General features: G+C 45.4%; 1 protein-coding gene across 1 annotated transcript; it reads left to right on the plus strand.

The window, feature by feature from the left end:
• Nucleotides 1-16,781: 16,781 nt before the first annotated feature.
• LOC308332412 (plasminogen-like) lies at nt 16,782-39,849 on the plus strand (the record flags this gene model as incomplete). Its single annotated transcript, XM_080788305.1, has 9 exons — nt 16,782-16,824; nt 19,244-19,385; nt 19,559-19,671; nt 21,805-22,002; nt 30,714-30,909; nt 31,760-31,908; nt 33,486-33,623; nt 37,283-37,416; nt 39,745-39,849. The coding sequence occupies 9 exons, from the start codon at nt 16,782-16,784 to the stop codon at nt 39,847-39,849; spliced, it is 1,218 nt and encodes a 405-aa protein (XP_080644431.1).
• Nucleotides 39,850-72,089: the final 32,240 nt, after the last annotated feature.

A 72,089-nucleotide genomic window follows, 5' to 3' on the forward strand; every position in this document is an offset into this window, starting at 1 on the left:
ACTGTACTGTACTGTACTGGCACACCCAAAATCACCATATATACAGTTAATATGTGCATGTGGGTTTGTGTGTGTGTGTGTGTGTGTTAGGTTGCGCACAGGTGGTGAAAAACAACCCTGCTATTTCCGTGCTCAGACCCTGCAGGCACCCAGCCACACACACAGCTCCGTAAGGGAGTACTCAACAAAAACTAGGGGTTACGTATGTAACCAAAGTTATATAACAGCGAGCAAGGCTGCTCACTTATGGGAGTTTGCGCCCCCTAGCGTAAACACAGAAGCATTATATAAACTCACAGACAATTTTGGCTGGGACTTTGAGACGTGATGACGTTGAGAACCGCCCACCGGTGCGCTAGTATAAAAGCGCGTCAACGTCCCTTAGTCTCCATTCGATAACAATTGTTCTCTTCTCAAGCAACAAGAAGGGAATCCTAGTGAGCAGCCTTGCTCGCTGTTATATAACTTTGGTTACATACGTAACCCCTAGTTATATTAATCAGCTTAGCAAGGCTGCTCACTTATGGGAGACTTTATTAACTCCCTTATTGTCATCGCGAAGTCTGGACCCTTAGGGCCCGTACCATCTGTGAGCAAGGACCACAGTACGTCCCCAAAAGGACTACTGCCCCTCCTTGGGAAAGCCAACCAGGCTCAGGTCTGTCATAAGCGCCTAAGAGGAGCCGACAGAACAACCAGCTCAGCACCCTGGAGAAGACCAATGTCCCCCCAGGGAGCCGAGTCACTCCACTAACTGGAGGCCACGCTCAGGACCGCATGCGCCATCGGCGCTGCTGTCACATCCAGCCTATAGAAGGTGGCAAAAGTGGAAGACGATGCCCAACTTGCAGCGGAACAAACATCCTGAACAGAGACCCCCCTACAGAGGGCCCAGGATGACGCCATACCCCTCGTGGAATGCGCCTTCAACCCTATGGGAGGCACCATATTCCTACCAGAGTAAGCCCGCTCTATAGCCTCCACGATCCACTGGGAAAGCCTAATCTTCGAGATAGGCAGTCCCACAGTCTTGGGATCCCAGGAGACAAACAGCTGTGTAGTCTTCCTTGTCGCCTTAGTTTTGTCCAAATACAACCTCAATGCCCTCACCGGACAGAGGTTATGCCTCCTCCTCTCCTCCTCAGAGGCAAAGGGGGGCGGACAGAACGCCACCAGGTCCATCGGTACCGGGGTAGCCAGGCGGTTCTTAGGTAAAAACGCCGGATTGGTCTTCATGACCACCCTAGCATCCCCATTAAACCTCATGCATTCCGCACTCGTGGACAACGCATGGATATCACCGACCCTCTTAGCGGTCACCAAAGCTATTAACAACGCTGTCTTCAGCGACAATAGCTTCATACTCAACTCCTCCAAGGGCTCAAACGGTGGTCGGGACAGAGAGTCCAGAACCAAAGCAAGGTCCCATGAAGGAACCAAAGACTTAGTCACCGGAAGGAGACGACTAGCTCCCTTCATGAACTGGCGTACCAGCGGGAGCTGGCCCACCGTCTTGTCCTCAAAACCGATGTGGCAGGCAGAGATAGCAGCCAGATACACCTTGACAGTACTAAAGGCTCTGCCTTTATCCAAGAGGTCCTGGAGGAACGACAGAACGACCCTCACTGGCGCTTGAAAAGGCACCACTTGAGCTGGTGAACACCAGTCCTCAAACAATCGCCATCTCAAATCATAGGCGTCCCTGGTCGACTGCGCCCTCGCACACTGAATAGTGTTGATGACGCTCTGGGGAAGACCCTCCGCGCCAAGATTCAGCCTTTCACGGGCCAGGCCCAGAGGTCTAGATCTTCCGGCCGCGGGTGGAATATCTCGCCCCCCGCCTGAGTCAATAGGTCCCTGCATACTGGAAGCTGCCAGGGCCGATCGTACAGGAGAGGGACAATGTCTGACCTCCAAGAGCCCCATCCTGGGGCCACTAGGATCACCGACAGGCACTGCGTCCTCACCCTCTCCAGTGTGGGAAGGATGAGAGACAGCGGGGGAAAGGCGTAAAGAAGGCCCCGGGGCCAACGGTGCGCCAAGGCATCCAAGCCCAGCGGCGCCGTCCCTGCTATGGAGAAAAACAGAGGACACTTGCTGTTTTCTTCCGACGCAAACAGATCCACTCGTGGCTCGCCGAACCTCTCCCATATCTGCTTGGCCACTGTCTTGTGCAGCGACCAAGCCGCGTAGAGGTGCCGGCCCCTGTACAACAGATCCGCTCCCGTGTTCAGGAGTCCCGGAACATGGGAGGCCCTGACCGACAGAAGGTGCTCGTCGCACCATAACGTCAGTCTGTGTGCTAGCGCATGCAGTTTGGTGGACCTTAGTCCCCCCTGCTTGTTGATATAGCACATCATCGTCGTGTTGTCCGTCCTGACCAGGACATGGGAACCGCTGATGAAATGTTCGAAGTGCTGCAAAGCCAACATCACTGCCATCAGCTCCAGGTAATTTATGTGTAGTCGCAGAGACGACTCTGAGTCCGCATAAATTTGCCAATCGTCCACGTACATTGCTATCCGAACGCCCCGTTGACGTAGCGGAGCGACGGCTGCTTGCGTACCTTTCACAAAAGTCCTCGGACTCAGTGACAGTCCGAACGGAAGGACCAGATATTCGTATATCTGTCCCCTGAGGCCGAACCGTAGGAATTTCCTGTGTGGCGGGTAGATGGGGATGTGGAAATACGCGTCTCTGAGATCGAGAGTAGTATACCAGTCCCCTCGACGCATCATACGCAGCAGAGCCTTGCTCGTGAGCATTTTGAAGCGAAACACCTTCAAATAGCCGTTCAGAGCCCGTAGGTCTAGAATGGGCCGCATGCCCCCCCCCTTCTTTTTCCAGCCGACACCACACGTATAGCCTTTTTCTCCAACAGAGATGTTACCTCGTCTTGGAGAATTTCGGCTGCCTGACCACTCGCTTGCGAGCAGAGAACGCTCCCACAGGTGGGAGGTCTTCTGGCAAACTGTAGTTTGTAACCTTTCGAAATGGTGTTCAACACCCAAGGATGAGCACCACAACGATTCCACTCCTGTAGACACAGCGCCAGAGGGGTCGAAGCCAGCTCCGAGCCGTTTTGTGGCGGAGCGGCGCAACGTACGGTCGGAACTCGGGTCTTGAGCCTCTGTTCTGCCGTACGGACCCTGGGCTCTGGTGCCGTGTCCGAGGTGGTTACACTTGCATTTCGGCCGACAGCCACAGGCCCCCTTGGAGGCCCGGGCCGTGGGCCCAACCCCTTGAGTTTCAAATGTCGACCCACGAGACCGGCTTTCAGTAGAGAACACTGCTTTATTAAAGAAAGTGGTGGTACAGAAAACCTTGGAGAGACATTTATTAACAAACAAGTCTTCTTCCTGTCTGCGTGGAGAGCGTCCTGCATGAGGCCCGTGGCCGCTATGTTGCGCTTTAGAGAAACTCGGGGACGGGTGGGGGAGACAGTGTCCGGTGTCCCCCCTTGGGGCGGGTCTGGTTATTTCGGCTCCCCGCCGGGTGGTCCACCCTTCCTGGCATTGCGGGGGCCGCCGGCCGGAGACGCCGAGGGGCGTCTAGGCCTGTCGCCCTTCCTGCGGGTGCGCGGTGGACGGGAGGACGAGGCCGCTGCTGGCGGAGCCCTCTGACCTGCAGGGAACTTGGGCCCCGAGAAGGTGCTCGTCCTGGACCTGGAACGATCGTCCCTTTCCTCGGGGCGGTCGTAGGACGGCCTGTAGGGCGGAGCCTGTTTGGGCCGTGCTCTGGACGCCGGGAGGCAGGCGCCGATGACCTCCGTGTCGGTCTTCGTTTGCCCGTCGCGGGAGCGCATCTCTTCGAGCATGGACGCGAAGAGCGTTGAGGTGGAGACCTTCTGCTTTAGCGGGTTGCGTCCCACCTTGGGGGACAGCTCCAGCCACCTGGCCCTCTCGAGGACCAGAAGCCTCGCCATGGTCCCGCCCACCATCTCAGTCTGGGCCTGAGTGAGACGGAGGAGCTTGAGGTGCAGGCGCCTCAACTCAGCCATGTGCTCGGGGGTAGGTGTGTCACCCGCCTCGAGCAGGACATGGGACGCTGACCCTTGCAGAAGGGTCGCAGCGTTCAGCGCTCTGGCCGCAGTCGAGGCGCACTTGTACGCTGCCTTATTCATCTTGGAATCGTCCTTGTCCGAAGGCAAGGAGAAGTCCGGGTCCTCGTGGAAGACGTTGGGATTAACGCCCATGAGCCATCCGGCGAAGGACTTGTCCATGGGAGGCATGGCCTCGAGGCCTGCTTCCCGTTGACCCGCGCAGTCCAGCAGCTTCATGCCTCCGGTCAGAGAGGCGGAGGCTGAGTAAGGCTGTTTCCAAGACATCATGAGGGATTTCAGAAACCCGTCATCGATGGGGATCTCAGCCTTGATCTGGGACTTCACTGGGTTGCCCTGAATCCTCTTGCGGAACTGCTCGCATAGGGTGTCCTTAGACACCGGAGGTTCGAGGCTGGCCGGCCAGACCAGTCCACAGCGGATTGTGGCCTTCTTGAAGAGGTCGACTATGTCTGTGTTATCATAGTGGAGCTCTGGTTCGGCCGGAGCAACTGGGGCCATCGGAGCTATAGCGGCGTCGGCCGGTGCAACCGTAGCAGTGCTTGGTGTCGCGATGGGGGCGGCGACGTCGGCCAACTGAACGGCCTTGACGACTGGAGGCGGGACCGCCATTTCGGTGTCGCTCTCGCCGTCGCTCTCCTCGTTATCCTCCTCCTCTCCAGAGGTGTAGGAGGATGCTGAGTCCTGAGATGAGGACTCGTCGGAGTCCATCTCAGCGTCGCGCTCTTGGAGAGCTCGTACCCGGCCCGCGTCGTCGTCTGCAAGGATGACGACGTCAGGGGCGTCGGAGAGCGGCGCCTCCATGTAGCGGTTAGGGTCAGCTGCCTCCCTAGAGGCTTCCTGACGCTGGGCCTCGTCCTCTTTCCCCTGTGCGTGGGCGTCCCGTTGGGTTCGGTACGCCCTGTGGGCGCGCTTCTGCCTGCTACGCTTCAGAAAGTCGGAAAAGGTGAAGCAATGCGGGCATCGCTCCGGGTTTTCCATCGCTTCCACAGCATGGCCATAGCCCAGGCAGTAGAGACACTCGTCATGCAAGTCGTCATGGGCGAGCAGGCCCTTGCAGGTCTTGCACGCCCTTTGCATGCACTGGCTGTGAGCGTCCGCCCGGGCGTGGCGGCGTTGGCGACGGGTCGTGGTCTCTGCCATCACACGAGGCTAGGAAGCACGTGGAAACGAAGAGTAGAGTTAAAAGCAGCCACGTAGGTGGAGGCTTCGTGGGCGAACACGTTACAGGCAAGGCTCGCTGGTTCATATAACCCTGGTTACAACAGTAACTGCGAGTTTAATCAACCAGTTTCACAAGGCTGCGCGAACACGTTACAGGCAGGGCTCGCTGGTTCATATAACGCTGGTTACAACAGTAACCGCGAGTTTAATCAACCAGTTTCACAAGGCTGCGCGTTTCAGATCACCACGCTGCCGCGGGCTCGAAAGGCCGCGGGACGTTGTATGTGGAGGCCGAGTAAAGAGCTATTATTAGCTGTTAATGCAGGCCGTCAACACAAACGTGAGAGCTAAACAGAAATATTACTATATGCTGTTCAGAATACCGCGCCGCCACTAGAAGGGCCGCGGGGCGTTGTATGTGGAGGCCGAAAAAAGCGCTATTATTAGCTGCTAATGCAGGCCGTCAACACGAACGTGAGAGCTAAACAGAGATATTACTATATGCTGTTCAGAATACCACGCCGTCACGGGCTTCGGGGCCGCGGGACGTGCGTGTGCTGTGTCGGCTACACTAGCTGTTAAAGCAGGCCGTCGACACAGACGTGAGAGCTAAGCAGAAATATTACTATATATTGTGCAGCTCACCACGCCGTCACGGGCTTCGGGGCCGCGGGACGTGCGTGTGCTGTGTCGGCTACACTAGCTGTTAAAGCAGGCCGTCGACACAGACGTGAAAGCTAAGCAGAAATATTACTATATTTTGTGCAGTTCACCACGCTGTCACGGGCTTCGAGGCCGCGGTACGTGCGTGTGTTGTGTCGGCTATAGCAGGCTAATGGTAGCAGCCACCGATGCCGGCACACGTGTGGGGTCGAGACCGTTTCTAGCCCGTCACACGTCCGGGACCTTAAGTCACCGAAGTTTGTGTGGAAGCAAAAACACGCTATTGCTCGCCGTGTCAAAGACCGTCACACGGGTAAAGAAACTCAGCAGGGCTCGAGCCACCACACAAGTTACATTACCCACCAAGTTATTATTAACCTTGGTTTATGGAAAAAGGACTTACCGTTTTTCTTTACTTCTCGAAGCCTCTAGGAAAGCAGTTTCCGCGGTACCGAGAAGTTTTCTCGTCCTTGTGGAAATAACTCAGATGCTAAACCTTAGGGAGACTTCGCTTGCGCTGTGTTACACACATGAGAAGAAACAAATGAATGGAGACTAAGGGACGTTGACGCGCTTTTATACTAGCGCACCGGTGGGCGGTTCTCAACGTCATCACGTCTCAAAGTCCCAGCCAAAATTGTCTGTGAGTTTATATAATGCTTCTGTGTTTACGCTAGGGGGCGCAAACTCCCATAAGTGAGCAGCCTTGCTAAGCTGATTAATATAACAAATCCACAAAACTATCATTATTTTGTCTTGTTGTTCTACCATAGCACAACGTTGGTTCAACTTTGACCTCTCTGTCACATGATGTTTGTGCTGCTTCTGCCTGTCTGTCTGTCTGTCTGTCTGTCTGTCTGTCTGTCTGTCTGTCTGTCTGTCTGTCTGTCTGCCTGCCTGTCTGCCTGCCTGTCTGTCTGTCTGTCTGTCTGTCGTGTGGACTGTATGGATTGGATACATGATCAGATGATAATATATAATCTTTATTCCTTGGGTAAATCCCTGTCCTGACTCCTGTTTGATTAAATTGATTGATTGAGATATTTATTAACAGTTTGCAGAATTACAGTATAGGCTACATTTCAAGCACAAACTCAATACAAAGACTGTTAACTGTGAGTGGACGACCCAATTAAGCATTACACTTGTTTACAACAGGGTCCACCATGTTCAATTCATCAACATTTAGAGACGTACAAATAGACACGTCTATGTAGTTAAAGAACAGAACAGGAATTCATCATGAAGGAAGCAAAAAGGGAAAAGAAAAATATACAGTGAGGGGAAAAGGGGGGGGGGATTCAGCTTTTACGGGGGGCAGTTTCGAATTGCATGCAGCCTGTGTCATACATGGTACGGTAGCTATATTTGTTAAGTTATGCGTTATGCGTAGTTCTGCAGCTTAACGTTGCATTCGGAGAAAACACGGAGATGTAATCCATTTAGCCAAGCCTGGCATATTTTATTGTAAGGGCTCCCTCCCACACATCAGTCTCACGGTGACAGACCCAATACTACTGAATGAACTGCTCCACACACTATAGTAATCATATTTTATTGTAAGGGCTCCCACCCACACATCAGTCTCATGGTGACAGACCCAATACTATTACTGAATGAACTGCTCCACACACGGGTTGTAGTCATGTGACCTGATCATGCTATAGGAGGCGTCTTGGCGCCTCCCAGTGGCGCAAGCATAACATTGCACATCACATAGAACAGCGCAGTATTACATTATACAAGTGAGGACATGTATCCCATCAAATCTCAACAATATTAGCCCAATGTTGCTGTTAGTCTATAAAACTGTTGGACCTTGTGCGCTCTCTGTGTTCGTGTGTGTTCGTGTGTGTGTGTGTGTGTGTGTGTGTGCGGAGAGAGACGCAGAGAGAGAGAGAGAGAGAGAGAGAGAGAGAGAGAGAGAGAGAGCATCCTACACGTGGGATGTCAAAATGAATTGGAATAAAAACTCCTGTAGGACTCGACTCCTAGTCGGCGACCAACCGTTTTGTGTGAAAGCCACAACGATATAATAATGACAGTCGATTTAAAACAAAGAAAAGACTCCTCTAGTCAGTGGTGTCAACATGGTGATTTTATTTACCACGGAACGTGCACGCGCGCATGCACGCGTGTGCATGTGCACATCGCATCGCGGCATGCACACAGAACAGCTGCATAGCATTATTGAGTGGTGCACAGTGTTGTTTTTGGCAGCAAATTTCTATTTTAGTTTTAGTCATAGTCTTTGGACTGAAACTTCATTTAGTTTTAGTCACATTTTAGTCACCTGGAATGTCTTAGTGCTAGTCTAGTTTTAGTCGACTAAATGTCATAAGATTTTAGTCTACTAAATCTACAGTTGATTTAGTCTACTAAAATGTATTTTGGCGGGTCTTGATGCCGTCTTAATGAGTGTTTTTACACTTGCTGAAAATAGCTGATCTACAAGCTCACAACGCGTCGCAACGCAACCAAGTGTAAAATGACTTATACTGGATCTCTTGTCCACTAGTCCCTTCCTAACATTTTAGTCTAGTTTTTATTTGTCTACGAAATTGTCAGTATATTTAGTCTTAGTTTTAGTCGTCGTAGCTTAGTTTTCATTTAGTTTCCATTTGTTTTTGTCAGTGAAAACATTTTTCGTCTTAGTTTTAGTCGACGAAAACAACACTGGTGGTGCAACCACTCCAAGGAACAGCAATGTCCGTGTTCACCTATATGTATATGTGTGGCCATGAGCACCAGTATATGACTATGAGTACCAGTAGGGGCACTGTTTGCCAGAACAGCCCTCAGCCCTTGCCCCTCCCCCTTCCCCCTACATAATGAGTGTTTTAACCCTATACCCCTCAGCCCCTCCCCCTTGTCCCTACATAATGAGTGTTTTAACCCTATAACCCTCAGCCCCTCCCCCTTGTCCCTACATAATGAGTGTTTTGACCCTATACCCCTCCCCCTAATCCCTACATAATGAGTGTTTTAACCCTATAGCCCTCAGCCATAGCCCCTCCCCCTTGTCCCTACATAATGAGTGTCAAGGGGAATTGGAACGTCCCTAAATATTGAACGTCCCTTATTGTAGATATTGATATACAACCTGTTCTCAGAAAATAGCTGATCTGCAAGCTCACTACAGGCCAGTGGTCCCCAAACCTTTTCATGTCAAGGACCCCAAAATTGACACTAATTAGCCCACAGACCCCCATTTGAAGAGATATGAGGGAGAATCTAGCAGTGTCACAGACAGCCAGTGTGACATGCATTAGTCCATGGACCCCCATTTGATGGCCTTTCTGTCTCTGGGACCCCCGATTTACATTGTAAAATCAATGTTAATTAACTCTGAGAGTGTACACACTATCATTTAGCTGGGGACCCCCTGGAACTCTCTCAAGGACCCCTGGGGGTCCCCATAACCCACTTTGGAAACCACTTTCCATAAGCTGTAGATCGGCTATTTTGGGAGAAGAGATGGGAGAGACAGCGAGATCAATTTGTGGCGGCAGCGACTCGCCACGACCTATTTTTTTACGCCATGGCGTATTCTTCATTATCCGCCATGGCAGAACAGAATCCGCCGTGGCGAGTTGATCAATTCGTGGCGGCAGCGACTCGCCACGACCTATTTTTTTACGCCATGGCGTATCCTTCATTATCCGCATGCGTGCGTGCGTATACAGTGTGTGTGTGTGCGTGCGTGCTTCATCGTATTTATTATTATTATTAATATGCAGGTAATAATAATAAATACGATGAAGCACGCACGCACGCACACACACACACTGTATACGCACGCACGCACACTGTATACGCACGCACGCACGCACACACACCGGTACGGCTAAAAAAAGAACTTTAAAAAAAAAAAAGTTTGCTTTTTGCAAGATTCGAACCCGGGTCCGCACGGTGCCTTGACTATAGGGGCGAGAGCGCTAACCGTTACGCTACCAGAGGATGAAATAATTCCGAGAATTGTACTACTAGGACAAATAACCTGCACCACGGCACGCAAAAAAAAAATAAACAATGGCGGATTCTGTTCTGCCATGGCGGATAATGAAGAATACGCCATGGCGAAAAACAATCGTTGCCGCGCGGCAACGATTGTTTGAACGAACACGCACCCGGTGTGTGTTGGGCTTCACACACACACACACACACACACACACACACACACACACACATACACACACACACACACACACACACACACACACACACACACACACACACACACACACACAAAAACACTGATCCTTGTGTTTACTCTCTCCATCCATCTCCTACTTCCTGTCCGTCCACCTACCATCACCTACTTCCTGTCCTGTACATCCATCCGTCTCCTACTTCCTGTCCTGTCCATCCATCCATCTCCTACTTCCTGTCCATCTACCACTTCCTCTCCGTCCACCTACCATTTCCTACTTCCTGTCCTGTCCATCCATAGTCCTAGACGTGACCTGTTACACTGGCCGGGGTCAGAACTACCGAGGGACGGTTGCCACGACGACCTCTGGGAGAAGATGCCAGAGCTGGTCGGTCCAGACACCTCACAGCCACACCATAACGCCCGAGAACCATCCATGCAGGTAAGAACATCCATCCTAACATCTACTGGTCTACAGCAGTGATTATGATTATAATAACAACAATAATAATAATAAACATCTACTGGTCTACAGCAGTGATTATGATTATAATAACAACAATAATAATAATAATAATAATAATAATAATAATAGTAACAATAATAATAATAATAATAACAATAATAACAATAATAATAATAATACGTGTGCATGTGTGTGTGTGTGTGTGTGTGTGCTTCCTATACCTACTGTCTACCTCCATGTGTTTATCAGCGGTCTGGAGAACAACTACTGCCGTAATCCAGGCGGTGAGATGAAGCCATGGTGTTTCACCACTGACCCACAGGAAGGCAAGAGGTTCTACTGTGAGATCCCCAGATGTGTTGGTGTTCCACAGCCAGGTAAACCTTGACCACTGAATGTTCATCACAACGCACGCACGCACGCACGCAGTTTTTAACTAAATCCTCTCCTCTGCTCTCTCCAACCATCTACTTCCTGTCCTCTGCTCTCTCCATCCATCTACTTCCTGTCCTCTCCTCTCTCCATCCATCTACTTCCTGTCCTCTCCTCTCTCCATCCATCTACTTCCTGTCCTCTCCATCAGAGCTGTCCTGCTTCACCCTCTGCGGTCAGAACTACCGAGGGACGGTTGCCACGACGACCTCTGGGAGAAGATGTCAGAGCTGGTCGGTCCAGACACCTCACAGACACACCGACACGCCCGAGAACTTTCCACACGCGTAAGAACACCCAGTAAACGTCCGTCCGTCCGTCCGTCCGTCCGTCCGTCCGTCCGTCCGTGTGTGTGTGTGTGTGTGTGTGTGTGTGGTGTGTGTACTTCTTACCTACTGTTTACCTCCATGTGTTTATCAGCGGTCTGGAGGACAACAACTACTGCCGTAATCCAAGCGGTTCCATGCAGCCATATTGTCACACCACTGACCCACAGCAACGCTATGAGTACTGTGAGAACATCCCCAGATGTGTTCCAGGTAACGTTGACCACTCTGAATGTTCATCACAATGATTTGATTAATTACTTTTTAATTACTCCCTTATTCTCTATATATTCCATATTACTGACTCAATACTGACTGTATGTTCTTACTGACTCTAATTCATTTTAATAATAATAATAATAATATTATTATTAATAATAATAATTCCTGATGAACATGTTTTAGGGTGGAAAAAAACACACCAATATGTAGGGATGCGCCGATCGGTGGCCGATCACCGATCGATCGGATCGGATCGGCCGTGCAAAATCCACCGATCCGCGAAACCGATCTCCAAAGGAAAAAGCTGCGCCGTTTACATCCAAAAATAATGTGTCACTTTCTCGGTTCTGCACCGCTTAATGGAGAAGTGTAGCACTGGCAGCGCAACGACTCCCCCCCCCACACCCCAGAGAGGGAGGGGGGAGAGAGAGAGAAAAGAGAGAGAGAGAGAGAGAGAGAGAGAGATAAGAGAGAGAGAGAGAGAGAGAGAGAGATAAGAGAGAGAGAGAGAGAAAGAGCACGCACTTCTTCACCCCAGCGAGGGAGGGAGAAAGAGAGAAAAGGAGAGAGAGCTCCTTGCTCCAGTCCAGTCATTACCTTTTTAAGTGGTGCAACCACTTCAACATCCAGCTTTGTCAGGTACCGTGGTACGTACGTACGTACGTACAATGAGCATGAGTGGTGTACGCATGCGTGCGCGTGCACACCCGCACCCGTGTGTGTAGTGCCATGCATGTGCGCGTGCACCACTGGTGCCTGTGAGGTTGCGCACGCAGCACAGAAACAGATGTTGTTGCTAGCGTCAATGCTAGCGAGCTAAAATACAGCCATCCTTGCTCTAGAAAGCACCAATATTTCCATCTAGACCACCGGATTATCAGCAAAGACCTCCGAAAATCGCGCTAATTGACCAAACCACGGAGAGCTCCGTACATTAGGAGTTATTCAGCTTTTAGTCTGCCTGTATAATGGGAGGTGGACGGCAGCGCGTCCATAATAAAGCTAATCTAACGGAGCAGAGAGAGAGAGAGAGAGAGAGAGAGAGAGAGAGAGAGAGAGAGAGAGAGAGAGAGGGGGGAGTTGCGCCACTTGGTTCACACAGGTGTGATTTTTCTCATTGACCAGCAGCAAAGGGAGCTCAGCTAAGTTAGCTGTTAGCTGCTGTTAGCTGAGCTAACTATAATCCAAATTGTTAGACAAGTAGTGTGCCCTGATAGAACTTTCTTAGAAATGTGCACGTTGCCTGCAGTGGCAGCTAGCAGCTCGTTTTCGGGAGGGCGGGGGGGAGCAGTCGGTTTGGGGGGGTTCCCGACGGCTGCGCGTCGCTTCCTCCTCTGATAGAGGGGAGGCGAGTAAGCGACACAGTCAGAAGCCCCCTTGAGATCAAAAAGGCCCCCTCACTCAGACACACAACGTGTGTTGTTACGATAGCATACAGCCTATGTACAAGGAATATAAACACAAGACCGTGGCGCAAAACTTCATATTTACCCTGCTCTAATGCAACAAAAGTGTGTTCTTATATCCTCCATTTCACGATTTCAGCACTCGTGAGTAAATTAATTTAATTGCTATTATGAAAGTTCAGTGACGTTGTACCCACATGCATGAATAGCTTTTTTCAGGAAGGATATGCGTGGTCGTGGTCCATCAATCAGCTGTTTGGCTGTTGAATACAGTAGGGCGTAGGCTATAAGAAAATCCATGAAACAGCATCGTTTCCTCCCCATCTCATCATTGCCATGCATGTTTCTTGTTAATGACTGTATTAATAACCATAAAGTAATCTCCTAGTCCTTACATAATAGTTTAGCAGAGACTGAAGTTGAAAAGGCTGTGCCCAGTACGGCAGTGTCTTGTGTGTCAGCGGCAGCGCAGGCAGTAGTGGATATGCGCTAAACGCATGCATATTAATTAATTAATGAATTGGCTGAATCTGTAGGGCCTTTTGATTTGGTGAAGCGCCATGGCCTTGAGAGGGGTTAATCCGTCACTGCAGCTGTGTAGGGGTGAGGATCGCGTGATGATTCTAATGTAGGCTACAGGATTCTATAAGTCACCAGTTTTGGTGTGACACACAGCTTCTGTTTCTGTTTACAATGCGTTGTCAACACGTGTTGAGTTGACAAAGATTGACAGATTTCGGATAAGACTGATAGTTTATCCTTTAGTAATTAGGCTGTGGAAGTTATTCACACTACTTTTGGATTTATTGGGATTGGCAATTTGGGGAAAAGAGGAGGAGGTGATCAAGCAGCACAACATATTTGGTAGGCTCAAGGCTGCATTTATTTTCCTTTTTTTTTCTCTCGAGGGTGCATGGGATGATGGGAGCCCCTCCAGCAGGCTAGGGAGCCCCGCTCAGGTTAGCGGAAAATGACCGCGGGGCGCGGGTTGCCAGGTTTTTTTTATAAGTTAAAAATATATATATTAAAAAAAAATATATATATATTAAAAGAAATCGGGATCGGAATCGGCCTCGGCCCCCAAAAACGTGATCGGAGCATCCCTACCAATATGTGAGCTGAGCGGTGCAAAGTATGTGTGTGTGTGTGTGTGTGTGTGTGTGTGTGTGTGTGGGGGGGGGGGGGGGGGTGTGTGTGTGTGCACGTGTGTGTGTGTGTGTGTGTGTGCACGTGTGCGTGTTGTGGCCCGCAGGTTAACATTGGAATATTGATATATTATTGATTTCAGTTCCAAACATGACCCATGAAGTTAACAGAAGTATAGGCCTAAACTACATTAATCTGAAATTAAATTAAAAAAAAATGTTTTCAGGATTCCAATTCAAAAATAGCAGATCTACAAGCTGAAAACGTGTTGCACTGTGCCGCATTTTCAGCTTGTCAGCCTAAATCCTCTCACCTGTGCAATTTCCAGCCTCTGCCTCAGCGCCCATCGTTCCAGAGCTGTCCTGCTTCACCCTCTGCGGTCAGAACTACCGAGGGACGGTTGCCACGACGACCTCTGGGAGAAGATGTCAGAGCTGGTCGGTCCAGACACCTCACAGACACACCGACACGCCCGAGAACTTTCCACACGCGTAAGAACACCCAGTAAACGTCCGTCCGTCCGTCCGTCCGTCCGTCCGTCCGTCCGTCCGTCCGTCCGTCTGTCTGTCTGTCTGTCTGTCTGTCTGTCTGTGTGTGTGTGTGTGTGTGTACTTCTTACCTACTGTCTACCTCCATGTGTTTATCAGCGGTCTGGAGGACAACAACTACTGCCGTAATCCAAGCGGTTCCATGAAGCCATATTGTCACACCACTGACCCACAGCAACGCTATGAGTACTGTGAGAACATCCCCAGATGTGTTCCAGGTAACGTTGACCACTCTGAATGTTCATCACAATGATTTGATTCATTACTTTTTAATTACTCCCTTATTCTCTATATATTCCATATTACTGACTCAATACTGACTGTATGTTCTTACTGACTCTAATTCATTTTAATAATAATAATAATAATAATATTATTATTAATAATAATAATTCCTGATGAACATGTTTTAGGGTGGAAAAAAACACACCAATATGTAGGGATGCGCCGATCCCGATCGATCGGTGGCCGATCACCGATCGATCGGATCGGATCGGCCGTGCAAAATCCACCGATCCGCGAAACCGATCTCCAAAGGAAAAAGCTGCGCCGTTTACATCCAAAAATAATGTGTCACTTTCTCGGTTCTGCACCGCTTAATGGAGAAGTGTAGCACTGGCAGCGCAACGATTCCCCCCCCCCACACCCCAGAGAGGGAGGGGGGAGAGAGAGAGAAAAGAGAGAGAGAGAGAGAGAGAGAGAGAGAGAGAAAAGAGAGAGAGAGAGAGAAAGAGCACGCACTTCTTCACCCCAGCGAGGGAGGGAGAAGGAGAGAAAGGGAGAGAGAGCTCCTTGCTCCAGTCCAGTCATTACCTTTTTAAGTGGTGCAACCACTTCAACATCCAGCTTTGTCAGGTACCGTGGTACGTACGTACGTACGTACGTACGTACGTACAATGAGCATGAGTTGTGTACGCATGCGTGCGCGTGCACACCTGCACCCGTGTGTGTAGTGCCATGCATGTGCGCGTGCACCACTGGTGCCTGTGAGGTTGCGCACGCAGCACAGAAACAGATGTTGTTGCTAGCGTCAATGCTAGCGAGCTAAAATACAGCCATCCTTGCTCTAGAAAGCACCAATATTTCCATCTAGACCACCGGATTATCAGCAAAGACCTCCGAAAATCGCGCTAATTGACCAAACCACGGAGAGCTCCGTACATTAGGAGTTATTCAGCTTTTAGTCTGCCTGTATAATGGGAGGTGGACGGCAGCGCGTCCATAATAAAGCTAATCTAACGGAGCAGAGAGAGAGAGAGAGAGAGAGAGAGAGAGAGAGAGAGAGAGAGAGAGAGAGAGAGAGAGGGGAGTTGCGCCACTTGGTTCACACAGGTGTGATTTTTCTCATTGACCAGCAGCAAAGGGAGCTCAGCTAAGTTAGCTGTTAGCTGCTGTTAGCTGAGCTAACTATAATCCAAATTGTTAGACAAGTAGTGTGCCCTGATAGAACTTTATTAGAAATGTGCACGTTGCCTGCAGTGGCAGCTAGCAGCTCGTTTTCGGGAGGGCGGGGGGGGCAGTCGGTTTGGGGGGGTTCCCGACGGCTGCGCGTCGCTTCCTCCTCTGATAGAGGGGGGTTGAGTAAGCGACACAGTCAGAAGCCCCCTTGAGATCAAAAAGGCCCCCTCACTCAGACACACAACGTGTGTTGTTACGATAGCATACAGCCTATGTACAAGGAATATAAACACAAGACCGTGGCGCAAAACTTCATATTTACCCTGCTCTAATGCAACAAAAGTGTGTTCTTACATCCTCCATTTCACGATTTCAGCACTCGTGAGTAAATTAATTTAATTGCTATTATGAAAGTTCAGTGACGTTGCACCCACATGCATGAATAGCTTTTTTCAGGAAGGATATGCGTGGTCGTGGTCCATCAATCAGCTGTTTGGCTGTTGAATACAGTAGGGCGTAGGCTATAAGAAAATACATGAAACAGCATCGTTTCCTCCCCATCTCATCATTGCCATGCATGTTTCTTGTTAATGACTGTATTAATAACCATAATGTAATCTCCTAGTCCTTACATAATAGTTTAGCAGAGACTGAAGTTGAAAAGGCTGTGCCCAGTACGGCAGTGTCTTGTGTGTCAGCGGCAGCGCAGGCAGTAGTGGATATGCGCTAAACGCATGCATATTAATTAATTAATGAATTGGCTGAATCTGTAGGGCCTTTTGATTTGGTGAAGCGCCATGGCCTTGAGAGGGGTTAATCCGTCACTGCAGCTGTGTAGGGGTGAGGATCGCGTGATGATTCTAATGTAGGCTACAGGATTCTATAAGTCACCAGTTTTGGTGTGACACACAGCTTCTGTTTCTGTTTACAATGCGTTGTCAACACGTGTTGAGTTGACAAAGATTGACAGATTTCGGATAAGACTGATAGTTTATCCTTTAGTAATTAGGCTGTGGAAGTTATTCACACTACTTTTGGATTTATTGGGATTGGCAATTTGGGGAAAAGAGGAGGAGGTGATCAAGCAGCACAACATATTTGGTAGGCTCAAGGCTGCATTTATTTTCCTTTTTTTTCTCTCGAGGGTGCATGGGATGATGGGAGCCCCTCCAGCAGGCTAGGGAGCCCCGCTCAGGTTAGCGGAAAATGCAGGTGGAGCGAGATCAATTCGTGGCGGCGGGAACTCGCCACGACCTATTGTTTTACGCCATGGCGTATTCTTCATTACGCCATGGCTTATTCTTCAATATGTCGCAGCGTAAACAACTAGCCCTGGCGAGAGGGATGCGCCAGGCGTAATATGGATTTTGCCGTGGCAAGAACGGAATCCGCCATGGCAGAACAGAATCCGCCATTGTTTTTTGTTTTTTTGCGTGCCGTGGTGCAGGTTATTTGTTTATTTGCGTGCGTGCGTGCGTGCTTCATCGTATTTATTATTATTACCTGCATATTAATAATAATAATAATAATAATAATAAATACGATGAAGCACGCACGCACACACACACACACACACACACACACACACTGTATACGCACGCACGCATACACGCACGCACACTGTATACGCACGCACGCACACACACTGTATACATACCGGTACGGCTAAAAAAATAACTTTAAAAAAATAAAAGTTTGCTGTTTGAAAGGTTCGAACCGGGTCCGCACGGTGCCTTGACTATAGGGGCGAGAGCGCTAACCGTTACGCTAGCAGAGGATGGAATAATTCCGAGATCTGTGTGTGTGTATGTGTGTGTGTGTGCGCGCAACGTTTATAAGAAAGAGAGAGAGAGAGAGAGAGAGAGAGAGAGAGAGAGAGAGAGAGGGGATGGGGGGGTGAGTGACCGGCTGCCGCCACCGCGCAATCAATCAATCAATCACTCCACACCGATACATGAAGAATACGCCATGGCGTAAAACAATAGGTCGTGGCGAGTCGCTGCCGCCACGAATTGATCTCGCTGTCTCTCGGAAAATGACCGCGGGGCGCGGGTTGCCAGGTTTTTTTTATAAGTAAAAAATATATATATTTAAAAAAAATTATAATAATAATAAAAAAAATATTAAAAAAAGATCGGGATCGGCCTCGGCCCCCAAAAACGTGATCGGAGCATCCCTACCAATATGTGAGCTGAGAGGTGCAAAGTATGTGTGTGTGTGTGTGTGTGTGTGTGTGTGTGTGTGTGTGTGTGTGTGTGTGTGTGTGTGTGTGCACGTGTGCGTGTTGTGGCCCGCAGGTTAACATTGGAATATTGATATATTATTGATTTCAGTTCCAAACATGACCCATGAAGTTAACAGAAGTATAGGCCTAAACTACATTAATCTGAAATTAAAAAAAAAAAAATGTTTTCAGGATTCCAATTCAAAAATAGCAGATCTACAAGCTGAAAACGTGTTGCACTGTGCCGCATTTTCAGCTTGTCAGCCTAAATCCTCTCACCTGTGCAATTTCCAGCCTCTGCCTCAGCCAATTGATTGCCATGGGAACCCCACACTTGCCAATTAATTTCCTCATAGACTTTTCAGAAAGTATTTATTTAAAGACGTTTACGCCGCGGACAAAGACAACTGGAGTTGTGACACATCGTGACAACAAACACAATGTTTTGGGCCAAACAAAGAATTAGAAAACACATTTTTTGTTGTTTATATTCTTTGTAATTATTTGTTTGCCCTAGCAACCACCTGTTAGGCCCTAGCAACCACCTATTAGGCCCTAGCAACACTGTTAAAATTAAAATCGAAAAACAATCGTTGCCGCGCGGCAACGCCTGTGCCGCGTCGCTGCGCACCCGGTGTGTGTTGGGCTTCACACACACACACACACACACACACACACACACACACACACGCACACGCACACGCACACACACACGCACACGCACACACACAGACACAGACACACACACACAAACACACACACACACACACACACACACACACACACACACCTAATCAACCTCATTATTCCTTGTCTGTTTAGACAAACTACCAAAACACTGATCCTTGTGTTTACTCTCTCCATCCATCTATCACTTCCTGTCCGTCCACCTACCATCACCTACTTCCTGTCCTGTACATCCATCCGTCTCCTACTTCCTGTCCTGTCCATCCATCCATCTCCTACTTCCTGTCCATCTACCACTTCCTGTCCGTCCACCTACCATTTCCTACTTCCTGTCCTGTCCATCCATAGTCCTAGACGTGACCTGTTACACTGGCCGGGGTCAGAACTACCGAGGGACGGTTGCCACGACGACCTCTGGGAGAAGATGCCAGAGCTGGTCGGTCCAGACACCTCACAGACACACCTACACGCCCGAGAACTATCCACACGCGTAAGAACACCCAGTAAACATCTACTGTCTGTCTGTCTGTCTGTCTGTCTGTCTGTCTGTCTGTCTGTCTGTCTGTCTGTCTGTCTGTCTGTCTGTCTGTCTGTCTGTCTGTGTGTGTGTGTGTGTGTGTGTGTGTGCTTCCTACCTACTGTCTACCTCCATGTGTTTATCAGCGGTCTGGAGAACAACAACTACTGCCGTAATCCAGACGGTTCCAAGAAGCCATATTGTTTCACCACTGACCCACAGGAACGCTGGGATTACTGTGAGATCACATGTGTTCCAGGTAACGTTGACCACTGAATGTTCATCACAATGATTTGATGCATGACCATGTTCATGGTGGAAAAAAACACACCAACATGTGAGCTGAGCGGTGCAAAGTGTGTGTGTGTGTGTGTGTGTGTGTGTGTGTGTGTGTTTGGTGGGGGGGGTGTGTGTGCACGTGTGCGTGTTGTGGCCCGCAGGTTAACATTGGAATATTGATATATTATTGATTTCAGTTCCAAACATGCAAACATGACCCATGAAGTTAACAGAAGTATAGGCCTAAACTACATTAATTTCAAATTAAATAAAAATGTTAGTTTTCAGGATTCCAATTCAAAAATAGCAGATCTACAAGCTGAAAATGTGTTGCACTGTTCCGCATTTTCAGAAAAAAACGGCAGGTTACAATAATTTTTGTTGTTGTTTATATTATTTGTAATTATTTGTTTGCCCTAGCAACCACCTGTTAGGCCCTAGCAACCACCTATTAGGCCCTAGCAACCACCTGTTAGGCCCTAGCAACTCTGTTTAACCCTAAAAAATCACACCCGTGTGAAGTGAGGGTCGCTCTTGTCATCACGCACGCACGCACGCACGCACGCACGCACACACACACACACACACACACACACACACACACACACACACACACACACACACACACACACACACACTCATTCATTTCAATGGGGAAATGCCATTTAGCTACAGTGGAGCCTAACAGCTGCTTTAAGTCCCTAGAAACCACCTTTTAGGTCCTAGCAACCACCTATTAGACACAATGTTCGAGACACAATATTTAATACTCCAGCGCGTGCTCCATGTGAGCCCGACCCCAGAAAGCACGCTGGCTGGGCCAGGCTACCCGCCCCTCTAGACCAGAAAGCACGCTGACTGGGCCAGGCTACCCGGCCCTCTAGACCAGAAAGCATGCTGGCTGGGCCAGGCTACCCGCCCCTCTAGACCAGAAAGCATGCTGACTGGGCCAGGCTACCCGCCCCTCTAGACCAGAAAGCACGCTGGCTGGGCCAGGCTACCCGCCCCTCTAGACCAGAAAGCACGCTGACTGGGCCAGGCTACCCGCCCCTCTAGGCCAGAAAGCATGCTGACTGGGCCAGGCTACCCGCCCCTCTAGACCAGAAAGCACGCTGGCTGGGCCAGGCTACCCGCCCCTCTAGACCAGAAAGCACGCTGACTGGGCCAGGCTACCCGCCCCTCTAGACCAGAAAGCACGCTGACTGGGCCAGGCTACCCGCCCCTCTAGGCCAGAAAGCACGCTGACTGGGCCAGGCTACCTGCCCCTCTAGACCAGAAAGCACGCTGACTGGGCCAGGCTACCCGCCCCTCTAGACCAGAAAGCACGCTGGCTGGGCCAGGCTACCCGCCCTATAGACCAGAAAGCATCCTGGCTGGGCCAGGCTACCCGCCTCTCTAGACCAGAAAGCACGCTGGCTGGGCCAGGCTACCCGCCCCTCTAGACCAGAAAGCACGCTGGCTGGGCCAGGCTACCCGCCCCTCTAGACCAGAAAGCACGCTGGCTGGGCCTGCAGGCTATGCTGTCACCAGCACGTCTGACTGCCTCCCTAGGAAGCAGGTGAACAACACATGATAGTGATAAAGAGGACTGTTAAAGAGACATACATCTCTGCCGTCTGCCGATGTGCTGCTGGACACATGTAAAACTCTTTTGTTTTCCATTCTAATGTACGGTATTGTTTTGTATTACAGCTGCTAGATCATTCCTGAATTTCCAGTCTAGAATAGAATAGAATAAATAGAATATTTATTATTTTGATACACATTTTTTTTCCACTGAGGGGAAAGACATGGCTATGGATTATATTATGAGTCATTTTAAATAAATCCTACAAACATCCAGTTAAAAACGTTCACTGTGAAATAATATATATATTCAAAGATTTGCACCACATTTTCAAGATTCTTCAAAAATAGTAGATCTACAAGCTCATAGCGTGGCTGCTATGAGCTTGATCTGCTATTTTTCATGCTTAAAACACCAAAAAGGGTGTTTCCCGTCCAGAATGGGTTAAAAGTCATCAGAGGCGTAACCGCGAGGTAGCGGCGATTTAGTAATGAGACGTTCAAATAATACACAATAAAAATACACAATACACACATCTCTCCACAGCTCCGAAGCTTCCAACGCACTGTGACCCTCCAGAGGTCTACAGTTCGAACAGAATCATGATCACCCCGATGAAGACCAGGTACGCACCCAGAGCGACGGTGCTGTACGAGTGCATAGTGGGATATACTATGAACGGAGGAAGCCCCTATGTGAGGTGTGTGGCTGGGAAATGGACACGTTTATCTCTGACATGTGAAGGTAAGTGTACGTTCGTCGTCAGTACCAGTGTTGATACATACACACGGCGTTGTGTCATCAGGGGCGTCAATATAGCTGGGGGGTGGAGCTATGGGGCAAAGTTCTCCCAACCAGGGTTTTCAAAGATGCTTTAAAATACTACTAATTTAAAAGTAGGCGTCATGGATTGCCAGATCACAGGCACAGATCCTTGTTGCCACTCGACAAGGAACGCTACTTTAGAAAATGAAACAAGCCTAGGAATGTTTTCCTTTACTGCTGGACATTATCCAACACAACACAATGGCCTGATATATTTGCTTGGTAAGAGACACTTTTCTATAGATATGATCATCAAAGTTCATTGACACACTTCAGCTCAGGTTGACCATAAACCATTTATTGCAAAGCTACTGCATGTTAGTATGGCGGTGTGGCTCTGCTCATGTGATATCGGATAATCTGCGTACCGAGACATTATCTGATTATCTGTGCACTGAGACACAGCTCTGATATCAATGACTCCCCAGAGCAGAGCCAAAGATACAATAATCCATGAACAAAAATACACAGTAATAACTAAGGATGCACCGAAAATTCGGCCACCGAAAATATTCGGCCGAAAATGGCTAAAAATGTATTTTCGGCCTATTCGGTTTCGGCTCAAATAAGCCGAAAAATATCACCGAATAGTAGTAGTGGTCCTAAAGTTGTGAATCGAACTAAACTGCGAGGAAAACACAGTATGTACAAGCCCAACGCGCTGTGCATTGCGACGGGTAGATAGCTTGTAGATCTGCTACTTTCAGCGCAGGAAGGGCGCATGCTTATGACGCTCTTTAACTATGCATCATTCAGCAGCCCCCAGCCACTGCAGCCAGCGACAGTCGCAAGTTTCTCGCAACACAACACACGAGCAGCAGTCACGGAACGCACAGGCAGATCCGACACAACTGTGCTTTCATCCACGATTCCATAGCCTTCTAAATCTTATTTCCCATCCACGGGCACAAGCAACGTGATATTAGCAGCTTCCACCCGATCTGTGCCTGTGGTGGTGTTCTGTTGATGAGGAAAGCTAGTAGCTAGCATGGGAGCTAACCTTAGTTTTAACACTATGTACTTTACATCCGTTCCCCAACCCTCGTCCCCTCAGACTCGCTGCTGCGTTTACACGGGCAGACACAAAGACGAATGGGAATATCATTTGGAGCTTTAACAATGAATGATAGACTGTATCGTTGTCCACAGCATGCAGGCAGACCTGTCAAAACGATGCACTTCCCAAAACTCAGAGACATGCCACCACCTATAAATTCAAACCCACCTCTGGAATATTGCTATCTCATTCCACTTTAATTTATTTTATTCCATAGTCTTAGTTTTTCTCTAATAAAGTTGTTTTTATTTGTTTTCTCATGTTCTCTTTGAAAAGTGTCTTTAAGTACTTAGAGAAGCTTAATATAAATAATATTATTATCACTATTATTATTATTACTACTTGTTTTTATTGCCTATGCTTATGTAGAAAAAAAAAGCTCACTGCTCAGGTCAAATAGGCCTATTGATATGCGATTAAAATGTGATTAATTGAGATTAATTAATCACAAAGCCTCCAATTATTTACATGTTTTTTAATGGACCCATAAGTGTTTATTATTTAAGTTAGGTTTTGCCATAATCATGTCTTTTGCCATAATCAGGTAGCTTTACAACAAAGATGTATTCGGCTATTCGGTATTCGGTTTTCGGCCAACTGTTTCCTATATTCGGTATTCGGTTTCGGCCAAGAATTTCCCTTTCGGTGCATCCCTAGTAATAACCCATCAACACATGATTCAACACAATTAACAATACAATAAATTAATATCCCATAAAGCCTGGAATAAGAACTACAGGGAGGAGGCTGGGGAGGTGGGGGATATATCACTCATTCTTGAGATGAGGGACAAAAGTGGAAAAAATAATAATAATACTGTCACAATCACATAAATATACATACTAAATTAAAGTAGATTGTCAACAACATAGCAAATAATATACACAGTTAATTTTAATTTATATTTTCTATTAAATATCTCATATCAAATGTTCGTCCCACGTCTCCGTCAACTCCGTCAGGTTTTTTTAAAAGTCTTAAATTAATCAGAAAATATTGTCGACAGATTTAGCCTGAAGACTCCTTTTCCAAGTCCCATTTATATTTGTTGCAACAGTGGAGTACCTGGTCTGACAAGCATTCAATTGTTTGATATTTTAAACAAACAATGTTGATAACAATGTGGTCACAGCTTTTACATGTCAACTCCGTCTGCACATTTTTATGATCTTTGTTAAGAATTCCAAAATAATGTTTATTATTTTAGTTTAGGGGTTAGGTTTAGCTAACAAAATTAAGCAAAAACAAAATGGCTACATTGTACTAAAGAGGGTTAAGATGAAAACAAATGCCATTTTGTCAACTCCGTCAGACGTCAACTCCGTCATATTTTGTGTCTGACGGAGTTGACAAAAGTGTTCCTAAAACAATAAAATTATTGTTTTTGAATAATGGGCAGTATTCTAATTTGGCACACAGTTAGAGCATGCCTTAAGGAACATTTTTGGCTATGGGGCCATCACAGATTTGTCTCGTGGTGACCATGGCAGCCATATTACAAAAGAGCCGCCACCTGATGTTATTTTACAATAACTCAAGTTCTACACCACCTAGGATCTTGATTCTGGTGACTAAGACCTCATTTTCAAGGATGAGGGATACAGTGGTACAATTTAGACTGTCCCTGTGACCATGGCAGCCATTTTTCAAAATGGCCGCCACCTGCTGTTATTTTACAATAACTCAAGTTCTACACCACCTAGGATCTTGATTCTGGTGACTAATCATACATTTTCAAGGATGTGGGGTACATTGGTAATATTTAGATTTGTCCTGTGACCATAGCAGCCATTTTTTTTTTTAAATGGCCGCCACCTGCTGTTATTTTACAATAACTCAAGTCTTAGACCACCTAGGATCTTGATTTTGGCGACTAATCATACATTTTAAAAGATGAGAAATACAGTGGTACTATTTAGATTTGTCCTGTGACCATGGCAGCCATTGTTTTTCAAAATGACCACCAACCTGCTGTTATTTTACCAATAACTCAAGTTTTAGACCACCAAGGATCTTGATTCTGGCGACTAATCATTACATTTTCAAGGATGAACTTTCTCTGGGAGAGGTAAGGGCTTATTTCAGGTGCAGGTTGAGTTTCTACTGACAGGACATTAAAAGGAGGTGGGCTTTCTGGCTTTTGACTTGCCCCTTTCAGGTACAGATGCACAGTTTGACTTCACTGGCCACTGCAGGGAACTGTGGGGGAGAAACTTTGGTCTCTTGACACCCCGATTAGGTTCAGGGTTATTTTTGGTGGAGACTTGCCTTTCATGACATCTTTGCTGCAGCAGTTGATCTCCTTACTGCCAGTGGTGGCACACTCTGGGTCTCTGGGGCATTGTATCTTGGTGGCCTCCTGCCAGTGTTTCTCCATCCTTCTCCTGAGCTCTGTGTTCTGGGGCTCTGTTATAGTCAACTTACATTGTCTTGGCTGGAGATTGCTTTCCTGCAGGGTCCAGCCCAGTCTTGTGCAGATGGCTGCTGGCCCACCTGGAGGCCCCAACCTCACTTGTTCGGTTGGTGTGATTAGGTGGGGTGGTCTTCCCCAATCAGGATGAGGGGTTTGACCCTTTCAAACGGCAGTCTGGCCAAGTGTCTGTATTTAGTTGTGAGTTTAGATACAGGATACGATTGCTCACCCAGCCCCAGGTGACATGAGGTGAAGGCTCCTTTGATTTGGTAACATTGCTTTGGTTGACATGCTGGGGACACAGAGAAAGACACTGATGCCTTCAGTGTCTGCACATCCTGCCTGATGGTCCTGAAGCCAAATCTTCTGTCTTCAGTCTTTCGCTCACTGTTCACTGCTCACTGTTCACCTCACCGAATTTAGCCCAAGGAGTTTGACCCCTAGTTTGGCCATAGACCCCCTAGTTTGGCCATAGCCACTTGCCCAAATGTGCCGACATGTGCTGACCTCATCACATCTGTGATGATGGCTATGGCCGTTTTTAGCCAACGTAGTGTTTTTTGTGCAAAACTAATGCTTGGAATGGATCCAGAATCATGAAAAGCCCCTAGTTTGACATGCCACATTCTACTTAAAGCATAATGAAATTTAGAACATTTAGCCTTATATTGGTTGTTGATGGTACCCAACTTTCAGCAGCTGTCAAACATGCCCCTAGGGTGGTCAAATAGAAACCAATGTGGGATATGTTAGTAGACACCTTTACAAACATTGGTGAAGAAAATTCTTGGTAAGAAATGTATTCACAGATTTTATATTATTCTGATAATATTCCCTGAGTAAATTGGTAAAATAATAGCAGGTCCACCATTTTTGAAAATGTCTACCATCCATGGTCACAGGATAAATCTAAATAGTACAACTGTATTCCTCACCCTTGAAAATGTATGATTAGTCACCAGAATCAAGATCCTAGGTGGTGTAGAACTTGAGTTATTGGGAAATAACAGAAAGTTGGCGGCCATTTTGAAAAATGTCTACCATGGTCACAGGACAAATCTAAATAGTACCAATGTATCCCACATCCTTGAAAATGTATGATTAGTCACCAGAATCAAGATCCTAGGTGGTGTAGAACTTGAGTTATTGGGAAATAACAGAAAGTTGGCGGCCATTTTGAAAAATGGCTGCCATGTTCACAGGGCAAATCTAAATAGTACCACTGTATTCCTCATCCTTGAAAATGTGAGTCACCAGAATCAAGATCCTAGGTGGTCTAGAACCTAAATCAGTTAAACTTGTCAACTCCGTCAGATGTTCGTCAACTCCGCCAGACGTTCGTCCCGTGATGTTTTTGTTAATTTCCAAAGAAATAGAAAATTCGCTGTCAAATCTTTTGTGCTTATGTATTGAAACACCAACTGAAATGATACGTAATGATGATTTTTTTTTTTTACATGGTTTTCATGTTATAATATTGAAAATAAAGGTTGAAATGACGGTTTTGAGAAATTGGATATTTCATAATAGTGTGATATTGGAACAAAATAATATTAAAAGATTTGTATTACTTAACTTGATTACTGAAAGCCATTATAAGATAACTGAGGACTTTATATTATTGTTGAAATGATAAAATTCAATTAAAAGGGATTTTAGTGTGTCTGACGGAGTTGACATGAATCAGGTATTAAGTGCATAAATGTCCCATTTTAGAAAGAAATGTTATGCGAAAAACCTGTTCCTTCTCAAGATTGGTAGTTGAGACCTGTGTCTACAAATACATCTATTTGATTTGAATGTATCTTAAAAAAAAAAAAATCCAGTTTGAAAAAAGTTTTGTCCCTTATCTCAAGAATGGGTGATATATATATATATACACATATATACATACATACACACATATAATAACCTTCTGCCTTCCACGCCTCAATGATCGATTACGCTTAAAAAGCCATTAATTAAAAAAAGATGTTCATAGAACACAAATTCCAAGTAGGCTACCAACACCATTCGTTTGGAAGTGGGGTATTATCATGCAGTGTTTATACACACAACACAAACCATAGCTGTTTCAAACTTACAGAAAATACAGTTTAAAATGGCAATGAATACGAGCTAAAGCAGTGTGTAAATCCTGCATATTAAAGGTATATTCAGTGATTTCACTCAAAAAACCTTAGGTTTCGTTTTTGGCTAGGAGGCAAAGCCTTTCATCCTTTATCAAAATAAAGCTGTAATTATTAAAATAATCACATTATTCAAACTTGGCTCCCACAGTAAGTTTAATTGATCATATCTATAGAGTGTCTCTACCAGGCGATTAAACACTGCGCCGCGGTAACACAATGTTTTACACTTTCCCTTGAAAGTCTAACTACCTTTTCTGTGGAAGTTCTTGACATCCGACTACTCAGTAGTAACTGACAACATCCATGTGTCAGACTGCATCATGCATGACCAGGTCATTTCTACTCAGTAGTAACTGACAACATCCATGTGTCAGACTGCATCATGCATGACCAGGTCATTTCAACATCCATGTGTCAGACTGCATCATGCATGACCAGGTCATTTCAACATCCATGTGTCAGACTGCATCATGCATGACCAGGTCATTTCAACATCCATGTGTCAGACTGCATCATACATGACCAGGTCATTTCAACATCCATGTGTCAGACTACATCATACATGACCAGGTCATTTCCCAAATAATGGTCGATAAAAACCTCATAGCCAAAGTTTTTGGCTAGGAGGCAAAGCCTTTCATCCTTTATCAAAATAAAGCTGTAATTATTAAAATAATCACATTATTCAAACTTGGCTCCCACAGTAAGTTTAATTGATCATATCTATAGAGTGTCTCTACCAGGCGATTAAACACTGCGCCGCGGTAACACAATGTTTTACACTTTCCCTTGAAAGTCTAACTACCTTTTCTGTGGAAGTTCTTGACATCCGACTACTCAGTAGTAACTGACAACATCCATGTGTCAGACTGCATCATGCATGACCAGGTCATTTCTACTCAGTAGTAACTGACAACATCCATGTGTAAGACTGCATCATGCATGACCAGGTCATTTCAACATCCATGTGTCAGACTGCATCATGCATGACCAGGTCATTTCAACATCCATGTGTCAGACTGCATCATGCATGACCAGGTCATTTCAACATCCATGTGTCAGACTGCATCATACATGACCAGGTCATTTCAACATCCATGTGTCAGACTGCATCATGCATGACCAGGTCATTTCAACATCCATGTGTCAGACTGCATCATGCATGACCAGGTCATTTCAACATCCATGTGTCAGACTGCATCATACATGACCAGGTCATTTCAACATCCATGTGTCAGACTGCATCATACATGACCAGGTCATTTCAACATCCATGTGTCAGACTGCATCATACATGCAGGTGGAGCGAGATCAATTCGTGGCGGTGACGACTCGCCACGACCTATTTTTTTACGCCATGGCGTATTCTTCATTTTCCGCCATGACAGAACAGAATCCGCCGTGGCGAGTACAGAATCCGCCGTGGCGACGACTCGCCACGACCTATTTTTTTACGCCATGGCGTATTCTTCATTTTCCGCCATGACAGAACAGAATCCGCCGTGGCGAGTACAGAATCCGCCGTGGCGACGACTCGCCACGACCTATTTTTTTACGCCATGGCGTATTCTTCATTTTCCGCCGTGGCGAGTACAGAATCCGCCATTGTTTATTTTTTTTTTGCGTGCCATGGTGCAGGTTTTATTGTCCTATTAGTACTATTCTCGGAATTATTTCATCCTCTTCTAGCGTAATGGTTAGCGCTCTCGCCCCTATAGTCAAGGCACTGTGCCGACGCAGGTTCGATTCTTGCAAAAAGCAAAGTTTTTTTTTTTTAAGTTTTTTTTTTACCCGTACATACAGTGTGTGTGCGTGCGTGCGTATACAGTGTGCGTGCGTGTATGCGTGCGTATACAGTGTGTGTGTGTGTGTGCGTGCGTGCTTCATCGTATTTATTATTATTACCTGCATATTAATAATAATAATAATAATAATAAATACGATGAAGCACGCACGCACACACACACACACACACTGTATACGCACGCATACACGCACGCACACTGTATACGCACGCACGCACACACACTGTATGTACGGGTAAAAAAAATACTTTAAAAAAAAATACTTTGCTTTTTGCAAGAATCGAACCTGCGTCGGCACAGTGCCTTGACTATAGGGGCGAGAGCGCTAACCATTACGCTAGAAGAGGATGAAATAATTCCGAGAATAGTACTACTAGGACAATAAAACCTGCACCACGGCACGCAAAAAAAAAATAAACAATGGCGGATTCTGTACTCGCCACGGCGGATGCGTGCGTATACAGTGTGTGTGTGCGTGCGTGCGTGCGTGCTTCATCGTATTTATTATTATTACCTGCATATTAATAATAATAATAATAATAATAAATACGATGAAGCACGCACGCACACACACACACACTGTATACGCACGCATACACGCACGCACACTGTATACGCACGCACGCACACACACTGTATGTACGGGTAAAAAAATAACTTTAAAAAAAAAAAACTTTGCTTTTTGCAAGAATCGAACCTGCGTCGGCACAGTGCCTTGACTATAGGGGCGAGAGCGCTAACCATTACGCTAGAAGAGGATGAAATAATTCCGAGAATAGTACTAATAGGACAATAAAACCTGCACCACGGCACGCAAAAAAAAAATAAACAATGGCGGATTCTGTACTCGCCACGGCGGAAAATGAAGAATACGCCATGGCGTAAAAAAATAGGTCGTGGCGAGTCGTCGCCACGGCGGATTCTGTACTCGCCACGGCGGATTCTGTTCTGTCATGGCGGAAAATGAAGAATACGCCATGGCGTAAAAAAATAGGTCGTGGCGAGTCGTCACCGCCACGAATTGATCTCGCTGTCTCTCCATACATGACCAGGTCATTTCCCAAATAATGGTCGATAAAAACAAATCTTGAATTTCCCACATTAGCCTACAAAATGCATGTTCATGTACCACACACACACACACACACACACACACACACACACACACACACACACACTTCTCTCCCTGGCTCTCATGCTCTAGTTGTCTCCATTTGACCCAGGCCAGTGCGGCAGGCTCACGGACCCGACCGGCAATGAACTCAGGATCAGCGGAGGCACTCTGTCCCGTCCTGGAGACCATCCGTGGCAGGTATCCCTGCAGCGCAGAGACAAAAACTCATCTAACGCTCGGTTCAGACACGCCTGTGGAGGCGTCCTCATCGCGTCCTGTTGGGTCCTCACTGCTGCTCACTGCATGTAAGCTGCTCTAAATGCTATCATGAGCTGCTCTAAATGCTAACATGTGGTAACATGAGCTGCTCTAAATGCTAACATGTGGTAATGCTGCTCTAAATGCTAACATGTGGTAACATGAGCTGCTCTAAATGCTAACATGTGGTAACATGAGCTGCTCTAAATGCTAACATGTGGTAACATGAGCTGCTCTAAATGCTAACATGTGGTAACATGAGCTGCTCTAAATGCTAACATGTGGTAATGCTGCTCTAAATGCTAACATGTGGTAACATGAGCTGCTCTAAATGCTAACATGTGGTAACATGAGCTGCTCTAAATGCTAACATGTGGTAACATGAGCTGCTCTAAATGCTAACATGTGGTAACATGAGCTGCTCTAAATGCTAACATGTGGTAACATGAGCTGCTCTAAATGCTAACATGTGGTAACATGAGCTGCTCTAAATGCTAACATGTGCTAACCTTAGAGTATATATGAAAAGAGACGGATTCCTCCTCCCATCCACTTGCATTAAGTTGCTCAAAAGCACATGAGGTGATTTCACTCCTAGGAACAAGTGCATTCTGGGATGGATTGCCCCAATAACATGAACGCGCTTGTCGTTGACTATCATTGTGCCGTTTGTGCGTGTTCACGCATGAAACATTCGTTCACGTGTCATGGCCCCAATAACATGAACGTGCGCAATGATAGTCAACGGACCAGCGCTGGCTCGAGCTGCAATACAAAATTCGGCCACTATGTCCATTTCGCCTCAGGGTTTCCTCCGGGTGCCGTCTCTATTCATATATACTCTAAGGTGCTAACATGCACAGGTGGTCTTAATTACTGACTTGCTTGTTTCTCCAGTGACAGCACCAAGGACATGCAGGTGGTCGTGGGGGGAGTGGACATCGGGAGCAAAGAAGAGTCAGACCAGGTCATCTCCGTGAAGAGAGACTTTGTTTATGTGGATTACAGGATAATAGGCAACATTGGTGTTGCTACTAATGACATTGGTGAGGCCATCAATTTACTGTATGTCTTCTTTTACAGACGGGCTGATTTCTTACCTTAACCCATTCAGGCCTGACGTCGAAATTTAAAAAAAAGTTTTCTAAATCATGACAATTTTCTGAAAGATTTGAGGCACATTTTAACGATTTTTCTTTTTTTTTCAATAGCTAAATTATAACATAATATAGTATGTAATCACCAAAAGGGGTTCCCGCTCAAAATGGGTTAATCTGTTAGTCTGTACGTCTGTCTGTACGTCTGTCTGTACGTCTGTCTGTCTGTACGTCTGTCTGTCTGTCTGTCTGTACGTCTGTCTGTCTGTCTGTACAGTACGTGTGTTGATTTCATCGACTTAAACTAAGACGAAAAATGTTCGTCGACTACATTTTTCCACTGACAAAAACTATTGGAAACTAAATTAAAACTAAGCTATGATGACTAAAACAGAATAAATATACTGACAATTCCGTCAACAAATAAAAACTAGACTAAAATGTTAGGAAGGGACTAGTGGACAAGAGATCCAGGGCTCCATTTTCGTCAGCACTAAAGCCCTTATTCCTAAACTTCGTTGTCTTTTTTTTACTATTTTGCAAAACATTTTTGAATAGTTAAAATGGCCAGTCTACAAGCTTGTCAATGTCAATGTAGATTGGCTAGTTGAACTATTCAAAAATGTTTTTCAAAATAGTAGAAAAAGGCAAAGAAGTTTAGGGATAAGGGGTTTAGCGGTGACGAAAATGGAGCCCCCAGTATAAGTCATTTTACATTTGGTTGCATGCTGAAAATAGCCGATCTACCAGCTCACAACGCGTCATGGCTTGTAGATCGGCTATTTTCAAGGCATCAAGGCCCGACAAAATACATTTTAGTCGACTAAATCGACCATAGATTTAGTCGACTAAAATCTCATGACAATTAGTCGACTAAAACTAAACCAACACTAATTCACTAGTTCCACACCCCCACAGGGGGGGCAGTGTTCCACACCCCCACAGGGGGGCAGTGTTCCACACCCCCACAGGGGGGGCAGTGTTCCACACCCCCACAGGGGGGCAGTGTTCCACACCCCCACAGGGGGGCAGTGTTCCACACCCCCACAGGGAGGGCAGTGCCCGGTGTCGAGTCGGCTGGCCTGTTCTGACATCACAACAACACTCCATATTTGGGCAACCCTGACACAGAACTCTGACACGGGAATTTCCCCGGCCGGACGTAGCGCGTGGAAGGGACACGTTATTCCGACCAGTTCCTTTCCCCTCCATCAGGCGCCCCGGCTAGCCAGGGGGAGGCAGTTTTAGAGAGATCCGGGGTTCTTACTGGTGTCTAGATAACAAGTGGTACAGGTGATGTTATCGATAGATCACGGGTTCTCAACCTTTTGGGCTGAGGACCCCCGGAAATGCTTTAGCCATGTCTCACAACATTTAAAGTCAATTCCTTCTGTCTATCAGATTATACTAAGGTCCCCTGACCCCCGGGTTCCAACTGGAAACCTTGCGTTTACGATCCAGTCACTCTACCCCTGAGCCACCGCCGTATTATTATTTACTGTTCTATTCTGTTTCCTGTGTCTCAGCATTACTCCAGCTGGAATTGACCGATGACCCGTTCTGTGCCAAGGAAACCAGCTATGTTAAATATGCCTGTCTGCCAAACCAGCTCTTCCCCGATGGAAAGGAGTGTGTGGTCGCTGGATGGGGCAAAACTAAAGATGGTACGTATCCAACCACTGACTACCACTAATCACACCTTAAACTATAGATGGTACGTATCCAACCACTCACTACCACTAATCACACCTTAAACTATAGATGGTACGTATCCAACCACTGACTACCAATAATCACACCTTAAACTATAGATGGTACGTATCCAACCACTAATCACACCTTAAACTATAGATGGTACGTATCCAACCACTCACTACCACTAATCACACCTTAAACTATAGATGGTACGTATCCAACCACTGACTACCAATAATCACACCTTAAACTATAGATGGTACGTATCCAACCACTAATCACACCTTAAACTATAGATGGTACGTATCCAACCACTCACTACCACTAATCACACCTTAAACTATAGATGGTACGTATCCAACCACTGACTACCACTAATCACACCTTAAACTATAGATGGTACGTATCCAACCACTGACTACCACTAATCACACCTTAAACTATAGATGGTACGTATCCAACCACTCACTACCACTAATCACACCTTAAACTATAGATGGTACGTATCCAACCACTCACTACCACTAATCACACCTTAAACTATAGATGGTACGTATCCAACCACTGACTACCAATAATCACACCTTAAACTATAGATGGTACGTATCCAACCACTAATCACACCTTAAACTATAGATGGTACGTATCCAACCACTAATCACACCTTAAACTATAGATGGTACGTATCCAACCACTCACTACCACTAATCACACCTTAAACTAAAGATGGTACGTATCCAACCACTGACTACCACTAATCACACCTTAAACTATAGATGGTACGTATCCAACCACTCACTACCACTAATCACACCTTAAACTATAGATGGTACGTATCCAACCACTGATTACCACTAATCACACCTTAAACTATAGATGGTACGTATCCAACCACTGACTACCACTAATCACACCTTAAACTATAGATGGTACGTATCCAACCACTGACTACCACTAATCACACCTTAAACTATAGATGGTACGTATCCAACCACTGACTACCACTAATCACACCTTAAACTATAGATGGTACGTATCCAACCACTGACTACCACTAATCACACCTTAAACTATAGATGGTACGTATCCAACCACTCACTACCACTAATCACACCTTAAACTATAGATGGTACGTATCCAAACACTGACTATCACTAATCACACCTTAAACTAAAGATGGTACGTATCCAACCACTCACTACCACTAATCACACCTTAAACTATAGATGGTACGTATCCAACCACTGACTACCACTAATCAAACCTTAAACTATAGATCGTACGTATCCAACCACTAATCACACCTTAAACTATATATGGTACGTATCCAACCACTGACTACCACTAATCACACCTTAAACTATAGATGGTACGTATCCAACCACTGACTACCACTAATCACACCTTAAACTATAGATGGTACGTATCCAACCACTGACTACCACTAATCACACCTTAAACTATAGATGGTACGTATCCAACCACTGACTACCACTAATCACACCTTAAACTATAGATGGTACGTATCCAACCACTGACTACCACTAATCACACCTTAAACTATAGATGGTACGTATCCAACCACTCACTACCACTAATCACACCTTAAACTATAGATGGTACGTATCCAACCACTCACTACCACTAATCACACCTTAAACTATAGATGGTACGTATCCAACCACTGACTACCAATAATCACACCTTAAACTATAGATGGTACGTATCCAACCACTAATCACACCTTAAACTATAGATGGTACGTATCCAACCACTAATCACACCTTAAACTATAGATGGTACGTATCCAACCACTCACTACCACTAATCACACCTTAAACTAAAGATGGTACGTATCCAACCACTGACTACCACTAATCACACCTTAAACTATAGATGGTACGTATCCAACCACTCACTACCACTAATCACACCTTAAACTATAGATGGTACGTATCCAACCACTGATTACCACTAATCACACCTTAAACTATAGATGGTACGTATCCAACCACTGACTACCACTAATCACACCTTAAACTATAGATGGTACGTATCCAACCACTGACTACCACTAATCACACCTTAAACTATAGATGGTACGTATCCAACCACTGACTACCACTAATCACACCTTAAACTATAGATGGTACGTATCCAACCACTGACTACCACTAATCACACCTTAAACTATAGATGGTACGTATCCAACCACTCACTACCACTAATCACACCTTAAACTATAGATGGTACGTATCCAAACACTGACTATCACTAATCACACCTTAAACTAAAGATGGTACGTATCCAACCACTCACTACCACTAATCACACCTTAAACTATAGATGGTACGTATCCAACCACTGACTACCACTAATCAAACCTTAAACTATAGATCGTACGTATCCAACCACTAATCACACCTTAAACTATATATGGTACGTATCCAACCACTGACTACCACTAATCACACCTTAAACTATAGATGGTACGTATCCAACCACTGACTACCACTAATCACACCTTAAACTAAAGATGGTACGTATCCAACCACTAATCACACCTTAAATTAAATATGGTACGTATCCAACCACTAATCACACCTTAAACTATAGATGGTACGTATCAAACCACTAATCACACCTTAAATAAAAGCTGCACTAGTCTATCTATATAAGGTATAATTTCCCATGTTACATGTATCGTATAATGTAGCAGTTACTGTATAATGATGCAGTTTGTCTCTTAATAGAGTTCTTTATTCTATTATTCCACTGTGTTCTTCAATGTTCAGCAGTGTTAAACATTATCCTTCAATGTTCAAATGGCTTCCAGCAGTGTTAAACATTATCCTTCAATGTTCAAATGGCTTCCAGCAGTGTTAAACATTACCAAGGAAAGGTCATGATGAAGTGTCCAGTATCATGCATTTTGAGTTACTTTTGTACAACTGGAGGGTTTGGCCTAATGGTGGCGCTAGAGAAAAGACTGTGGGTAACTATGTTCCGCAGTATGAACTAAAGGACATGTAGCCTATAGACCGATTCAGAAACGGGTCCCCTGGTCACAGCGAACGTATTTCCTGTAGGCAGAGACGACATATCTGCGGTGTAAACTCAGAGGTTTCTACTACATTGAATGGTAGAGTAACTGATGTTAGTCTGCTCAAACGTTACTCTTTTACCTGCTTTTTACTAACACTAACTTTACAAAGATGCCCAGAACATCGGGATGAACCTGTGTAGTTTATAGCTGCTTGCCTGTGACGAAGCTCACGGCGAAACGCATCGTGCTAATAAATAAGTTGATGCAGTAAGTTGTCCGTCTCTGTTCCCTGGAGTGTGCATTCCTTTTTTGATGTCTATGCCTGCTAACTAGACTTGCACCTCCCACGGTTTTATATATATATATATATATATATATATATATATATATATATATACACACCGCAGATATGTCGTCTCTGCCTACAGAGATATATATATATATATATATATTTATTTAATAAATGGCCTATTTGTGAGTGGCACCATAAAATTGCCGCCACTGCTATGCCCTGGCCCTATATGCTCCATATAACAATAAATTTTTAGCTGAGCTGTCTGTGTGTGTGTTCTTCTTCCTCAGCTGACCACCCACACAAAATGTCACATGTCCAGCTTTCCATGATGTCTGACGAGCGTTGTCAGGAGTTCCATACAAACCTGGACGGCACCATGATCTGTGCAGAAGACAAGTTGGGAAAAGCTGGCTCCTGTAGTGTAAGTGTGCGTGGGTGCGTGAGTGTATTGGTCACCTTCACACCAGGATGTTATACTGCAACTTAAAATGAATCCTGTCGGCCATTTTTGGTTATTTTTTAAAACCGTCTGGCACTGGCGCGCTAGCGGCCAACTATAGCAGTGTTTCTCAACCTTTTTTGCTCCAGGGCACACTTTTCGTAGCCTAAAAATCTCGGGGCACACCATACGGTGTATAGGCTACCTATATACATATACATACATTATATATATATATATATATATATATATATATATATATATATATATATATATATATATATACAACTTTTACAATATCTCCATTACCATTATCCAAATTAATTCCTTATATATATTTTAAATACATTTTGGAGAAAAAAATAGCTCATATGCAGTGAAATGCCACCTAATTCTTAATCCTTTTCCTTGTCTTTATTTTGGGCCATCTTGTGAAAGCTGCATGCTTTTATTGTGAAGGGTCTCAGTTCTCACAGCCTGTATTTCCACGTGCTAAAAATAGCTGATCGACAAGCTCACAACGCGTTGCGTCCGCAATGCGTTGTGAGCTTGTCGATCAGCCATTTTCAGCATGCAAGCATAACACGTGTACGACGAAGAATAAATCAGACATCACTGCGCTTCTGTCGAGGAAGGGAGATATATCTTGTTGGCCGAACAAGGCGATCGTGTTTGGACATCTATGGACAGCTATTTTGGACAACTATTTTTCGTGGCACATTATGTTTAATCACAACAAAGTCACGTTTACTTTAGCTCCTCAGTGTTAGCGTCTTCTGCATGCATCTAAGCATTAACATTTCAATGGCCGAGGGTCGTTAGAGTCTATTGTTCCGTGTTGTTGTTATCGCACGTCTAATGGTTAGACGTGTGACAACGCAACAATAGGAAGCCTGCAGCCCAGTAGCTATTCACTAGGAAAGACCAAGCATCAGACATAGGAACCCTTTAAGATGGTTTATTGGATGAAGGAGTAGGGTACTTGTGGTCACGAATGCAGAGGCTTGAAGTATGCATGCGGGGCATGGTCGTCTATGGTGCGCCGCATGCGCAGCATGGAGTGCGCAGCATAAATGGCCATGTCATGGAATACATGGTGAAGCAGCATGGTCGTCTATAGATGCGCCGCATGCGCAGCATGGAAGCGCATCATAAACGGCCAAGGCTTAAAATACATGGTGGAGCCTGCATGGTCTCCCATGGACGCGTCGCATGCGAAGCACGGGACGCGAGGGATGGCCAGGCATGGAATACATGGTGAAGCAGCATGGTCGTCTATAGATGCGCCGCATGCGCAGCATGGAAGCGCATCATAAACGGCCAAGGCTTAAATACATGGTGGAGCCAGCGTGGTCGCCCATGGACGCGTCGCATGCGAAGCACGGGACGCGAGGCATGGACGGCCAGGGCATGGAATACATGGTGAAGCAGCATGGTCGTCTATGGATGCGCCGCATGCGCAGCATGGAAGCGCATCATAAACGGCCAAGGCTTAAATACATGGTGGAGCCAGCGTGGTCGCCCATGGACGCGTCGCATGCGAAGCACGGGACGCGAGGCATGGACGGCCAGGGCATGGAATACGTGGTGAAGCAGCATGGTCGTCTATGGATGCGCCGCATGCGCAGCATGGAGTGCGCATCATAAACGGCCAAGGCTTAGAATACATGGTGGGACCAGAGGTTCGAGGGGGCGGACCCAGATACTTTGGCTTAGGGGTCGAGGCGTGAGCCTGAGTGGTATAGTAGAACCCCCTCTGGAACCTGCAGATTAAGGAGAAAGGGAGGGAGGGTGGGTTACAAGAAACTGGCACAAGGCATTTTTGACACTTGAGTTTAAGTACCCACAGTTATGGGCGAGGTAGGAGTGGCCAGGTTAGTTGGAGGTGGGTGAGTGGTTTGCATGGTTGGCAAGGGTGGAGTTTGGTTGGCAAGGGTGGAGATGGCAGGCAGGTGGGTTGTCTTCTGCTTGGCCAAACCTCCCGAACCTTAGTTGTTCCAACTCCATTAATATTGCTTTTTGCTTTTTCCTTAATGGATCATTGCCAGTGCTATAGTTACTATAGCACTGGCAATGATCCATTAAGGAAACAAAAAACACTGCAGTGTACAGAATGTTTGGTCTGTGTGGTCTGTGCGTATGGAGCGCTGTCACTGTGTGTGGGGATCCCAGTGGGGACTTTCTTCAAATAGCCTATAGGCCTACTTCAAACTTCAACACATAGCTCAGCAGTATCATTTTAACACCATATATTTCACTGTGTAGTTTATGAATTGAACACATTGATAAAGTGCCTTGCTGCGGCTACAGCGCAGCGTGAACGCAAACGCAGCAAATTGTATATGCAAGAATGATTCAAACTCCACCCCCCAATCGCATCGAGTGTACCGAAGTAGAGGTGAAGTAGAGGTGTGAATGCGACCGAGTGCCGTAGTCGTGTCCACCTAAAGCGACGCACACACGCATACAGTATATATTATAGTTTACTGGTGTATAAATAGTAGTAGGAAACATTTTGTAAATCTTCTCAAGGAATGCCTTGAATTTAAAGGTGTAGTAGGCTATAATATAATGAAAGGATGCATTTAAAGGTGTAGTAGGCTATAATAGAATGAAAGGATGAATGTAAAGGTGTAGTAGGCTATAATAGAATGAAAGGATGCATTTAAAGGTGTAGTAGGCTATAATAGAATGAAAGGATGAATTTAAAGGTGTAGTAGGCTATAATAGAATGAAAGGATGAATGTAAAGGTGTAGTAGGCTATAATAGGATGAAAGGATGGATTTAAAGGTGTAGTAGGCTATAATAGAATGAAAGGATGAATTTAAAGGTGTAGTAGGCTATAATAGAATGAAAGGATGAATTTAAAGGTGTAGTAGGCTATAATATAATGAAAGGATGAATTTAAAGGTGTAGTAGGCTATAATAGAATGAGAGGATGCATTTAAAGGTGTAGTAGGCTATAATAGAATGAAAGGATGCATTTAAAGGTGTAGTAGGCTATAATAGAATGAAAGGATGCATTTAAAGGTGTAGTAGGCTATAATAGAATGAAAGGATGAATTTAAAGGTGTAGTAGACTATAATAGAATGAAAGGATGAATTTAAAGGTGTAGTAGGCTATAATAGAATGCATCCTTACATCCTGTCTCTTAGGGGGATTCGGGCGGACCCCTGATGTGTAAGGACGGTGGGGTTTACTACATGGCAGGCTTGGTGAGCTGGGGAACCGCCACATGCGGTGCTGCCGTACCCGGCGTCTACGCCAACGTCTACCAATATGTTGCCTGGATATCTGGTTGCATCCATCACCACGGAACACCATGCAAGACACAGAGTGTCCTTGTGAAGGATGACTATGACTATGATGATAATTCAAGATTTGGCTGATATTTCGCTAATTTTCTCTAACTAGTTGCCAAGGTCTTTCCAGCCAGATATCTCATTTCCTCTCTCTCTATCCTGACCTGATTGGCTGAAAATGTGTCACTTACCTGAACATTTATTTTCTGTTTATTAAAGAGCATTGTGAAAAGGACAGTTTGTCCTTGGAACTGTTGGGTGAATGACGTAGGTATGGTCTTGAAGTGCCATGAGAAAACTGATTCAGCAATAATGAATAAATTGACTTGATTGACTGTTTGTTTTTTTCTTCAGTAGCCTACTTCATGGAAGCACACGTCAACCTACTTGTTCCTCACCATGTCTAACTGATTTGATTGATTGATTATTTTACCCATATAGCAAATCTAGCTAAGAAAATCCATCTAACATTACACCTAGCTACATGTGTAAGCATTCTTTTCATATTTACATGTCGATTTCAGCTCTGACATTTATTTCAGTCATGCTCTAGCAGTGAAGGTTCTGCCTGTGCTATATTAAGTTTTTCTCTACTGACCTGAACAGTTAGTATTGCCGCCATGACTGTCTCTGTATCAAACAGAGTCACATTACATAATTATTAGCTATTACTAGTTATACTTTAGAAATAAGTAGGCCTAATATTACTTCCGAATCAGAATCAGAAGCCTTTATTGCCATGAAATGTAAACAACTAGTAGCCTATGTAAAAAAACAATAAAACAAAGAATGTATAGGGAAGGAAACCTCTTCAAATCATTAGCTCTCTATAGAATATAGTGCATGGTTGGGGAGAGACGAGACGAAGTTTCGAATGAAAACACGTCCCTTTATTGCTGTATAGAGATCTATATCGACCTCACTCTGACCGTCACTCGGTCAGAACAAACGAATGATGCCCTCATCTTCCTCTTTTCGAGATCAAATATCAAAATAGTCATGCCCACATGACCCGTAGGAGGCGGTCTCACCGTATAAGTTACGACCAGTGCGGCCGGCTCCGCCTCTTTGCCTCTCTCGCCTCATGAGATCGGGATATGAGATTCTATACTGTTAAGGCTGACTGCTTAGTGCTTGGTTCGCTAGTAGTCTTTTGTTTTTTCCACACTCACTGCTTGGAAACCCGTACACTTCGGTGCAGGCGCCTGGCGTCCCTGTGGGTTGCGGTGTTGTGACTTTATAGCCTACTCCTACTGTGTTTTGTTTGCTAATGCTAAACTGTAAACACGTTGTTGTATACTTGTTTGTTTTGCCTACGGGGCGGTGCCCTTCAGCTAGGCTACCTTAAGAGTTCCGTTGGTGCGGAACGGCCGTGATACGGCGACTTATTTTTGTTTGTTGTACCTGTTGCTGCGCTGTTCGCAGCTACGGGGGTTACCTGAGTAACCCTAGTACCTAAGTTGGTGGCATTCAGGTCAATTCCACGTGGGTTCACATGCGATGTGGACTGTAGACATTAGTTAAGTCTAGCAGAGTCACTAAGTGATTTCTTTAACTTGTCCTCCCTTCATACTGAGGGTATTGTAAGTGGGGGAGAAGAAGCTGTTTAATCCCTTCAGTCACTGAGTTGGATTGTTACACTCCGCTACATACTGCCATTGTACACCTGGTGCTGTCCGCAGCCTACAGGTTTTGCGTTTGGGTGTGGCTAATTCCCCTCTCATGCGTTCGCGTATGGTGAGTATACTTGTTTAACATTGCTATTATTTTGCATATCGCTATTATTACCCCTGGTGCTACGCTGTACGCAGCGGGCGGGGTTTGTTTTTTGTTACAACTAGTTCCCCTCATACGTGCGCGTATAGTGGGTGTACGTTTGTTAACATTGCTATTATTTGCATATTGCTATTATTACCCCTGGTGCTACGCTGTTCGCAGCGGGCGGGGTTTGTTTTTTTGTTACAACTAGTTCCCCTCATACATGCGCGTATAGTGGGTGTACGTTGTTGACATTGCTATTATTTTTGCATATTGCTATTATTACCCATGGTGCTACGCTGTCCGCAGCGGGCGGGGCTTGTTTGTTGTTACAACTAGGTCCCCTCATACGTGCGCGTATAGTGGGTGTACGTTGTTAGCACTGCTATTATATTGGACATACCGCTAATTACTACCCTTGATGCTACGCTGTCCGCAGCTGGCAGGGTTGAGTCTTTGTCACGATTAGTCCCTCTCATACGGGCGCGCCCCCTCATACGTTCGCGTATAGTGAGTGGATGCTTGATTGAATACGGTAATACATTTGTGCATATTGCTATTCGCTACCCCTGGTGCTACGCTGTCCGCAGCTGGCAGGGCTGTTTTTCGTTATCCTAATCCCCTCTCATACGTTATGTATGGTGAGTGGGTGTTTTGAGTTCGCCTAGTATTACCCTGTTACCACACTGTTCGCAGCGGGTTGGGTTCGGCGTTCTGCTCCCTCAAGTACGTGCGCGTACGGTGAGTAGGGTTGTTTACCGGTATATTGCGGCCCCTGATACTGCTGTTCGCAGCGGTTTGGGTTCCCTGCATATCCCTAGGTACGTTTCGCGTGCTGTGAGTGGGCGGTAACTGAGCTACTATGGACTCCTACGTCTGCTGCTGTTGTCAGGCAGCCATGGACCCCCGTGACGGCCACCGGGAATGTCCCATCTGTTTGGGCAGAGCCCATGTGCAGCAGGACGTCGAGGACCCCTATGTTGCTGCCGTCGACTTGCCCTATGCAAAGAGGGCTCGGCGTGCAGCTCTGGGGGGGGAATCGCCCCCTGCCTAGGAACCGGGGCCTGGCCATAGGGACAGACATTCTAGAAAACGCCATCGACGTCGCTCAGGTGACCACGATTATAGGAGGCCCCGTGAGCACACCTCTCGGGCCCCTAAGCGTTCTGCTCACGCCCAGGAGGTCGGGGAGACGCAGGGCGCCACTCAGAGGGAGATTTTAGCGGCTATTCAGTCCCTCAGTGAGCGGATGGGGAGGTTTGAAGCTGATTGCTCCTCAACTGGGGTGTCGCATGATACGGCGTCCGCGCAGGCATCTCCCAGCAGGGGGGTGCCTGACCCGGAGTGTGACCCAGATGTGCTGTCCATCCATGCGCCTGGCTCCCTTACTCTTAGCGGTCCACGGTCGGACCACGCTTCAGTCTCAGACAGCACCAGATCGGCGCTCTACACGGAGTCCGCTCCGGACGTCGCTGCTAGTGAGACGCTGGTGTCGTACGTACTATCGGCGGCTAAACTATTGGGTATGACACTTACAGCCCCGAAGCCCGCCTCTACGGCGGGTGTCTTCAGTGCGGTGTCCCAGGCTCGCTCGTCCCCCACTGTTCCGGAAGCAGAGGGGTACGCGGAGATGCTAATGACTAACTGGGGGAAGCCCGATGGGGGCTCCCTATTTAATGCTGGGTGCAGGGGCCTGGCAAAGATGTCTTACCCCCCCGGGTCCGGCTTGGGAGACATGCCACCGGTCGAGCAGGGCATGGCCGCATTGACCGATCTGGGCCCTGACCGAGTTACCGCTGTCCCACGTTGCCCCAGTAAGCAGTGAGAGAAGACTGATCGTCTAGTATGTCGCACATATGATTCAGCAGCCCGTGCAGCTCGCTCGGGGAATGCAGTGGTCCTCCTCTTGGCTGCTCTAAGGAGGACAATAGGGGCGGAGGACACAGACTCCCGGTCCCTGGTAGATGCCGCGGTGTTAGCGCATTCTCAGCTCACACGGGACATTGGCGCCACCATGTCATCAGCCATGTTGACTCAGCGTCACATCTGGCTGGCTCAGATGCGTCTCCCTGAGAACATCAAGAATTAAGGAGCTGCGAGAGAAGGCCGTTGTCCCTGGCCATATGTTCAATCCAGACTTCCAGGACACGCTGGACAGAACTGAACGCTGTGCTAAGACACGAGAGCGTTCAGCGGTTTCGCCGATCTGCTGCCTCCAAACACGGACCACGGCGTTCTTACCAAGGCCCAGGTCCCCACCAAGGGTCCTGGGGGCGTGGCAGGCACCAGGAGGGGGAGTTTCGGGCCCCCAGTTCGGCCGCCCGGCAGCAGCCTCACTGGCAGCAAGGTTCTAGATCCCGAGCCACTAACAGAGGTGGCCCTCAAGGGCGTCGCCCCCGCAAGGGCACAGGGCGCCAAGGGGGCTCTACATGAGAGTTCGGGGCCGGCCGTCGAACGTCTCGCCCGGCTTTGCTTGGACAGCTGGGTAGAGCGTACATCAGACCCCTGGGTACTGGAGACAGTCGCCAGAGGCTACAAACTCCAATTTCGACGGCGACCCCCCCCCTTCTCAAGGGTCCGTATGACTCTGGTCAGGGACCCTATCCAAGCATGCGCGCTGGCGGAGGAAGTTTCCACCCTGCTGCAGAAAGGCGCAATTACAAAGGTGAGTTCAACCGATCAGAAAGCAGGTTTTTACTCAACATATTTTCTGGTGCCAAAAAAGGACGACGGGTATCGGCCCGTCCTCGATCTCAGGTGGCTAAACCGGTACATGAAGGTCCTACCTTTCAAGATGTTACAGACAAAACATATACGTCAGTCTATTGGCCAGGGAGAGTGGTTCGCCACTCTCGACCTGAAAGACGCGTACTTCCATGTTCGCATTTGGCCGGGTCACAGGCCCTTTCTCCGCTTTGCCTTCCAGGGGCAGGCCTACCAGTTCAGAGTGCTCCCATTCGGGCTGTCATTGTCCCCGAGGGTGTTCACAAGGGTAGTGGCGGCCGCTCTGTACCCTCTTCAACTTACAGGCATGAAGATCCTACCTTACCTCGACGACTGGCTGATCGTAGCTCCGTCTCACAACCAGGTTGCAGCAGACACAGAGCAGGTGTTGTCTCATGTCCGGTCCTTGGGTTTCCGAGTGAACTTAAAGAAAAGCAACCTCGAACCCAGGCAACAGACAGGGTTTCTCGGCCTGTGTCTCGATTCAGTGACCATGGTGGTCTCTCTGTCCCCGGAGAGGGTCCTACGGATCCAAACACTCCTACGCCACTTCCGTCTCGGCACGCGTGTCGAGATGGTTCGGGCCCAGCGGCTGTTGGGGATGATCGCATCCGCCACAGCAGTCGTCCCACTCGGCCTGCTCAGGGCCAGACCGCTCCAGAGGTGGCTGAATTCGTTCGGCCTCGATCCCAAGCGGGACCGGCACGTAAAGCTGGTGGTGACAAGGCCTTGCCTTCACGCCCTACGGCCGTGGAAGGACGGCGCATTGCTGACACGGGGGGTCCCACATCGGGACCTTCCGTTCAGGAGGACTGTGGTGACGACAGATGCCTCCCAGACCGGCTGGGGAGCCGTATGGGAGGGCAGGACAGCGAGGGGTCAGTGGGCGCTTCCCTGGACGTCCGAACACATCAATGTGTTGGAGCTGAGGGCTGTTCATCTCGGCCTCAGGGCCCTCCTCCCCTTTATCCGCGACAAGCATGTCCTGGTGAGATCAGACAGCACTTCAACGGTCTATCATATAAATCACCAGGGGGGCACGAAGTCACTTCGTTGCCTACAGGTGGCTCAGGATCTGTTGTGGTGGGCCGCGCCTCGCTTGGCCTCCCTCAGGGCAATCTATGTGCCGGGAGTGGCGAACACTGCAGCAGACCTTCTCTCCAGGTCTGGCCCCCTCTCCGGCGAGTGGAGACTTCACCCACACGTGGTCTCGCAGATATGGACCTGCTTCGGCCGGGCCCGAGCGGACCTGTTCGCCTCTCGAGAGAATGCTCACTGCGAGCAATGGTTCTCCCTGATGGGTCAGGGGGGCCCCTTGGGCCTGGATGCGCTGTCAGGAGAGTGGCCGGACGGCTTGTTGTACGCTTTCCCTCCACTCCCCCTGATTCCTCAGGTATTGCATCGGGTGAGGCGGGGTTGCTACAGAATCCTGTTGGTTGCACCCCAATGGCCAGGGAGACATTGGTTTCCAGACCTCCTTCAGCTGGTTCAGGGGTCTCCATGGCCGCTGCCGGCCAGAGCGGACCTCTTGTCCCAGGCAGAGGGTCAGATTTGACACCCCAAGCCGAGGACTCTGCAGCTCTGGGCCTGGCCTCTTCTGAGCCCCTCCCTCAGGGGCTAGATGAGGCCGTCCTTGACACAATGCGTAATGCCAGGGTGCCATCCACCCGTGCCTGTTACGACCACAAGTGGAAGTGCTTCTCGGCCTGGTGTGCTGCCCAGCAGGCAAATCCGGTCACCTGCAACGTATCCCTAGTTTTACGTTTTCTCCAGTCCCTCTTGGATGCTGGCAGAGCAGCCAGCACCATCAGGGTGTATTCCGCCGCTATTTCGCTCCGGCATGAGGAGGTTGATGGGCTACCAGTTGGTAGGCATATTTTTGTCACTCAGTTCATGGCTGGTGTCAAGCGGCTACGCCCCGGACGGACCCTGAGGGCCCCTGCTTGGGATCTCCCTCTGGTACTGCGGTCCTTGATGGGAGCCCCGTATGAGCCGATGGATCAGTCCGATCTGAAATCCCTCTCTCGTAAGACGGCACTTCTTTTGGCGCTTTCCTCTGCCAGACGCGTTGGTGAGCTGCAGGCCTTGTCAGTCAGTCAGGACTGCATGAGGTGGAAACCTGATGGCACAGGGGTGTCGCTGTGGCCTAACCCGGCATTTCTGCCCAAGGTAATTACGCTGCAGACGGTGAACCGAGTGCTGGAAATTACAGCATTGCGTTCTGCTCTGGGCCCCCAGGAAACTGTGGAGGGCCTGTCTACATTGTGTCCAGTCCGAGCACTTCGTGCTTATGTGGATCGCACACAGGCCATACGAGGCACAGGCACGCAGCTGTTTGTCTGCTATGGGGGCAGGAGGTTGGGACTTCCCTTGTCCAAGCAACGGTTGTCACATTGGCTTGTGGACATAATCTCGGCGGCCTATGTCGATCTAGGCCAGCCGGTCCCTGAGAATGTGGTGGCCCACTCCACAAGGGGGGTGGCCACTTCTTGGGCTGCACTGAAAGGAGTGTCCATGGAGGACATTTGTGCAGCGGCTTCATGGACTGTGCCTTGCACTTTTGCAAGGTTCTACAGACTGAACGTGGAATCCCAGCGATCGCTGGGGTCCACCGTGCTGCTTGCAGCTGCCCAGCGAGATGGTGATGGGGCTGAGTACCCGTTCCTCGCGACCCGGTTGGTATAAGTCATCCGTTTGTTCTGACCGAGTGACGGTCAGAGTGAGGTCGATATAGATCGTAAGTTATGTCTATAACTATGGATCTATGAGACCGAACGATGACCGTCACTCTCTCCTGTCGCTCGGAACGCTATGAGGCGTTCGAGGCTGGAGGCGGAGCCGGCCGCACTGGTCGTAACTTATACGGTGAGACCGCCTCCTACGGGTCATGTGGGCATGACTATTTTGATATTTGATCTCGAAAAGAGGAAGATGAGGGCATCATTCGTTTGTTCTGACCGAGTGACGGTCATCGTTCGGTCTCATAGATCCATAGTTATAGACATAACTTACGTTTTAAACGCACGCTTTCTTTTCTATATTTGCGTGTCCCGATCTCTCTCTCTCTCTCTCTCTCTCTCTCTCTCTCTCTCTCTCTCTCTCTCTCTCGGCTAGGAAGCAATTAGGTTTCTGGTTATAACATTTGCCTTCATTTGCACATGCACAATCTGTCTGTGCGTTCTCCACCGGTAGGGGGCACACTATGACAGTGGTCGCTCTGCATGTGAACTTGAACTTGATCGAGGCTATACTTTATCACTTCATGTATAATAAGGCTCGCCTTATAGATTTTCCTTCGTTTGAGGCCTGTTATGTCAGATAAAATAGATATAAGGCTATATACTTCAGAGAATATATAAACTTAGGCAAATTTGGCAACGTTAAAAAAAGCATTCGTTTTTTTTACCTCAGTACAGAACATTAAAAACATTTTATCACTAGTTGTAGGGTCATTATCTAAAATAAAAGTTTAATTACTATTTGTAAGGTCATTATCTAAAATAAAAGTGTGTAGGACTAAATTATAAGGGCTTTATAGAGACCTACTTATGATCCGTGTTCTATTTATTTTAATTATAGGCCACATAACGAGTTAAATTGTAGGCCTATACACATAGCATCCTTTGAATAAGCTCATAGGCTTATAGACTATTGCGCAAAATGTTTAACATGCATGTTTAGTACAATCAACATGCAGTGAGCATGTTATACAAATAGCTATAATTAGTAGGCTACTCGACGTTACGCGATATCGGTGTATTGTCAAGATGTTATTCATTATATTTGAGAATGCAGGGTATTATACCACAAATAGTTTTTTTCTAAAAGTCAAAGTTGGTTTTAACGAGATAATTCTGCTACTATAATACTGTGAGTGGTAATTGATTAATTAGCCGAACAAACATGCTGGTTAATTATTGCCCCCCAACTACACTGAAATAGATCTGGGCTTAATGTGGTTCCTACCGGTTGGCTACAGCTGTTTGGGATTCTGCTCTGTTGGTGAGAGAGAGAGAGAGAGAGAGAGAGAGAGAGAGAGAGAGAGAGAGACACACACACACACACACACACACACACACACACACACACACACACACACAGTATATAGAAAATATAACGCATCAAAGTAAAACATGTAATCTAAAGAGAGGAAGAAATAAGATATTTCTTTAGATGTTTTTTTGAATATTGGCAAGGATAATGGAGGGTTTAAGTGAAGCATCTATAGGGAGTTCCATAGATGAGGGCCTCTAAATTTGATGAAAGATTGATGTTTGGAAGTTTACCATTTCATACATGAATATCACCTTTGCAGCAGACCTGTGCTTTTATCATACCAGTTACCATAACCTCCCACGGGGCAGCACACCTAAACCAATGACTAGTCTAAACTAAGTATGCACCCCAGGCACCTTGCATGTAAACAGGAAATACGTTTGCTGCAACCATGAGACCCGTTTCTGAATTCGTCAGAAATAGCCCATAAGTCTTTGCGTTTGTGTGTGCATAAGTTCCTCTTTCTCTTGCTGTGTTGCCTGCAGTTTTGCAAGAGAAACAAGTGGCCAGTTCTATGAGAACAAGCACAAATGAAAATAGCTGATCTACAAGCTCACTGCAGCGACACCTGCTGAGGTTGTACATCTGCTATTTAAAAACACATTGAGAATGAATTGAAATATTTTGAATATTCTTTTAATATTAACATTTTAATGAAAAAGGCACAAGATCATTTCAGATGGATGTCTGTGGACAATTACATATTCATGTGATCAGATGGATGTCTGTGGACAATTACACATTAATCTGTCTGTGGACAATTACATATTAATGTGATCAGATGGATGACTGTGGACAATTACACATTAATCTGTCTGTGGACAATTACATATTAATCTGTCTGTGGACAATTACATATTAATGTGATCAGATGGATGACTGTGGACAATTACACATTAATCTGTCTGTGGACAATTACATATTAATCTGTCTGTGGACAATTACATATTAATGTGATCAGATGGATGACTGTGGACAATTACACATTAATCTGTCTGTGGACAATTACATATTAATCTGTCTGTGGACAATTACATATTAATGTGATCAGATGGATGACTGTGGACAATTGAAGAAGAAATGCGTTCTGGTAAATCAAGTTTACCAAGGGTAACTCGACTAAGCATCAGATACTTGTTTACAGCAAGGCCCACATGGAGCATTTCATGGTAGAGGTTCAATGCCTTGTCCAAGGGCACTTCAACGGTGGTAAATTTAACGTGTCGGATCGCTGATTCGAACTGGCGACCTTCCGGTATCTAGACCGCTCCGCAATCCACTCGGCCACCGCTGCCTAATTACATATTCATCTGGAAGAAATGTGGGAAACCAATGGTTTAAACAACTACCAATAATGTATTTGCAAGTGACTTTACAGAAAAAAACAAGTCAAAGGTTGCTTATAATAAGCAGACATGGCAACACTGCCTGAAGGAAGCAAAGCACACACACAAGGAGCCCTAATACCTTGGCTGTCATGTGACACACATCATGTGACTTCTTTCAGGAAGTGCACTAGTTTCCATTGCAAACAATTCATGCCATATAATTATGAGCACAGCGATTAAGGCTCCTGTTTCTGTAACATCTGCTCAAATGTTCTCCCAGTTGGTGTAGGATCCATTAGAAGAGAGGCATTATTTGTATTATTATTACCAGTATTTTTTTTGACCACCTGGTTGAGAAACACAGCTTCTAGAAGGTGACCACTTATAAGGTGACACAGGGGCACTGAGAAGGAACTAGACACAGGGAACCAGGGAGCAAACCCTTCTTACCAGCAGCAGAAGAACAGAGACAAACTTGTAACATCTACTAATAACATCACTGGTATGTTCATGATTTCAACTGCTCACTTTGAATTCTGATAAATAAATAACACTCAAACTGGATCAAAGACTGGACATCCATCTGTTGCTATTTTCTGTGTGTGTACTGCGTAGGATCACTCCTAGCCCCTCTCGGAACCCTACATAAAGCTTTTATGAAATTTGATTGTCGCTTTAATGTAGGGTCCCTAAACATTACTTTATTTTAGTATGTAAATGTTGGAACGCGGAAATGAACAAACGCCGCCTTAAGTCGATCGGCGCACTCTGGCGATTGTATTTCTTATGATGGCTTGTGAATGTGCGAACTATAAGTACCTATACATACCTCTGAGAATATCTCCTGTGTCGCGGAGGCCGTTAAGTATTTTTAATCCATGTTTGATTAAAAATGTCGCTTTGATTATTCTTGTTTATTTACCGTTTATTGTACCGCCTCCCGATGTGCCGTTGGCTTTGCCGGCTAACGTCATAGCTATAGCGCCACTAGCTAGCCAGATAGGCGGTACAATGAGGTGTCAATAAACAAGGTAGGAAGAGCGACATTTTAAATCAAACATAGATTTAAAAATACTTAACGGCTTCCGCGGAACAGGACAATTCACAGCGGTATTTATAGGTACTTATAGTTCACACATTCAGAATAACTCAAACAAACAGAAGCCCTCAAACGGCGCCGCAACGACGTATCCGACGTATTTATGTTTATTTCTGTTCGGTACCAGGTGGCACCCGACCGTGGAATAGGACCCAATGGGGTAAAGTCTACCAAATGCCAGAACTTTAGTACCACTTGGGTTCTGCTTGTGGGGCTAGATCACTCCCATACCTGCGAAGTAACTGCAAAGGAGACTTGAAACTGGAAAAATGGCAGTTACAGACTACAGTTGGTATGTACTATAATCTTTTCACCTGGGATAATGATTGCAGTTCATTATTTCTTTGTATGGAAGAGTTTTGTGAAGTTTGATATAAGAGGCCTGTCTAATTCTATACAGACCTGTCTAAACATACACCTGTCCATCTCTGGTTGAATGACCTGCTGTAAATTGTTCACCCTGAGCCTACCTTGGTTAATTTATACATAGCCGCAATTTGCGATTCTTTTATAATGGGATGAATCTAGAGTTGCAATACCCTCCATTGACTCCCCACTCATCTTTTTTGGTTTGCGATCTGCTTGTCTTAAACGATGTTAAACTCACCAACATTGCAGCTGTAGGGCAAACTTGAATTATCCTCTTTCAATCTGCCACCGTAGAGATGTTATGAGCTACTTTCTGTCAAGACATCTGATGGATATATTTCTGTAAAATATATCTGGAGACTGACAAGGACTGTATAATTACTGTAGACTGATAAGACTTCAATAGCTCTCGAGCTGCTGGGCTCCGGAGGACTCCGGTCATAATACCGGAGCCGTCTAAATACTTATTTTGGAAAGTACTCTAATTACAATATCTACCGGAGCTTAGACAGAATACTTTCCAAGTGAAATGTAAATTGTAGACAATGTTACTTTAAGAGTATAACCTGTTAAATACCAAAATGTTACCTTAGATGAATGCCAAGATTAAAAGAAGTTCCACCAGAAAGAAAGTAATGTCCAGAGCTGATGTGGTTTTAGTCATTTCATTCATTTGTTTGATCGGAGAGACAAGAAATTAGATTGAACATGCAGCAATAATTATTATTTACAATTAGATCGGACCGGTCCCGAGATCCCTCGGGACCTGTCCTAAATGGTTCTCTCTTCCTCGCCCCAAGATGGGCGAGAGTATTTATACTGTGTTACTCAAAATGGGGTAGCACGTACGTGGCACACGGACTGCAGTGGAAATAAATCAATATGGGATATGTAGTCTAAGAATGATTTGTAGTTACTTAACTATATTCCGGAACGACACAGAGGCTTGAAGCTCTGGCTGGCTGCCGTTGCTAAGGCAACAATCTAGGTTACGAAGGCCAAATTCCTTTAACTCAAAACAACGCTTACAGTATGGGGTTATTTACCAGCTATGGGTGGCAGGGCATATAATTACAGTGAACTATGCCGATGTATCATATCGAGGAGCACATGACCTCTCCTCCACCAAACAACAAATCAAAATTATCGATCAACTCCATCCCAATTGGTGGCGGAAGGGTCATGGGACACGATAATATCAAATCTCAGGGGAAAAACTTACTTATTACTATGGGCCGAAATGGAACAGAATGTCAACAGGAACAATGAAAATAAAAAACACAATAATTGACTGGGCTAGGCACAAAATCCTTATTTAAATGGTACGGTGGGCAAGAGAGAATGGTTTTCTCTCTTGTTGATGTCTTCGGGGTTCGATACCCAGCAACCGGTGCAGCCTCCAGGCCGGCAACAGTGTTCGTTAGAGCTCGTCTTCGGGGTCCGGCAACCGAACCCAGCAACAAATGTTCATTCTCACAATCAGCTCGTGGTCGGAACTGCTGCGAGAGTTCTTTGGACAGTCAATCAGCTCATGGTCAGAGCGGACTGTATGCTTTAGTTCTTCTTCTGGCTCGTGGTCGGAGCCTATTCTTCGCCCCTCCCCCCCCTGTATAGGTGACCCGACATGAACTTAGTTTCTCAATGTACAGATATGCTTGATCTCTGCAGCAAACGGGAGAAAACTGGCTGGGTGTCCTATCAGTATCATAGTTCTTGGAGAGGGGAAATAGGGTACTCTGATGATGAGGCGCTCCTGCGCGATGTTCAACAATGTCTTTGGGGATGTCCCTTCGTACCATATAAAGGTCAAATATAGAATCAAGTGGATTCTGGTGAGATTTAATGCCTAATTCAATCAATATGATGGTAAAACCAAAATAATAAAATGTTCCTATATTAAACAATATAAAGTGAAAGTGGTGAACTGTTTTAAGGGAGGAATATTCCAAATTAGGAGAAATATGATTCAACTATGAAATTTAAAATAATCCAAATATGATGAGATCGGAAAATGAATCATAATGGAATGAAATTTAGATTGTCCAAAAATAGGATAATTCAGTTTAAACAATTTATGTAATGGGCTTTCAGATCTTATTATGAAATGGAATGGCTAAAACCTTTTTTATATTTTTTATAAAACAAATGAAATCAAAAGTAATGTAATATTTGCAATTACTTAATTGGAGATGATTAAACATGGCTTGGTAAGCAGCAATTAGCAAACAGACTACAACATGAAAACATGAAAACAAAAAATGTCTGGTGAAATGTGAGTGGAATAACTTTGTTCCATCTGGAAGACTATGAGTTATTGGGCCTAATCTAATCTGTTCTGAGCGGGGAATCGCGATCAAGTGTAAAACCTTTTGCAAGAATGGAATTTCCAAGTCCACAAACAACAAACTCCTTCTCCCCCGTATTGTGGAATTTGAAATTCTGTTGGCTTGCTCCCGACCACGATCCCCACACAGAAGTCCGTATCTGGAGATCAAAGAGAAAAAACAAACAAGATCTCTGGTGAGTGAAATGAAACCAAATTATATATCTATTCATATTCAGTCTTAACCTGCCACAATCTATATCATCGAATTTTATTGGAGGGAGAGTATGTTTAGAACAACAGGTGTTGATCTTATCTATACGTATATCACAGCTTATTAACGAGCGAGTAGCAGGAGACTGGTCGGTGAACAGACTGGTTCCAATCAAAAATAGTAAACATAGTTATCATGAAAGGGATAGAGGGAGAAAAAGTATGCATATTTCAGATTCAACTTCAACAGACATGTGGAGATTACTTGTTCCACATGGTACAGACAGTTAGAGAGAGTTGTCTTCTTTATATAGTACACAAAGGCTAAGGATCGAGAGAGACTATGATCCCTACACGGTTGATCGGTAGACCCCTACATTTTTACTGCGGTTGATCTGTGGACCCCTATGCGGTTGATCAACCTATGTCTGTCCTTCCCCTTAAGTCTTGTGGGTTCAAAAAAACAGGTTTAGAGAGAGAGAGAGTAAGACAGAGAGGGGCTGTTGACCGTTTAACTAAAACACACATGTTACATGAAGAGGTATTCCTTAATTGATCTAACACCACTGCAAAAGATGGCTGCTGTATCGCTAAATCAGCTCGCTGTATCTCCCCACATTACTATATGACCACGTGTGCTCCTAGCTGGGACGACTACTTCCAGGAGGATAATCCTGCACACAACTGAATCACTTCACAACCGAGACGCCGAGACGTCAGAAAAGTCTTAGAACGGTGAGATTCACCAGAGCAGACTGTGAATTCTGGGTCGTTAATCCAGAACTAACCGTCGTATTATCTCCTCAGAGCCCCCCACGCGAACATTCGCGGAAGTCTCCGGGGAAAGTACATTGTCATGATACCATGATGTCAAAAGGGGAATGCCAAATAATAATAATATGAAGACATGAAGAATGGAGCCTGACACAAAAAAAAATGTGGTCGTCACACTCTTGTCTTAACCGGATATGCTGACTAGCAATGTTCATGCTCAACAATTCCCTTCTATCCTCGTCTCGAGTCAAGGAAGAAAAGCGTTCTTGAAAAGGCCGTAAAATGATAAATTTATTGCTTTCTACTCACACACTTCAAAAAAGCTATGTTCTAGTAAAAATGCGGGCAAGATATCAGAAATGCGACCTCTATTATGAACATAATAGAAAACAATACTAACTAATTTAATTCTAATATTCCAAACACTCAGACACACATACGCAGACGTTCCACAATGGAAACCTCATATCAAGCGACTTCGCGGACAGAGACACACACACACACACACACACACACACACTCAGGGACTGGGAGGGTGGGGTGGTGGGGGGAAATACACAGAGACAGGAGGAATACAGAGACTGAGAGGAGAAGGAGGAGGAGGGCCCCCCCCCCACAGATAAATAATACGAACACATTCCCACAGCATACAGAAAGTTACACTCCTAACGCATTCCACAGATAAGAACCCTCAAACTTCTGATAGTGGCCGAAATGAAAAAGACCTTTTGTGGTGAAAATAAATCAAAGAAATAGAATGAACGCCTGCAGGTATCAGGGACTCCTCTGGCGATCTCCTACTTTTTTGTAACTTTAAAACAATGTGATGAGACATGAACCAGAGTTAAGCCCTAGACATGAATTACAGATCCAATTATTAACAGATTAAACAAGATTGATGAATCGAGGATTTACTTAACTTTAGGGAAAGAGCAGAAGACAGAGACGAGACGGTCGCTTCGACCAGACAGCCGACAGTGCAGAGCAGATCCTTTGATGTCCGTGGAGGCGAAAGGCCAGACGTGGCTTCTCGTATCCACAGACTTGAAGCTGGCATGTCTCCAAAAGGACATTAATCCAAGATCTTAGATGAAATAAATGACGACGACCAGACCCCGGTCCGAGTGGAACTTTATTGATAAATAATTGTGAGGGTTTGTCCCCCAAAATAGACAATGTAATTAATTAATGTCTAATAGCCTTATGGGCTCTTAATGTTTGGAGGTGCAGACTGACTACGCTGCTTACAACTTCAGATAACCTCCGAACTAGAAGCTAATAAATCGTGGCGACTCCGGTGGAGGAGACGCTAGCTAAAAATAGATCGCATGGGCAAATAGACCGCATGGCGCAAACTTTTTTGTTTTGCAGAGCAGCTATCATAAATTAGACTTAAACTCTTTAAAAAAGAACGGCTCGAAGACCAATTGATGGATATATTTCTGTAAAATATATGTAGAGACTGACAAGGACTGTATAATTACTGTAGACTGATAAGGACTTCGATAGCTCTCGAGCTGCTGGGCTCCGGAGGACTCCGGTGGTAATACCGGAGCCGTCTAAATACTTATTTTGGAAAGTACTCTAATTACAATATCTACCGGAGCTTAGACAGAATACTTTCCAAGTGAAATGTAAATTGTAGACAATGTTACTTTAAGAGTATAACCTGTTAAATACCAAAATGTTACCTTAGATGAATGCCAAGATTAAAAGAAGTTCCACCAGAAAGAAAGTAATGTCCAGAGCTGATGTGGTTTTAGTCATTTCATTCATTTGTTTGATCGGAGAGACAAGAAATTAGATTGAACATGCAGCAATAATTATTATTTACAATTAGATCGGACCGGTCCCGAGATCCCTCGGGACCTGTCCTAAATGGTTCTCTCTTCCTCGCCCCAAGATGGGCGAGAGTATTTATACTGTGTTACTCAAAATGGGGTAGCACGTACGTGGCACACGGACTGCAGTGGAAATAAATCAATATGGGATATGTAGTCTAAGAATGATTTGTAGTTACTTAACTATATTCCGGAACGACACAGAGGCTTGAAGCTCTGGCTGGCTGCCGTTGCTAAGGCAACAATCTAGGTTACGAAGGCCAAATTCCTTTAACTCAAAACAACGCTTACAGTATGGGGTTATTTACCAGCTATGGGTGGCAGGGCATATAATTACAGTGAACTATGCCGATTTATCATATCGAGGAGCACATGACCTCTCCTCCACCAAACAACAAATCAAAATTATCGATCAACATCCTCTGCAAGTGATTATTTTTCTAAGTGCTGGAGTTTGGAAGCACTCGTCGTACGTCACTGAACATCCCTGCGTTCCACCTGTTTCGAATTTGCACATAATGCAGGAGGCAGCAGCGCGACCCATTAACAAAAACGAGTGCTTCCAAACTGCAACACTTAGAAAAATAATCACTTGCAGAGGATGTCTTGACAGAAAGTAGCTCATAATATCTCTACGGTGGATTTTTATGAAAAACAAGCTCGGCAGATTGAAAGAGGATAATTCAAGTTTGTACTACAGCTGCAATGTTGGTGAGTTTAACGTCGTTTAAGACAAGCAGATCGCAAACCAAAAAAGATGAGTGGGGAGTCAATGGAGGGTATTGCAACTCTAGATTCATCCCATTATAAAAAAATCTAGAGTTGCAAATTGCGGCTAATTTACACTCTGGTTGAATGACCTGCTGTAAAGTAGTTAACCCTGAGCCTACCGTGGTTCATTTACCTGCTGTAAAGTCGTTCACCCTGAGCCTACCTTGGTTAATTTACCTGCTGTAAAGTCGATCACCCTGAGCCTACCTTGGTTCATTTACCTGCTGTAAAGTTGTTCACCCTGAGCCTACCTTGGTTCATTTACCTGCTGTAAAGTCGTTCACCCTGAGCCTACCTTGGTTAATTTACCTGCTGTAAAGTCGTTCACCCTGAGCCTACCTTGGTTCATTTACCTGCTGTAAAGTCGTTCACCCTGAGCCTACCTTGGTTCATTTACCTGCTTGTGTTTACACCACTTGTGTTTTGAACTAATTCTGACATAAGAGTGCAGGTTTCAGTAGCATATAGATAGGCATACCATATTCTGAATTACCAAAAAGAGGACACATGTGCGCATGCATGTGCGCATGCATGTGCGTATGCATGTCGTGGATGTGCATGTGTCGTGCGCGTTTGAATTAAATTAATTTGTCAAAAAAGTTTGGCTCCTAAATTTGATCAACTATGCTCTATATTAGTTATGTATTTATTTAAAGCAGTGGCTCTCAAAGGTGTGATCCAGGGACCCTCATGGTTCCTTGAGGGGGCTGATCTACATCCACACGTGAGCTTGTAAATCGGCTAGTTGAACTATTCAAAAATGTTTTTGTTTCAAAATAGGGCCTTAAATATCTTCAGATGGGGTATCGTGGACGTCAGCGAGGGCATGCTGTCACAACGGGTTCCTAATGCCAAATAAAATGTCTTCAGATCTGACCCAAGTCTCCTGAGGAGAAGTCTGAGGCATGTCCTGGACGCGGTATTACCACCAACGTTCAAGGATGTGTTTACAAAACATTGCATGGTTTGTTTACAAACATCTCAGGGTTTGTCTACAAACATGTGTGATTTGTTTACAAACATTTGGTGTTTGTTAACAAACAATTAGGAATTTGTTTACACACATTTGTAGTTTGTTTATAAACATTTGGGATTTGTTTACAAATATTTGGGATTTGTTAACATACATTTTGGGATTTGATTATAAACATTTAGGATTTGTTTATAAACATTGATATTTGTTTATAAATATTTTGATATTTGTTTATAAACAATTTGATATATGTTTATAAACATTTTGATATTTGTTTATAAACATTTGTGATTTGTTTATAAACATGTGTGATTTGTTTATAAACATTTGTGATTTGTTTATAAACATTTTGCTATTTGTTTATAAACATTTGGGATGTGTTTATAAACATTTGATATTTGTTTATAAACATTTGGGATTTGTTCATAAACATTTTTATATTTGTTTATAAACATTTGTGATTTGTTTATAAACATTTTTATATTTGTTTATAAACATTTGTGATTTGTTTATAAACATTTGTGATTTGTTTATAGACATTTGGGATTTGTTTATAAACTATTTGTAATTTGTTTACAAACATTTGTAAACAAGCTGTCAAGATTAGTTAGTTAGTTATGTATTTATTTAAAGCAGTGGCTCTCAAAGGTGTGATCCAGGGACCCTCATTGTTCCTTGAGGGGGTTCCAAATGGACCCATTATAGGTCTGTAACTCTGAGAGTGTAACACATGGACCCAAATGGACCCTTACAGGTCTGTAACTCTGAGAGTGTAACATATGGACCCTTACAGGTCTGTAACTCTGAGAGTATACGAATGGAACCAAATCATGGACCCTTACAGGTCTAACTCTGAGAGTGTACTAGTACAAATGGAACCAAATGGACCCTTTTATAACTTTTAACTCTGATACTGTACAAATGGAATCAAATGGGACTCTTATGGGTCCATCTGGTTTTACTCTCAGAGTTATGGGGGTCCTTTAAATTAAAAAAGTTTAAGAACCTGTAGGCCTATGCAATGGCTTATCTCTTGTAAAAAGAGAGACCAGCCTATTCTCCAAACCATTATCTTATATGCTTTGCTAGGTTGTACAAAATAATATTGGGTCAATTTAATTTGCAGGACTCACCTCGCGCACAGCTGCCTTGGCTGTGTTGTTGACATGACATGGGCTTGCAGGACAGAACTTTTATTTGTGACGGACTCATAGTTCCTTTGCAGTACAATCTGCTTCTCATTGGTCAGTCACAAAGCTAAGAAAACAGTAGCCTACTTTTTCTGCATGTCAATGATGATGAGATAGTTCTTTGGCATGTCAAGCTTTCCTCACGGAGAGCACAACAGTCTATCTGCAGATAGAGCCTTTCTCTGCTCTGCGGTCGGGACCAGTGCTGTCAGACACAGCGCGCAGCACATGCAGAGTTATGAATAATACACATTCCGGGGTTCGGGCTGAAAGTCCACCTCTCACAGTGTCTTTCCACTACGAACCACTGAACGTGCATTGTAATACACATTGGTCTGAATGGTCTGTGAGCGTAGCGATACATATACAGGCGATACGTGTAAAATCCCGGACATTTGAAGGAATTTATAAACCCCCCCCGGACTGCCCCCAAAAGAGGACTTGTCCGGGCAAAAGTTCAAGGTTCAAGGTTAGCTTTATTGTCCCTTGCGGGAAATTGGTTTGCAGCCAGATCATAGTAAAAATACACACAAAACCACACAACGACAACATTCATTACAAGACTAAGAACAGGTCACTAGAGACAGAGAATTCATGACATACAGTAATAGCAAAGTCAGCAAAAGTGCATTTTTTTAGATTAGATTAGATTAGATTCAATTTATTGTCACTGCACATAGTATACAAATACTTTGACAATGAAATGAATGGTGGCGTCCAACCAGAGTGCAATACAGTAATGCAGTAATGGAATAAATATACTAGTAGTTGAATGTACAGAATGTACAGTATGTACAGTAATATATAATAAATAGTAAATAAATAGAAAAATAGATAATGAAGTATAAATAGAAATGAGGAGTATGCATGTATATACACACCCACACAAGCCATAAGCCATAACATGCTAGTGTATGTATATGGTGTGAGCATGAGAGTTCAGTGTCATTGAAGAGGGGCAGAGTTCAGCAGGGAGACAGCAACAGGAAAGAAGCTGTTCCTGAGCCTACTGGTGCGGGAACCAATGGATCTGTAGCGCCTCCCGGATGGAAGAAGGGCAAACAGTCTGTGGTTTGGGTGAGAGGGGTCTTTCAGGATGCCTCTCGCCCTACGCAGACATCTTTGGCGCTGTAGATCCTCAATGGACGGGAGTTGGGTGCCAATGATGTACTGGGCCGTTTTTACTACCCGTTGCAGGGCCTTCCGATCAGCCACTGTGCAGCTGTTGTACCAAACTGAGATGCAATTCGTTAATATGCTCTCAATGGTGCAGCGGTAAAAGTTCACCAGAATCCGAGGGTCAAGGTGAGCCTTCCTCAGTCTCCTCAGGAAATAGAGACGCTGCTGCGCCTTCTTGTACAGGGTGGAGCAGTTGAGAGCCCATGAGAGGTCCTCAGAGAGGTGAACACCCAGGAACTTAAAGCTGGACACCCGCTCCACCACCGCCCCGTTGATGTGGATCGGGGTGTGGTCACAGCGGTTGGTTCTCCTATAGTCCACAATTAGCTCCTTGGTTTTCGTGGTGTTGAGAGCCAGGTTATTGTCAGCGCACCACGCGGTCAGGTGCTGGACCTCCTCCCTGTAGGCCGACTCATGGTTGTTTTTGATCAGGCCTACAGGGAGGAGGTCCAGCACCTGACCGCGTGGTGCGCTGACAATAACCTGGCTCTCAACACCACGAAAACCAAGGAGCTAATTGTGCACCATTAGTGGGCAGCAAAAAGGGCAAGAATAAAGTGCTATTTGCTGTTCAGTAGTTGAATAGCAGCTGGGACAAATGATAATTTGAACCGATTGGTCTTTGTGGCGGAGCCCACAACCTGAGGGCAACAGTTCAAACTCAGACCAAAGTGGGTGATCCGATACCTCCAGGAGGGAGGAGGTTCTCTTAAGCATCTGCCTCTTGTACAGATCTATGAGTTGGGCTTGGGTTCTCCCAGAAATTTTACTGGCCACTTTGACGAGGCTGCTGAGCCTGTTCTTGTTTGCTAAGGTCAGGTTACCATACCAGGCAACCATACAAAACATGAGTACAGATTCAATAAAACTTCTATAAAAAAGAGTCATCATAACAGATGAGACATTAAAGGAACGCATTTTCCTCAGAAAAAAAAGGCGGCGCTGGATTTTTTTAGAAGTGGAGGCAACATGAGAGTCAAATGAGAGTTTGTTGTCCAAAACGACACCCAAGTATTTGTAGCTCTCTACGACTTCAATTTCTGTGCTCTTAATGAGTGTAGGAGCAGGACTGGGATTCCACTGTAGATTTAGGAGAAACTCCCGCATCAACACTCAAAACGAGCTTGTAGAGCGGCTATTTGAATTTAAATCCTGAATATTTATTTTGCTATTTTTATATATTCTATTGGAATCCTTAAACGTTTATTTAATTCCAACTGCATTTATGTAATGTTAACTTTATGAACTAAATACAAATGCACTGGACATAAAAAAGGACAATAATACTAATAATACTAGTAATTAGCTGAAATTAGCTGTAAAATACTAATACTAAATACTATATCAGTATTCTGGTATGAACCTGAGGGCCACATTAAGTGAAGGTAGGGGCCCCTGCGTGGCCCCCGGTCCGTCATGTATGCTGTATGTGATTGTGCATGGTCATTTTTAAGTATATGATTACGTTGATGGTTATTTCATCATACGTAAACATACGCAGCAGCCAGATGGTCATCAATCTGAGAAACGCATCGTCAAAAAATGAAGGAGAAACAGCGCCCTCTGTTCCTTGACTTTGACATTGAGTCTTAACGGTTTGTTTGTGTCTCAATCAAATCAATCAATCAAAATAAAAAAGAGAGCACTTAAGTTCTACAACCACCTAAAATAAAGTGACCTAGATGCACTCCATAACAAGGCACTCACACACAGTGAAACTCTAGAGAGATGACCCCTCAGCCAGCTGGCCCTGGAACTCCGGGCACAAACACAAACAGAGCCACGAGATAGAAAACCCATTGGACTAAACCAAATTATAAAACAGCAAAAGGAAAACTATCTGACACATTGGAAAGAAGCAACACAAAAGCAGAGTAAACTAGAATGCTATCTGGCCCTAAACAGAGAATACACAGTGGCAGAATACCTGAGCACCGTGACCGACCCAAAACAAAGACAAATTTTAACTAGGTACAGACTCGGTGAGCACAGTCTCGCAATCGAGAAAGGCCGTCATAGGCAGACCTGTATCCCGAGAGAAGACAGACTATGCACCCACTGCACACTAAACGAAGTGGAAACCGAGCTACACTTCCTAACCATTCCACTGTACCAAGACATCAGAGACACATACTGTCTGTCCACTGTACCAAGACATCAGAGACACATACTGTCTGTCCATTGTACCAAGACATCAGAGACACATACTTCCCACAGATTACAACCACACACAGATATTTTGAAAACATGACCAATGACAAAAAACTCCCATATCTGCTGGGCGAAGTAGCCTACTGTAACTCAAGTAAAGTACAAATAACTATTTACTTAGGTGCAGTGTGAATGTGAATTATGTTGAATTCTTGTTCTTGTGGCATACTCGTTGAATATCACTCAACACCCCATGCGTACCACCTGTTTTGCTGTTCTGCTGTGTATGCTTTGTAATTATTTAATATACTTGGCACTGGTACATATCTGAACTCATCTTCTCCTCCTACAGTGCGTGTCAACCACATTACCACATACCAATCGTTGCATAGAAGCAGCATGGTTATTGTTATGCGTACAACACCGTACACACCCATGGTACTGTGCCAAGATAACTCACAAATCAAGATAAACGCACGCACAGGCAGTCAAGTTGTCTACCGATGTTAACCATCTCAAACCCTCACCCTAACCTAACCTCCCACGGGACAGCACACCTAAACCTAACCTGGGGGCTGCCCTAAGGTTCGACCTCCCGTTAGTTCGACCGCGTTGCTCCCGTGCTTGCGGTTAGGTTTAGGTTAGAGTTAGAGATAGGGTTACACAGCTCTAACTTTTGCTTGCAGCATGCTACAGTCTTGAAACTTGCTCCATGGACTTGGACCACCAATAGGAGCACGCTGTAAATGTTTAATTGCTTAAGCCCCGCCCCTCTGTCTTTCTATTGGCTGGCCTTTACACAGCTCTAACTATTGTTTACAACATGCTACAGCCTCAAACTTTGGTACATGGACGTAGACCATCAAGAGGAACAAGCTGTAATGGCTTAATTGCTTAAGCCCCGCCCCTCTGTATTCCTATTGGCTGGCCTTTACACAGCTATAACTTTTGTTTGCAACATGCTACAGTCTTGAAACTTGCTCCATGGACTTGGACCACCAATAGGAGCACGCTGTAAATGTTTAATTGCTTAAGCCGCGCCCCTCTGTCTTCCTATTGGCTGGCCTTTACACAGCTCTAACTATTGTTTACAACATGCTACAGCCTCAAACTTTGGTACATGGACATAGACCATCAAGAGGAACAAGCTGCAATGGCTTAATTGCTTAAGCCCCGCCCCTCTGTATTCCTATTGGCTGGCCTTTACACAGCTATAACTTTTGTTTGCAACATGCTACAGTCTTGAAACTTGCTCCATGGACTTGGACCACCAATAGGAGCACGCTGTAAATGTTTAATTGCTTAAGCCCCGCCCATCTGTCTTCCTATTGGCTGGCCTTTACACAGCTCTAACTATTGTTTACAACATGCTACAGCCTCAAACTTTGGTACATGGACGTAGACCATCAAGAGGAACAAGCTGTAATGGCTTAATTGCTTAAACCCCGCCCCTCTGTATTGCTTTTGGCTGGCCTTTACACAGCTATAACTTTTGTTTGCAACATGCTACAGTCTTGAAACTTGCTCCATGCACTTAGACCAAGTTGACCACCTCTCACACACGCGCACACACAAACGCACATGCACGCACATGCACACGCACACACACCAAATGGACCCTTACAGCTCAGACATCTTAGCATTAGCATGTTAGCATTAGCATGTAGCATTAGCATGTTAGCATTAAAATGTTAGCATGCTAGCATGTTAGCATGAGCATGTTAGCATTATAATGTTGGTGGCAACATAATGCGCAATAAACGTAGACAAAATACCCCATTGAAAGTCAATGGGGAGACCTGGCTCACATGTAACCAAATGGACCCTTCTGAGAGGCTAAATGTCATCAAATGGTGGTCCGTGGCTCAAATGCTGCACAGACTTGGCGAGCTTCAGGCTTCAGGCAAAATTTATTGAAATTTTGTTTCTAGTTTCATTTAAGTTCATAAAGTTAAGTATAACTAAATGCATTTGAAAAAAAATAAGTTACTTTTCAGGATTCCAATTAAATAGCAAAACAATAATTCAGGATTTAAATTCAAATATAGCAAAATAGCTGATCTATAAGCTTAAAGCTTGTGGAAATATAGTGGCCCGCTCCATGGTCAAAGTTGCCCACCCCTGAAAATCAATATGCAACTGGCATTGACCTCCCAGAACACCATTTCACAATGCATTGAGAGACTGTATAATGTCCATTTGTATAAAGGAGGTTAAACTGAGTTGGTGCAATTGAGCCACTTACATTATAGTCCTCCAGGACCTCAGACGGATACCTGGCCTCCCTGCCAAACATGAGGTAGTATGGGGAGTATTTCGTTGTCAACTGTTTTTTTGTCCTCAGGGAGAACATTACCGGTTGGAGGTGTTTGTCCCACAGTGTGGGGTGTTTATTAGGGTTAGGGTTTATTAGAGTGCTGTAAGAGACCTGAAAATAGCCACATAACATAAGAGCAGACATTCAGACGCTTTTAATGTACACCAGTCATGTTGTAGAGGTGTATCTGACAAGTTGACAGTATGCAACGTACCTCTGGATGGTGCCGTTCATTTTTTCGACCAGCCCATTGGTTTGGGGGTGGTATGGGGCAGAAAAGCTCCGCTTGATGCCCAGAGCTTGGCACAGCCCATAATTCACCTTAAATTACATTTTCCATTTAGAATAAATGGGGATTCGTAACATTTGACACAATATTTAAATACATAACACTACAATTAATATTCCGATCAACGGTTTGAGTCCCTCCCCAACTATACACAGAAAAAAATGATATTTTACCAATACAAATGTAAAGTAGCTATAAACATTTTGATGCCATTTTATTTTTAGTAAAAAAATGACACAGATGTAGGTGTTGCCACTGATTGTGGTCTTTAACTTCATTAGGTCCATACCGACCAGCTCAAATGGCTCCTTAAACTGAAAAATAAAGAAATTAGACATATGTTGGTAGCCCATCTCAGCAAATGTAGATGCATACTATATTCAGTTGAACACTCACAGTGATTGGCTGATATTGGACCTTCTCCTTGAGGTTGCCTCTCTTGACCTGGCACTCGGGACACTCCTTGATCTTAAATCAAATGATATGAACATTAATGTATATCACAGGCCTTATTGGTCAAGCACAAAAATCAAATCAAATCAAATCAAATTTTATTTATAGAGCACATTTTCAAAGACCAGGAGGCCAACCAAAGTGCTGTACAGGAAACATGACACAAGTAACATAGTAAAACAAAATCAAAGCAACACAAAAGTACACAGGTTATATTACAAAATCGAAGCGACACAAAAAGTACACAGGTTAATTAGGTCAAACATTAAAAGCCAGGTAGAAGAAATGGGTTTTTAGTAAAGACTTAAAGGCCTCTAAGGAAGGAGCAGACTTAATATGAGGGGGTAGACAGTTCCAGAGTTTGGGGCCAGCAACTGAAAAGGCACGGTCACCTCTGGACCTGAGATTTGAATTAGGCACAGTCAGGAGCCGCTGGTCAGCTGACCTCAGGGCCCTGGATGGGGTGTAAGGGACCATGAGTGACGATAAATACAGGGGAGCCAAACCGTTAAGAGATTTAAAAACAAATAATAAGATCTTAAAATCAATTCTGAATTTAACAGGAAGCCAGTGGAGGGAGGCAAGAACGGGAGTGATATGATCACGCTTCCTCGTACCAGTGAGTAGGCGTGCGGCGGCATTTTGGACAAGCTGCAGACGTCTGAGGGTGGACTGGTCCATGCCTACATATAGCGCATTGCAATAATCGAGCCGCGATGAGATAAAGGCGTGGATAACTCTCTGAAGGTCAGGTTGGGAAAGGTAGCCCTTGATCCTGGCCACTAGCCTAAGTTGATAAAAACTTGCTTTGACCACGGAGCTAATCTGTTTATCAAATTTAAGGTTGTTATCAAAGAACACACCCAGATTTTTTACAGATGAGTGGATATTTGCACTGAGGGGTCCCAAAGTGGCAAGGGACGGGGCTGACTGTTGGCCAAAAATGATAACCTCCGTCTTACTTTCGTTGAGGGTGAGAAAATTATTTAGCATCCAACTTTTGATGTCGGAGATGCAATCGAGGAGTGGCTGGAAGGGGTCTGTGAGCAGACTATTGGTGTTTAGAGGTAGATAGAGCTGCACATCATCCGCATAGAAATGAAAAGAGACATTATGCTTCTTAATTATGCTTCCTAGGGGCAGCATATATAATAAAAATAAAATGGGGCCTAAGATAGAGCCCTGGGGAACTCCGCAGAACAGGGGGGCGGTGCGTGAGGAGTATTCCCCGAGCCTGACAGCAAGACTCCTGTCAGTCAGGTAGGATCTAAACCACAGTAGAGCCGTACCAGTGATACCTACATAATGCTCTAACCTGGAGAGCAGGATGCTGTGATCCACGGTATCAAAAGCGGCAGTCAGGTCCAAAAGGACAAACAGTAAGTGAAGGTGATCTACAAGCACATGGATTTAAATTGATGCTTCAATTTGACATTGTTTTCCTAAATTGGCCAGCATGTACAAAGAATATTAATTTGGATGAAACTTGACCCTTCCAACTTACCCATTTGCGGATGTCATTCTGCATTCCAGGCCAGTAATATCGGCGGATCACTGCGTCATAGATCGGAGGCTTAGTGCACTTTTTTAGGAGGATAGTGCACTTGCGGATAAAAGCGCCAATTTTTTTATGAGGGTTCCTTAGGACATACTAAAGGATTTTAGCCTAGGAGCCCAACGCAAATATTGGAAATATTGGAAATAGAATAGTTATAGTTTTTTTATTAGGAAATAAATACATTCTTGAGTCATAAGAAGAGCATTGGTGATAGATTGTTTTTTTTGTCCACTTAAGAAGGTGATTCTGATTTTAATTTGTCCATCGAGTATTAAACCTCCAAAATGATGTGTAAAATAGAGTACCAAGACACCTGGTACCTGTACACAGTACACACACAATAAAGTACTGCACAATATAGGCGAAAATTAAAAAAAATAGGTGTTATGTTTATGTAAAGAGCTCCCTCTCTCCATTTGTGTTTAAGATTTAAACAAATAGCTCTAGACTGAGTTTACACTGTACACCTGATCCTAATGGCAATTAACACCACCTGCACCTGATGGCATAAGTATTTCATATGACAGATTATGCAAATCGAAGACTGGCTGACAACTTCTACATGTGAAGGCTTTGAAGAAGATGGTGTTGTGGCTCCTGCGTGTCTCAGGAAAGGGCTGTTCACAGTCGGTGCACTGGATAACCTTGACCACAACCCAAGTTTGACTACTTCTGTGACTTCTTTTCATGGGACTGGGACCAGCCTGTTTCAATTGCCAACAAAGAGTGAACCAGGTGTGTGTAGACCACCCATTAAAATCCCACCTACTGATCATGAGATATGAAACCCTCATTCTCATCTTCATCAGGGCACACAGACAGCGGAATCTTCTACTATGTAGAAGTGCTTGAAGCGCTGGCCCCTTTATTCTTTGCCTTGTTCAATGTGAACTATTCAAGATGGTTGCCTGTCCATATCAGGGACATGAAGTCTTTGCCCATCACTGTCAAGGATGAGTTTGAGAATAATTCACACTGGGTTATTTCAAAGACCTACAACAAGTTCTCTGCAATCCCATTCGATCAAGCGCATGAACAGGAGAACAAGAATGTGAAAGGTTCGGGTGGTGCAGTAGGCCTCACAGAAAACCCAGATGTTTTTCTGAAGTTGGATGCTCTCAGGCCCAGAGATGGCAAGATTGCTAAAATAATTTGAAAAAGAATACCTCCAAGATGACAAAGAGAGCTTCCAGCACCATGAGCAGGGTCTTGAAACACAGAATACCTTTCAGAGACAGGTCCTCAGTCTATCTGAAACCATGAGAAGGATGGGAAATCCATTCTTGGATGATTTCAAAGATCTAGTGACTCTTGACAGCCGCAACTGTGCAGATGAATCAGTCGTAAATACAGTGCTCATCTTGGAGGAGACAGGGAAGAGACAATATCAGGAATTTGTCAAGAAGGTGCTTGATGAACGCACCCACTCCATCCATGATACAATCAAGAGGAATTCCATGGCACTCTTCAGGCAACCTCGACGGAAGACAATGCCTAAACATGGAAAGAAGATCAGAGTGGCACTCTTTGGCCAGTTATTTATAGCTATGCAGAGCCGTGAGAGTAACTTGGAAGAATTCTTTGCACATAAGGTACAGTCCTTCCCTCCTTCCCTCTCCGACTTTGGGAAACTTCACCTGACAGACACCAAATCGGACTTGCTGCAATGTCTTGAGCATCCAGGGCAATCAGAGCCACCTTCAACCTATGACTCCAAAGTCCTTGATGGGGCAGTCATTGTCCACTGCCTACCCACTGTGAGAGTGAGCACCTTTGATGCCAATGCAGATGAGGTTTTCATCCCTTACTTGGAGAAGCAGCTACAGGATACCAAGCGGTTGGATATTGTATGGGACTCATACATCCCAGACAGTTAGAAGGAGTCCACCCGCGGGCACGGTGGCACAGTTGGTAGTGCTGTCGCCTCACAGCTAGAAGGTCCTGGGTTCGATTCCCGCTCGGTGTGCTGTGGGTGCTGGCGGCGTGTTTCCTCCTCTGCGTCATCAGTGCCCATACCCGAAGGCGGGGTTGGCGAAAGGGCCTTTCTGTGTGGAGTTTGCATGTTCTCCCCGTGTCCCCTAGGGTAGGTACCCTCACAAAAACATGCAGTAATCCTGGTCTCTAAACTGCCTCCCCCTGGCCAGCCGGGGAGCCTGATGGAGGGGAAAGGAACTGGTTGGAATAACGTGTTCCTTCCACGCGCTACGTCCAACCAGGTAAACTACCCCCTGTCAGGTGTAAAGGAGCAACTTGGACACTCAAGCATGAAGGAAGCATGAGTTAAGTCTGTTGCTCTCCCCAGGTTGGCGGAGGGTGTGTAGAGCCCAGGATCACATTAGATGATTGACACAGGGGTGAAAAATGGGTTACAAAATCGTGGGATAAAAAATATATATTTAAAAAAAGGAGTCCACCCGCGAAAAGAGAGGACAAGGTGTTCGCAGGAAAGTGTCTGGACAGACAAAGCTGCCAGGAAATTGGATGGATTTTCTTCGTGACCCAATCAATAAGAAGGAGCTGTTTGACTTTTTGACATCCAGAATTGAACAGTTCTGCTGGCCACCCACGAAAGCTTTGCATGTCACACCAGGGCAAGCTGTGTCATCTTTCGGTTCCAGTAGCATGGACTGTTGCAATCATGAGGAGGCAGACACTAGGATTGTGGTTCATGTACAACATGCACTGGAGCATGGAGCAAAAACTGTCCTTGTGCGCACTGTGTTCACTGATGTCATTCTTGCTGGCATGTTCCATGATTTAGTGGTACTTCAACCTTTGACTGACATCTGGGTGGCTTTTGGAATGGGCAGAAAATACAGATTTGATCACATCAACAGTATGTGCAAAAGCCTAGGGGAACCCAAATCTCGAGCCCTGCCTATGTTTCACGCATATTCCGGATGCGACACAACATCCGCCTTTAATGGAAAGGGTAAGAAGTCAGCTTGGCGGGCCTGGCAAGCCTATGATGCTGTGACAGAAACATTCGTCAATCTGGCAAAGCATCCCTTCCAGCAACTAGATGTTGACTGCCAGCACTTCCGGGAGCTTGAAAGACTGACGGTCATCTTGTACGACAAATCCAGTCCTTTGAGCTCCATCAACGAAAAAAGAAAGAAACTCTTCTGTGAACAAAATCAAATTAAATTACCTCCCACCCAGGATGCACTCCTCGGTGGCAACGGGCAGTCTACCAAGCGGGCATCTGGGCCACCAGCACACAAAGCCACCAAGTGATTCCTTCTCCACAGAACTATGGATGGGCCAAGAAAGAAGGGTCATGAGTGCCAGTTTGGCTGACCATTCCAGAGGTTTCCAGAGCTTGCAGAGAGCTTATCAGATGCACCTGTAAAGGTGACTGTAGTACCTGCAAATACAGCAATGCAAATGTGGACTGTTCCCCACTTTGCAAATGCAATTGTGACAGCTAGACAGAATGAACAGCTCTATAACATGTTTCGCACTATGATGCATAATAATGTGTATTCTTCATTGCAATAAATGTGTTATTGATGATATTTTATGTTCTGTGACTTTAATAAAGTCAAAATAAGTCAACTTTATCACATTTGGAAGTAATCTGATCATTTTATGATGCATATAGTTTGAAAAATACTAGGCGGATTTTCACATATTTCACATATTTCATTTATATTGATAGTCTTGAAATTTCATATTTAAAATAAATATTTGACAAGGGCTCCTAGGCTAAAATTCAATAACTGACCCTAACAAACCATCATGCAAAAAAATACGCTTTTATCCGCAATTGCACCATCCTTTCACTAAGCCTCCGGACTATCATGGGTCTTCTCCACACTGCAGTGACCACCAATATCACTGGCATGGAATTCCCTAAAGAGGGAAGAGGCCTCAGCAGCCGATGACACCACCTGCATAGGTAAATAGCATATAGAGATGAGATTGACAGATACTGAAAGGTAACCTGACGCTGCCAGATGAGGGCGGTATTGAGGAAACATAT

This window comes from Protomyctophum bolini (genome assembly GCF_963924005.1).
Source record: "Protomyctophum bolini genome assembly, chromosome: 17".
Classification (NCBI taxonomy): domain Eukaryota; kingdom Metazoa; phylum Chordata; class Actinopteri; order Myctophiformes; family Myctophidae; genus Protomyctophum; species Protomyctophum bolini.